The sequence below is a fragment of the Dendropsophus ebraccatus genome, chromosome 12 (genome assembly GCF_027789765.1).
Source record: "Dendropsophus ebraccatus isolate aDenEbr1 chromosome 12, aDenEbr1.pat, whole genome shotgun sequence".
In the NCBI taxonomy this organism is placed as follows: Eukaryota; Metazoa; Chordata; class Amphibia; order Anura; family Hylidae; genus Dendropsophus; species Dendropsophus ebraccatus.
In genome coordinates, this window is record NC_091465.1 from 569,219 (window position 1) to 632,575 (window position 63,357).

At 51.4% G+C, this 63,357-nt stretch overlaps 1 protein-coding gene across 1 annotated transcript; it reads right to left on the reverse strand.

The window, feature by feature from the left end:
* Positions 1-402: 402 nt before the first annotated feature.
* AADACL4 (arylacetamide deacetylase like 4) lies at positions 403-29,894 on the reverse strand. Its single transcript, XM_069947340.1, has 4 exons — positions 29,695-29,894; positions 25,367-25,595; positions 4,301-4,364; positions 403-1,458 (listed from the first exon to the last, which is right to left on the reverse strand). Exons 1-4 carry the CDS (start codon positions 29,869-29,871, stop codon positions 684-686), a joined length of 1,245 nt encoding a protein of 414 aa, XP_069803441.1. The 5' UTR covers positions 29,872-29,894; the 3' UTR covers positions 403-683.
* Positions 29,895-63,357: the final 33,463 nt, after the last annotated feature.

A 63,357-nucleotide genomic window follows, 5' to 3' on the forward strand; every position in this document is an offset into this window, starting at 1 on the left:
GTGTAAACGCAGCGAACGTTCAAACGACGAGTGAGAAATCGTTCATTTTGATCTTACAACATGTTCTTTAATCGTCGTTCGCAAAAAATTCGCAGATTGTTCCGTGTAAACAGTTGTTCACCGATTTAACCTATGTGCGAGATAGGCTTAAGCGATCGCAAAATGATTTTTCCGTACAATATCGTTCTGTGTAAGCACTGATCGTTCTAAAAAAAAAAAAAAAATCGTTACTTCGAAATCGTTAATCGTACGATTGGGCGAATTATCGTTCCGTGTAAACGCAGCATTAGAGGTTAATACCCCATGGGCTACATCAGGGGTGGTGCATGCGGGCCGTGCATCAGGGAGGTTGACACCCCTAGTATAGATAGAGCTGGTGACAACCGTAGTCAGTGACTAATATTTCATTTCAATTAACTTTATTTCACATTTTGTTCTGTAGAAATGACTTAGATTCTGATTCTGCTTTCATTGCTCCTTAGTGTCCAGGATTAGACAACTACACAGCGCCACCTCTGTCCTCCCACTGAGGGTTGTATTACAGTTCAGCTCCATTCACTTTAATAGAACTGAGCTGCAATACCACACCCAACCTGAGGAGCAGAGAGGTGCTGTTTCTGGAAGTAATCTGCCAGGTGTTACCCCTGACATCTGGACAGATCAGGCGCAGAGTCCGGGGTGTATCAGACATCATTGATGAACTTCACAATCTCATCCACCGCCATCTTCCCAGACTCAAAGGAGAGTTTTCCATTGTCAAAAAAGCTAATGATTCCGTGGAAGCCATCTTTAAGATGTAACCATGTGACTGGGACGCCGTTGTCTTCTAGGCGTTTCTTGTAGAGTATCCCATCATCGCGGAGGACGTCGTACTGGCAGGTTAGGATGTAAGTCTGTGGCAGCCGCCGGATGATGGCGTCCTCGGCCAACAATGGAGAGAAGTGCGGCTGGAGGGCCGGCCTCAGGGCCTCATAGACGTCCTCAGTATGTGCCGCCATCACCGGCCGCTGAGACCCCCGGCTCCTGAACTCCTCAGGGATATTCTCAGGACCCAACCACTTCCTAAACTTCCTCTTCAGCTCCAGTGGGACGTGGTCGCCGTCCAGGACGTCTTCCATCATGTGCAGGTCGCCCCCCGCGTAGCTGATCATGTAGAAGACGGCGCGCTCCCGGTACAGGATGGGCACTGCGCTGTTCTGTGTATATGATGGTAAGTGGAAGTCCACGGCCTGGACCGCCGGGTAGATCAGCACCTGGGCCCGAGGCTGCGGCACGTCTGCTCTGTCCACCAAGGCTTGGCACACGGCAGCTGTCAGGTTCCCACCGGCGCTGTCCCCGCTGACTATCACAGAGGATGGGTCAGCACCATAATCCTCCGCAGTCTTCAGGAAATGGATGGTGGCAGCGAGGCAGTCCTCAAAGGCCGCAGGATACCTGTGCTCGGGGGCCAAACGGTATCTGAGGAGACAGACGAGGACATGTTACCGACAAACACACGGACAGCTACACCCAGCATGCACTGCTCCCTGATCATGAACAGGGCCCCTACGCTCCTGAATGGTGGGCACAGGGCCCCTACACTAATAAATGGTGGGCACAGGGCCCCTGCACTAATAAATGGTGGGCACAGGCCCCTACACTAATAAATGGTGGATACAGGGCCCCTACACTAATAAATGGTGGGCACAGGCCCCTACACTAATAAATGGTGGGCACAGGGCCCCTACACTAATAAATGGTGGGCACAGGGCCCCTACACTAATAAATGGTGGGCACAGGGCCCCTACACTAATAAATGGTGGGCACAGGGCCCCTACACTAATAAATGGTGGGCACAGGGCCCCTACACTAATAAATGGTGGGCACAGGGCCCCTACACTAATAAATGGTGGGCACAGGGCCCCTGCACTCATAAATGGTGGGCACAGGGCCCCTGCACTCATAAATGGTGGGCACAGGGCCCCTGCACTCATAAATGGTGGGCACAGGCCCCCTACACTAATAAATGGTGGGCACAGGGCCCCTACACTAATAAATGGTTGGCACAGGGCCCCTACACTAATAAATGGTTGGCACAGGCCCCCTACACTAATAAATGGTGGGCACAGGCCCCCTACACTAATAAATGGTTGGCACAGGGCCCCTACACTAATAAATGGTGGGCACAGGGCCCCTGCACTAATAAATGGTTGGCACAGGGCCCCTGCACTCATAAATGGTGGGCACAGGGCCCCTACACTAATAAATGGTGGGCACAGGGCCCCTGCACTAATAAATGGTGGGCACAGGGCCCCTACACTAATAAATGGTGGGCACAGGGCCCCTGCACTAATAAATGGTGGGCACAGGGCCCCTACACTAATAAATGGTGGGCACAGGGCCCCTGCACTCATAAATGGTGGGCACAGGCCCCCTACACTAATAAATGGTGGGCACAGGGCCCCTACACTAATAAATGGTTGGCACAGGCCCCCTACACTAATAAATGGTGGGCACAGGCCCCCTACACTAATAAATGGTGGGCACAGGGCCCCTACACTAATAAATGGTGGGCACAGGGCCCCTACACTAATAAATGGTGGGCACAGGGCCCCTACACTAATAAATGGTGGGCACAGGGCCCCTACACTAATAAATGGTGGGCACAGGCCCCTACACTAATAAATGGTGGGCACAGGGCCCCTACACTAATAAATGGTGGGCACAGGGCCCCTACACTAATAAATGGTGGGCACAGGGCCCCTACACTAATAAATGGTGGGCACAGGGCCCCTACACTAATAAATGGTGGGCACAGGGCCCCTACACTCATAAATGGTGGGCACAGGGCCCCTACACTCATAAATGGTGGGCACAGGGCCCCTGCTCTCATAAATGGTGGGCACAGGGCCCCTACACTAATAAATGGTGGGCACAGGGCCCCTGCTCTCAGCTATTGGAAAAATTATTATATTGTAGACAAAATAACAATAATAATAACAACTAATAAATATTGTGCCCTGTGTGTATGCGCCTGTGTGTATGCGCCTGTGTGTATGCCCCTGTGTGTATGCCCCTGTGTGTATGCCCCTGTGTGTATGCCCCTGTGTGTATGCCCCTGTGTGTATGCGCCTGTGTGTATGCCCCTGTGTGTATGCCCCTGTGTGTATGCGCCTGTGTGTATGCGCCTGTGTGTGCCCCTGTGTGTATGCCCCTGTGTGTATGCGCCTGTGTGTATGCCCCTGTGTGTATGCCCCTGTGTGTATGCCCCTGTGTGTATGCGCCTGTGTGTATGCCCCTGTGTGTATGCCCCTGTGTGTATGCGCCTGTGTGTATGCCCCTGTGTGTATGCCCCTGTGTGTATGCGCCTGTGTGTATGCCCCTGTGTGTATGCCCCTGTGTGTATGCGCCTGTGTGTATGCCCCTGTGTGTATGCCCCTGTGTGTATGCCCCTGTGTGTATGCCCCTGTGTGTATGCGCCTGTGTGTATGCCCCTGTGTGTATGCCCCTGTGTGTATGCCCCTGTGTGTATGCCCCTGTGTGTATGCCCCTGTGTGTATGCCCCTGTGTGTATGCCCCTGTGTGTATGCGCCTGTGTGTATGCCCCTGTGTGTATGCGCCTGTGTGTATGCCCCTGTGTGTGTGTATGCCCCTGTCTGTGTGTATGCCCCTGTGTGTATGCCCCTGTGTGTATGCGCCTGTGTGTATGCCCCTGTGTGTATGCGCCTGTGTGTATGCCCCTGTGTGTATGCCCCTGTGTGTATGCGCCTGTGTGTATGCGCCTGTGTGTATGCCCCTGTGTGTATGCCCCTGTGTGTATGCGCCTGTGTGTATGCCCCTGTGTGTATGCCCCTGTGTGTATGCCCCTGTGTGTATGCCCCTGTGTGTATGCGCCTGTGTGTATGCCCCTGTGTGTATGCCCCTGTGTGTATGCGCCTGTGTGTATGCCCCTGTGTGTATGCCCCTGTGTGTATGCCCCTGTCTGTGTGTATGCCCCTGTGTGTATGCCCCTGTGTGTATGCGCCTGTGTGTATGCCCCTGTGTGTATGCGCCTGTGTGTATGCCCCTGTGTATATGCCCCTGTGTGTATGCGCCTGTGTGTATGCGCCTGTGTGTATGCCCCTGTGTGTATGCCCCTGTGTGTATTGGCTGTAGGGTCTAATCTATGTCACTGTTAGGGGACGGGCGCTGAAAGAAAATTTTACACAAGGCGCCATCTACACTAAGGCCAACCCTGCCAATGGCTTCATTCTGCATACACCTCGCAGGTCATAAGGGAAGGGAATAGTCCACAAGTCAAAGGTCACACAGAAGGACTTACCCGACCGAGACGACCACCGATTCTGATCCCTTCGAGATGTAGCGACATAAGACGTCATAGGAATCTATGTAATAAATGAGCAAGGAAAACTATGAGCAGAGGACTGTAAGCCGCCATTATATCCTACAGGACTGTAAGCCGCCATTATATCCTACAGGACTGTAAGCCGCCATTATATCCTACAGGACTGTAAGCCGCCATTATATCCTACAGGACTGTAAGCCGCCATTATATCCTACAGGACTGTAAGCCGCCATTATATTAATACAGGACTGTAAGCCGCCATTATATTACTACAGGACTGTAAGCCGCCATTATATCCTACAGGACTGTAAGCCGCCATTATATCCTACAGGGCTGTAAGCCGCCATTATATTACTACAGGACTGTAAGCCGCCATTATATCCTACAGGGCTGTAAGCCGCCATTATATCCTACAGGACTGTAAGCCGCCATTATATCCTACAGGACTGTAAGCCGCCATTATATCCTACAGGACTGTAAGCCGCCATTATATTACTACAGGACTGTAAGCCGCCATTATATCCTACAGGACTGTAAGCTGCCATTATATCCTACAGGACTGTAAGCCGCCATTATATCCTACAGGACTGTAAGCCGCCATTATATCCTACAGGACTGTAAGCCGCCATTATATTACTACAGGACTGTAAGCCGCCATTATATCCTACAGGACTGTAAGCCGCCATTATATCCTACAGGACTGTAAGCCGCCATTATATCCTACAGGACTGTAAGCCGCCATTATATCCTACAGGACTGTAAGCCGCCATTATATTACTACAGGACTGTAAGCCGCCATTATATTACTACAGGACTGTAAGCCGCCATTATATACTACAGGACTGTAAGCCGCCATTATATTACTACAGGACTGTAAGCCGCCATTATATCCTACAGGACTGTAAGCCGCCATTATATCCTACAGGACTGTAAGCCGCCATTATATTACTACAGGACTGTAAGCCGCCATTATATCCTACAGGGCTGTAAGCCGCCATTATATCCTACAGGACTGTAAGCCGCCATTATATCATAGAAACATAGAAGATTGTCGGCAGAAAAAGACCACTGGGTCCATCTAGTCGGCCCTTTTAGTATTTTCTTCCTTATTATCTTAGGATGGATGTGTGTCTATCCCAGGTGTGTTTACATTCTGTTATTGTAGATTTACCAACCACCTCTGCTGGAAGTTTGTTCCTACAGGACTGTAAGCCGCCATTATATCCTACAGGGCTGTAAGCCGCCATTATATTACTACAGGACTGTAAGCCGCCATTATATCCTACAGGGCTGTAAGCCGCCATTATATCCTACAGGACTGTAAGCCGCCATTATATTACTACAGGACTGTAAGCCGCCATTATATCCTACAGGACTGTAAGCCGCCATTATATCCTACAGGACTGTAAGCCGCCATTATATCCTACAGGACTGTAAGCCGCCATTATATCCTACAGGACTGTAAGCCGCCATTATATACTACAGGACTGTAAGCCGCCATTATATTACTACAGGACTGTAAGCCGCCATTATATTACTACAGGACTGTAAGCCGCCATTATATCCTACAGGACTGTAAGCCGCCATTATATCCTACAGGACTGTAAGCCGCCATTATATCCTACAGGACTGTAAGCCGCCATTATATTACTACAGGACTGTAAGCCGCCATTATATTACTACAGGACTGTAAGCCGCCATTATATTACTACAGGACTGTAAGCCGCCATTATATCCTACAGGACTGTAAGCCGCCATTATATCCTACAGGACTGTAAGCCGCCATTATATCCTACAGGACTGTAAGCCGCCATTATATCCTACAGGACTGTAAGCCGCCATTATATTACTACAGGACTGTAAGCCGCCATTATATCCTACAGGACTGTAAGCCGCCATTATATTCTACAGGACTGTAAGCCGCCATTATATCCTACAGGACTGTAAGCCGCCATTATATCCTACAGGACTGTAAGCCGCCATTATATTACTACAGGACTGTAAGCTGCCATTATATTACTACAGGACTGTAAGCCGCCATTATATTACTACAGGACTGTAAGCCGCCATTATATTACTACAGGACTGTAAGCCGCCATTATATCCTACAGGACTGTAAGCCGCCATTACTACAGGACTGTAAGCAGCCATTATATTCTACAGGACTGTAAGCCGCCATTATATCCTACAGGACTGTAAGCCGCCATTATATCCTACAGGACTGTAAGCCGCCATTATATTCTACAGGACTGTAAGCCGCCATTATATCCTACAGGACTGTAAGCCGCCATTATATCCTACAGGACTGTAAGCCGCCATTATATTACTACAGGACTGTAAGCTGCCATTATATTACTACAGGACTGTAAGCCGCCATTATATTACTACAGGACTGTAAGCCGCCATTATATTACTACAGGACTGTAAGCCGCCATTATATCCTACAGGACTGTAAGCCGCCATTATATCCTACAGGGCTGTAAGCCGCCATTATATCCTACAGGGCTGTAAGCCGCCATTATATTACTACAGGGCTGTAAGCCGCCATTATATCCTACAGGGCTGTAAGCCGCCATTATATCCTACAGGACTGTAAGCCGCCATTATATCCTACAGGACTGTAAGCCGCCATTATATCCTACAGGACTGTAAGCCGCCATTATATCCTACAGGACTGTAAGCCGCCATTATATCCTACAGGACTGTAAGCCGCCATTATATCCTACAGGACTGTAAGCCGCCATTATATCCTACAGGACTGTAAGCCGCCATTATATCCTACAGGACTGTAAGCTGCCATTATATTACTACAGGACTGTAAGCCGCCATTATATCCTACAGGGCTGTAAGCCGCCATTATATTACTACAGGGCTGTAAGCCGCCATTATATTACTACAGGACTGTAAGCCGCCATTATATCCTACAGGACTGTAAGCCGCCATTATATTACTACAGGACTGTAAGCCGCCATTATATCCTACAGGACTGTAAGCCGCCATTATATTCTACAGGACTGTAAGCCGCCATTATATCCTACAGGACTGTAAGCCGCCATTATATACTACAGGACTGTAAGCCGCCATTATATCCTACAGGGCTGTAAGCCGCCATTATATCCTACAGGACTGTAAGCCGCCATTATATCCTACAGGGCTGTAAGCCGCCATTATATCCTACAGGACTGTAAGCCGCCATTATATTACTACAGGACTGTAAGCCGCCATTATATTACTACAGGGCTGTAAGCCGCCATTATATCCTACAGGACTGTAAGCCGCCATTATATTACTACAGGGCTGTAAGCCGCCATTATATCCTACAGGACTGTAAGCCGCCATTATATTACTACAGGGCTGTAAGCCGCCATTATATCCTACAGGACTGTAAGCCGCCATTATATCCTACAGGGCTGTAAGCCGCCATTATATTCTACAGGGCTGTAAGCCGCCATTATATTACTACAGGGCTGTAAGCTGCCATTATATCCTACAGGACTGTAAGCCGCCATTATATTACTACAGGGCTGTAAGCCGCCATTATATCCTACAGGGCTGTAAGCCGCCATTAGGGCTATTTGGATTTTTAGAAATCCGCTCCGATTTTTTTTTTCTTGCTTTCTAAAATGGCAGCCGTTATTCTAGAAAGCAGGAAGTCTTCCGGGCGGGAAAAGCGCTTTCCCATGATGCCTGGAACACATCCAATCAGTAGGGATCTTGTACTAGCCCACCCTTTGTGTGACGTCGGTATTGCTTTAAAAGGAGCGGTCACATGACCGCACCACGTAGTGTGGAGAGAGAGGGAGAGAGAGAGAGGAAGCAAGCTGCTGCTGTTGTGTACTACAGACTACTGAGAAGATATTGTGGGAAAGGAAAGATTAGGAAAGGGGAGAGGAGAAACATCTAGTGATTGAGAGAAAAATATAGAGAGGGTGAAAGATAGATAGATTAGGCATAGGAGAGCAAAGGGTGCACAGAACCAAAACGTGCAGTACAGATATACAAGTCCTATACTTCTGATAGTGTGTATATCACATCCGTCTTATCCTGAGAGACAAAAATACTTGGTGCAGGTGTATAGCAGAATATCTTAAAAAAAAGTGCTATATATATATATATATATATATATATATATATATATATATATATAGTAAAGTCCACAGTTGGAACAGCGGAACCTCCCAGGGATGCACAGTCACCGTCAGGTGGGCCCACACCTGATACTCAATAGCGAAAAAGAAGTGGTGTGTGGACAGCATCCATCCAGTGAAAAAAATATTTTTAGTTTATTTTAAGCCATTGCATATAAAAAGATTACCTTAATTTTTTTTCACTGGATGGATGCTGTCTCCACACCACTTCTTTTTCGCTATATATATATATATATATATATATATATATATATATATATATATTTACACAATTTCTATACTTGGACCCTTCTGATAGTGTGTATATCACATCCCTCTTATCCTGAGAGACTAAAATACCTGGTGCAAGGGTATAGCATTATATCTTTAAAAAAGTGCTATATATAGGGGAATTTTATACTCACCGTAAATTCTCTTTCCTGTAGTCCGAAGCAGCAGCACATAATGCGGAAGATTCTATCTTCCTGCAATGATAGGACAGATGGTAACAAGCAATAATTGCCCCGCCTATAAGGCCCTATGCTGACCTCTAGCCTCCTTGTGTACTTCTAACGATCTAGGAAAACATAACCCAAAACACTCAAGGTTTGATGCATAAACTTTTATAGGGAGGGTTAGTTTGTGCTGCTGCTTCGGACTACAGGAAAGAGAATTTACGGTGAGTATAAAATTCCCCTTTCCCTTACGTCCTAAGCAGCAGCACATAATGGGGATATAGCAAGATCACATAAAGGGGGGAGAATCATACAGCAGCCATGAGAACCGCTTTACCAAGATTGGTTGCCCAGAGGTTCTAATGTCCAAAAGTATAAGAAGACCACAATGCAGTTCTGTATATCTGATCAATGAGAATGCACATCTCCTCCACCCAGGATGTAGACATTGCCCTTGTGGTAAGGGCCTTAATGGATTCAGGTACTTGGACTCTCACCTCTTGGTAACACACAGAGTCTGCCGTATCCATCTGGATAAAGTGGCTGAGGACTCCAATCACTGTTCCTTCCTGAAAAAGATACAGATAAAATCTTCTGACTTCTCTGGTTCTCACTAAATAAACTCTCAAGGCTCCGCCCACAACCAGAGAGTGCAGGCCCAAGGCTCCGCCCACAACCAGAGAGTGCAGGCTCAAGGCTCCGCCCACAACCAGAGAGTGCAGGCTCAAGGCTCCGCCCACAACCAGAGAGAGCAGGCTCAAGGCTCCGCCCACAACCAGAGAGTGCAGGCTCAAGGCTCCGCCCACAACCAGAGAGTGCGGTTGTAACGCTTCCTCAATGGAGGAATTTAGGCAAAAACAGGTAACTCAATCTGCTGAGTAATGTTGGATAAGGAAGGAACCTTAAGGGTAAAAGACAAAGTCCTGAAGGATAACAAGATCTGGTTCAGTGGCTCCTAATGTCTGAACATCCTCCTGCGTTTAGCAGATGTAATAGCTACTAGGAAGCACCTTGAGGGTCAGGTATTATAACTCAACTAAAGATAAGAACTCAAAACGGAGCCGTGCAAGGTGATGAAGGACGAGTCCCGGATCCCACCTGGAGTTGGATCCATTACAGTGGCTTTAATCCTTTGCGTAGCTTTAATAAATCTCTGTATTAGGGATTTATGGGACAGTCAGCTGTCTGGAAGAGCATAAAGAGCAGAGACATGTACTGTGACGGTCGCAGCTTCAGCCCATTCTCAAACCCATCCTGGAGAAATCGGAGGATCGCCTTTATAGACAGTGATATGGGAGAAGTCCGATTCTTCACACCAGGATAGACAATGTCCTTCACCCTCAGGGACGTTCTCTTTGTGGGTTCTGCTCTTAATAGCAGAATCATGTTTACCACCAATTCTAAAAAGCCTCAGCTCATCAGGCCTGTCAATCTTCAGGCTGTCAATCATAGGTGGTCCAGACCCCGACACAATCTGCCCTTCTGTGACAGTAAGTGAGGATTCTGGGGAAGTCTCCAAAATGTCCTTTTGGACATATTCATCAGGAGAGAACAACAATTACCACAATGACCTCTTGGGCCAATCTGTGGTTATCAGGATTAATAAGACTTGATCCTGTATTGTCTTCTTACAAGACTTCTACTGATTGTTGTCCACAGTAGTTTTTAGGGAGTTAAACCACGCATCCTGGTCTTACCCGAAATGGCCATGGGACCGATGGGTCGCTGTAATATCTGGTGATTCACTAGAACATCTCCTGGTCCAGAGACCATTCTTCTGTCAGGGTAATATCATGGCTTTAGCCTTTTACATTAAGGTATTGTGACTTCCCTTGTTGCTGGATAGATCTCTTGGTCCATGCAAAAACAGCTTCTGCTTTTAACAGTAATGCTACTGATCGCATGCAGCTCTGAAGATCGATATGCACCACTGTAGATGGGTTACTTACTCCGATAGCTTCCCCATAGATGGATATGCACCACTGTAGATGTGTTACTTACTCCGATAGCTTCCCCATAGATGGATATACACCACTGTAGATGTGTTCTGGATCTTACTCCGATAGCTTCCCCATAGATGGATATGCACCACTGTAGATGTGTTCTGGATCTTACTCCGATAGCTTCCCCATAGATGGATATGCACCACTGTAGATGTGTTCTGGATCTTACTCCGATAGCTTCCCCATAGATGGATATGCACCACTGTAGATGTGTTCTGGATCTTACTCCGATAGCTTCCCCATAGATGGATATGCACCACTGTAGATGTGTTACTTACTCCGATAGCTTCCCCATAGATGGATATGCACCACTGTAGATGTGTTACTTACTCCGATAGCTTCCCTATAGATGGATATGCACCACTGTACATGGGTTACTTACTCCGATAGCTTCCCCATAGATGGATATGCACCACTGTAGATGTGTTACTTACTCCGATAGCTTCCCCATAGATGGATATGCACCACTGTAGATGGGTTCTGGATCTTACTCCGATAGCTTCCCCATAGATGGATATGCACCACTGTAGATGTGTTACTTACTCCGATAGCTTCCCCATAGATGGATATGCACCACTGTAGATGTGTTACTTACTCCGATAGCTTCCCCATAGATGGATATGCACCACTGTAGATGGGTTCTGGCTCTTACTCCTGTAGCTTCCCCATAGATGGATATGCACCACTGTAGATGTGTTACTTACTCCAATAGCTTCCCCATAGATGGATATACACCACTGTAGATGTGTTCTGGATCTTACTCCGATAGCTTCCCCATAGATGGATATGCACCACTGTAGATGTGTTCTGGATCTTACTCCGATAGCTTCCCCATAGATGGATATGCACCACTGTAGATGTGTTACTTACTCCGATAGCTTCCCCATAGATATATATACACCACTGTAGATGTGTTACTTACTCCGATAGCTTCCCCATAGATGGATATGCACCACTGTAGATGTGTTCTGGATCTTACTCCGATAGCTTCCCCATAGATGGATATGCACCACTGTAGATGGGTTACTTACCCCGATAGCTTCCCCATAGATGGATATGCACCACTGTAGATGTGTTACTTACTCCGATAGCTTCCCCATAGATGGATATGCACCACTGTAGATGTGTTACTTTCTCCGATAGCTTCCCCATAGATGGATATGCACCACTGTAGATGTGTTACTTATTCCGATAGCTTCCCCATAGATGGATGTGCACCACTGTAGATGGGTTACTTACTCGGCTAGCTTCCCCATAGATGGATGTGCACCACTGTAGATGTGTTACTTACTCCGATAGCTTCCCCATAGATGGATATGCACCACTGTAGATGTGTTACTTACTCCGATAGGTTCCCCATAGATGGATATGCACCACTGTAGATGTGTTACTTACTCCTGTAGCTTCCCCATAGATGGATATGTACCACTGTAGATGTGTTACTTACTCCGATAGCTTCCCCATAGATGGATATGCACCACTGTAGATGTGTTACTTTCTCCGATAGCTTCCCCATAGATGGATATGCACCACTGTAGATGTGTTACTTACTCCGATAGGTTCCCCATAGATGGATATGCACCACTGTAGATGGGCTACTTACTCGGCTAGCTTCCCCATAGATGGATGTGCACCACTGTAGATGTGTTACTTACTCCGATAGCTTCCCCATAGATGGATATGCACCACTGTAGATGTGTTCTGGATCTTACTCCGATAGCTTCCCCATAGATGGATATGCACCACTGTAGATGTGTTACTTACTCCGATAGCTTCCCCATAGATGGATATGCACCACTGTAGATGTGTTCTGGATCTTACTCCGATAGCTTCCCCATAGATGGATATGCACCACTGTAGATGTGTTACTTACTCCGATAGCTTCCCCATAGATGGATATGCACCACTGTAGATGTGTTACTTACTCCGATAGCTTCCCCATAAATGGATATGCACCACCGTAGATGTGTTACTTACTCCGATAGCTTCCCCATAGATGGATATGCACCACTGTAGATGTGTTACTTACTCCGATAGCTTCCCCATAGATGGATATGCACCACTGTAGATGTGTTACTTACTCCGATAGCTTCCCCATAGATGGATATGCACCACTGTAGATGTGTTACTTACTCCGATAGCTTCCCCATAGATGGATATGCACCACCGTAGATGTGTTACTTACTCCGATAGCTTCCCCATAGATGGATATGCACCACTGTAGATGTGTTCTGGATCTTACTCCGATAGCTTCCCCATAGATATATATGCACCACTGTAGATGTGTTACTTTCTCCGATAGCTTCCCCATAGATGGATATGCACCACTGTAGATGTGTTACTTACTCCGATAGCTTCCCCATAGATGGATATGCACCACTGTAGATGTGTTACTTACTCCGATAGCTTCCCTATAGATGGATATGCACCACTGTAGATGGGTTACTTACTCCGATAGCTTCCCCATAGATGGATATGCACCACTGTAGATGGGTTACTTACTCCGATAGCTTCCCCATAGATGGATATGCACCACTGTAGATGGGTTACTTACTCCGATAGCTTCCCCATAGATGGATATGCACCACTGTAGATGTGTTACTTACTCCGATAGCTTCCCCATAGATGGATATGCACCAATATAGATGTGTTACTTACTCCGATAGCTTCCCCATAGATGGATATACACCACCGTAGATGTGTTACTTACTCCGATAGCTTCCCCATAGATGGATATGCACCACTGTAGATGTGTTACTTACTCCGATAGCTTCCCCATAGATGGATATGCACCACTGTAGATGTGTTACTTTCTCCGATAGCTTCCCCATAGATGGATATGCACCACTGTAGATGTGTTACTTACTCCTGTAGCTTCCCCATAGATGGATATGCACCACTGTAGATGTGTTACTTACTCCGATAGCTTCCCCATAGATGGATATGCACCACTGTAGATGTGTTACTTACTCCGATAGCTTCCCCATAGATGGATATGCACCACTGTAGATGTGTTACTTACTCCGATAGCTTCCCCATAGATGGATATGCACCACTGTAGATGTGTTACTTACTCCGATAGCTTCCCCATAGATGGATATGCACCAATATAGATGTGTTACTTACTCCGATAGCTTCCCCATAGATGGATATGCACCACTGTAGATGTGTTCTGGATCTTATTTCGATAGCTTCCCCATAGATGGATATGCACCACTGTAGATGTGTTACTTACTCCGATAGCTTCCCCATAGATGGATATGCACCACTGTAGATGGGTTACTTACTCCGATAGCTTCCCCATAGATGGATATGCACCACTGTAGATGTGTTACTTACTCCGATAGCTTCCCCATAGATGGATATGCACCACTGTAGATGTGTTACTTACTCCGATAGCTTCCCCATAGATGGATATGCACCACTGTAGATGGGTTACTTACTCCGATAGCTTCCCTATAGATGGATATGCACCACTGTAGATGTGTTACTTACTCCGATAGCTTCCCCATAGATGGATATGCACCACTGTAGATGTGTTACTTACTCCGATAGCTTCCCCATAGATGGATATGCACCACTGTAGATGGGTTCTGGATCTTACTCCGATAGCTTCCCCATAGATGGATATGCACCACTGTAGATGTGTTACTTACTCCGATAGCTTCCCCATAGATGGATGTGCTGAAGTGGACTGGAGCTCACTTACCGCTCTCATCTCTCACATGTTGGATGACAGCCACTTCTGTTAGGAACAAAGTCTTCTTCGCCTGTCTCACCCTTTGTTAGATGGATCGGTGGTTGCCTCCACCCACTTTGAGGGCGAGATTGGTCTGCCACTGACTGAAGAAAATGTTAAGGGCCCTTGTATCTGTGGGTATAAACCATAACCCAATGTAGGCTGTTTATTCTTCGGTCCCATACTGACAGCATCTGCTGCAAGGGGATACATATGCCAACCTGCCTATTCAATTCGTTGCTTGCAGACGTCATGAGACCTGACAATCATCATTGGGTGAAGGGACACCAATTGGGGAGTTCTAGGAATCCTGACCCAGGAATGGTTACGGGTAGGTGAAAATACAGTACTGTAAGTTTTTGACAATTAACAATCACTCGTGCAGGAAGGAGACAATGGTGATCTTGGATTCTCTCCAGATGGTGACTACAGCCGACATAACATAGAAGAGTGTCCCATCTACTTCCCTTCTTATCTTAGGATAGATATATGTATATACCAGGCCCGGCAGGTAACCTTAGTGAATGTAAAGGGAGCGGAAGTGATTTCAGAAAGATGCAAAGGAATATGCAGTCTTCTCTGTAGCCAGGTACATGCAGGTGTATGCAGTCTTCTCTGTAGCCAGGTACATGCAGGTGTATGCAGTCTTCTCTGTAGCCAGGTACATGCAGGTGTATGCAGTCTTCTCTGTAGCCAGGTACATGTAGGTGTATGCAGTCTTCTCTGTAGCCAGGTAGATGCAGGTGTATGCAGTCTTCTCTGTAGCCAGGTAGATGCAGGTGTATGCAGTCTTCTCTGTAGCCAGGTAGATGCAGGTGTATGCAGTCTTCTCTGTAGCCAGGTACATGCAGGTGTATGCAGTCTTCTCTGTAGCCAGGTAGATGCAGGTGTATGCAGTCTTCTCTGTAGCAGGTAGATGCAGGTGTATGCAGTCTTCTCTGTAGCCAGGTAGATGCAGGTGTATGCAGTCTTCTCTGTAGCCAGGTACATGCAGGTGTATGCAGTCTTCTCTGTAGCCAGGTACATGCAGGTGTATACAGTCTTCTCTGTAGCCAGGTACATGCAGGTGTATACAGTCTTCTCTGCAGTCTTCTCTGTAGCCAGGTACATGCAGGTATATGCAGTCTTCTCTGTAGCCAGGTACATGCAGGTGTATGCAGTCTTCTCTGTAGCCAGGTACATGCAGGTGTATGCAGTCTTCTCTGTAGCCAGGTACATGCAGGTGTATGCAGTCTTCTCTGTAGCCAGGTCCATGTAGATATGTGTCTCTCACAACTAGCATGGTTAGTCTCCTTTAGGAGGGGGAGCACAGAGCGTATGTTCTCCATATGGAACCTTCTTTGCTTAGAACTGTAGATCTATGGACGTTCACCAACAACTTACCTTCTTTGGATCGGAAACTGTCGAGAATTTGGCATCATAAGGTAAACCCACGGTTGCTGCCAGAGAAGCTTTAGTCACAAGCTTCTTTGTCCCCATCCACAAGACCTCTGAGATGGACGATCCCTTTTAGTGACGGATCCATCATTTCTTCCAGTACCTTCCATGCTGGAAACTTCTATAGAATGGGGAACAAGGGAGGATTTCCTTCTCCTTTTCAGACTGGGGCAGAGATTGTACCTTTCTGTAAGGAAGAGTCCTTCCTCAGAGTGTCCCCAATCCATTCAGGTGGATTCTCCCGGTACACAGAGTATTATTAGAAAGAACATCCATCTCTGGCAAAGTCTAATGCTCCTCTCCAAGCGTGGAGGGGCCACGGACCAGGCAGCCAACTGTGACGGGGCCACGGATCAGGCAGCTAACTCTGGAGGGGCCACGGACCAGGCAGCCAACTGTGGAGGGGCCACGGATCGGGCAGCCAACTGTGGAGGGGCCACGGATCGGGCAGCCAACTGTGGAGGGGCCACGGACCGGGCAGCCAACTGTGGAAGGGCCACGGATCGGGCAGCCAACTGTGGAGGGGCCACGGACCGGGCAGCCAACTGTGACGGGGCCACGGATCAGGCAGCCAACTGTGGAGGGGCCACGGATCGGGCAGCCAACTGTGGAGGGGCCACGGATCAGGCAGCCAACTGTGGAGGGGCCACGGACCGGGCAGCCAACTGTGGAAGGGCCACGGATCGGGCAGCCAACTGTGGAGGGGCCACGGACCGGGCAGCCAACTGTGGAGGGGCCACGGACCGGGCAGCCAACTGTGGAAGGGCCACGGACCGGGCAGCCAACTGTGGAAGGGCCACGGATCGGGCAGCCAACTGTGGAGTGACACATACTCAGAAGTAAGCACTATAGCATCTTCTGTAATGGGTCACAATGAAGATAAAATCTACAAACGGAACTGAATCCCACTGCCATCTGGATGTGGGATCTTGCAGGATACATACATAAGTGACTGAGCTTTCCCATAGGTTTCCTCACCCTGAGACTTTGGACATTAGATTCCTGCATTAAGTGAGATAAAATGATAATAAACCTGCGCCAGGTAAAGAGGCAACAGACTGCTGTGTAGTGCAAGAAAACCAGATACCTCAGAGCAGCTGATACACAACTAGCAATTCTAAGGCTGTGTACACACCATGCAGCCTCATTGTTTCAATGGATCATTGTTTCAATAGCAGAACTAATGTAAGACAGACACCAGGTATACTCAGTATATAATATTACTAATGTAAGACAGCCACCAGGTATACTCAGTATATAATATTACTAATGTAAGACAGACACCAGGTATACTCGGTACACAACCAGAAACTCTAAAGTTGTGATCATACCCTGCAATATCTTCGTTTTACTATTTTACAAATAGCAGTACTATACAACTCTAGGCGTGTGTACACACAATGCTGTTTTATAGCTTCAATGCAACATTAAATATCAGTAACCGTGCTAGAAAAGACCCCAGATGCTCAATACACAACCAGGAACTTTAGGGTTGTGTTCATACAATGCAGTCTCAGAACTTCACTGCATCATACAAAAGCAGAGCTATAGCTGACATGTAAGGTGCAATCAATACACCACTAGCAATCCTAGGGTTGTGTTCACACAACGAAGTTTCATAACTTTACTGCCTCATTCAATAGCAGTACTGAGAGAAACATCAGGTGTAATAAAAAATAGCAACTCTAGGCTTGTGTTCACACAATGCATCTTTCCACAGCAGAACTGGAGCAAGGAATCAATATTCACCTAGCAACTCTGGGCTTGTGTTCACACACTGCAGTCTCCCAGCTTCACTGCATCCTTCAATCGCAGAACTAGAGCCAGGAATCACACTCAGGTGTAATGAATCACGCATCACCAATACACACCTAGCAAATCTATGGTTGTGTACACACAATGCAGTTTCATAGCTGCAATGCAACAAGAAAAAGCAGTGCCAGTGTAAGAAAAACACCAGGTGCAATCAATACACAACCAGCAACTAGTGCAAGAAATCAGCAACCAGGTGCACAAACAGCTCAGTGACCGCACAACTAACAGCGCTTATCTAAGGCAGCATTCACATATAGCAGATCCATAGCTGTCACTGTATTATTACATAGCAGGACCCAGACCACATGATCACATAGCGGAACTGTCTCACAGAGCTCGCACAGGAAAAAAAATAAAAAAAAATTATAAACTATTATAAATCTCATGAAATTTCTATCCATTAGCCTGCACACAGGCCTCCTGCCATACAGGTCAGGCTTCCAGGCAGAGAGCCCGCACAGGCACCATACAGCTCCTCACAGAAGAGGCCGTATGACTAGGACTTACCTCTCTGAAGAGTGAGGACAGACACCAGGTGAGCGGCGTCCTGACTGAGCAGCGCCATGGTTAGCAGCCACGTGCAGCCCGGCAGCGGATGGCGCCATAATACTTACTGACCAGAGCATAGAAGCTGAGCGATCACTGAGATGGCGCCATAATACTTACTGACCAGAGCATAGAAGCTGAGCGATCACTGAGATGGCGCCATAATACTTACTGACCAGAGCATAGAAGCTGAGCGATCACTGAGATGGCGCCATAATACTTACTGACCAGAGCATAGAAGATGAGCGATCACTGAGATGGCGCCATAATACTTACTGACCAGAGCATAGAAGCTGAGCGATCACTGAGATGGCGGCTGCTTCCATAAGGAAAATAAAATCTTTGCTCTGTACACAACAAAGCAGGATAGAAAACAAAATACATATACAAAAAAACTCTCCCTCTCCACACGACCATGTGGAAAAGAAGAATTATTGGAAGGAGAGAAGAGAAACACACATAGGCCTGAGCCTGCTCCTATCCTCCTACCACCTGTCCTACAGGACACACATAGGCCTGAGCCTGCTCTCCTCCTACCACCTGTCCTACAGGACACACATAGGCCTGAGCCTGCTCTCCTCCTACCACCTGTCCTACAGGACACACATAGGCCTGAGCCTGCTCTCCTACCACCTGTCCTACAGGACACACATAGGCCTGAGCCTGCTCTCCTCCTACCACCTGTCCTACAGAAGGACACACATAGGCCTGAGCCTGCTCTCCTACCACCTGTCCTACAGGACACACATAGGCCCGAGCCTGCTCTCCTACCACCTGTCCCACAGGACACACATAGGCCTGAGCCTGCTCTCCTACCACCTGTCCTACAGGACACACATAGGCCTGAGCCTGCTCTCCTCCTACCACCTGTCCTACAGGACACACATAGGCCCGAGCCTGCTCTCCTCCTACCACCTGTCCTACAGGACACACATAGGCCCGAGCCTGCTCTCCTCCTACCACCTGTCCTACAGGACACACATAGGCCTGAGCCTGCTCCTATCCTACCACCTGTCCTACAGGACACACATAGGCCTGAGCCTGCTCTCCTCCTACCACCTGTCCTACAGGACACACATAGGCCTGAGCCTGCTCTCCTACCACCTGTCCTACAGGACACACATAGGCCTGAGCCTGCTCTCCTCCTACCACCTGTCCTACAGGACACACATAGGCCTGAGCCTGCTCTCCTCCTACCACCTGTCCTACAGGACACACATAGGCCTGAGCCTGCTCTCCTCCTACCACCACCTGTCCTACAGGACACACATAGGCCCGAGCCTGCTCTCCTCCTACCACCTGTCCTACAGGACACACATAGGCCCGAGCCTGCTCTCCTCCTACCACCTGTCCTACAGGACACACATAGGCCCGAGCCTGCTCTCCTCCTACCACCTGTCCTACAGGACACACATAGGCCCGAGCCTGCTCTCCTCCTACCACCTGTCCTACAGGACACACATAGGCCTGAGCCTGCTCTCCTCCTACCACCTGTCCTACAGGACACACATAGGCCTGAGCCTGCTCTCCTCCTACCACCTGTCCTACAGAAGGACACACATAGGCCTGAGCCTACTTTCCTCCTACCACCTGTCCTACAGGACACACATAGGCCTGAGCCTGCTCTCCTACCACCTGTCCTACAGGACACACATAGTCCTGAGCCTGCTCTCCTCCTACCACCTGTCCTACAGGACACACATAGGCCTGAGCCTGCTCTCCTCCTACCACCTGTCCCACAGGACACACATAGGCCCGAGCCTGCTCTCCTCCTACCACCTGTCCTACAGGACACACATAGGCCTGAGCCTGCTCTCCTCCTACCACCTGTCCTACAGGACACACATAGGCCTGAGCCTGCTCTCCTCCTACCACCTGTCCTACAGGACACACATAGGCCTGAGCCTGCTCCTATCCTACCACCTGTCCTACAGGACACACATAGGCCTGAGCCTGCTCTCCTCCTACCACCTGTCCTACAGGACACACATAGGCCTGAGCCTGCTCTCCTCCTACCACCTGTCAATGGCTGGAAAGCTGTGTAACCATTTCCCCCATTCAAGTCGCTCTCACCACATCCTCCTCGACCTGCAGCGGAGGAATGGTCTTCCCAACCATCGTCTCATTTGCGATGTAGCCACGCGGTGGAACTCGACCCTCCACATGCTGGACCGGCTCTATGAGCAGAGGACGGCCTTGACTGATTTCCTCTTGATGCAGGCGGACACGGCGACTCCCCTGTGTAACCTGGAGCTCGGCCAGTGGCAGCTCATGCGTGACACCTGCCGCTTGCTACGACCCTTTGAGGAGGCCATCTTTCTGGTCAGTGGGCAAGACACAGGACTGAGCGCCATTATAGCCATGCTTCATGTACTGGAGCTGATGCTGATGCGACTCAGTGGCGAGGGGGAAGAGGTCTTTCCACTGTCACAGCCTGGGTCGCTGGAGGAAGGCTTGGTGGAGAAGGAGGGAGAGGAAGTTGTGGAGGAGGACCTGAACGCACAGGAACTCTTACTACCCTACTACCTCTCGCCTGTCCGTGGACCTCATTATTCTGCTTCTGCTGCTCATGTCACCCCATTACAACTGCTACTCCTGCCCCGACCTCCATCTTGGCTACTGCTGGGCCTTCACTGGCCTCCATATTGGCTACTGCTGCTATTGTACTGGCCTCAAATGGCTATTGCTGGACCTCCACTGACCTCCAATGATTACTGCTGCTGCTTCACTGCATTTGTGACCTTTTTCCTGCATAGACCCTGTAATGGTGAGTTTCCTGCATAGACCCTGTAATGGTGAGTTTCCTGCATAGACACTGTAATGGTGAGTTTCCTGCATAGACCCTGTAATGGTGAGTTTCCTGCATAGACCATGTAATGGTGAGTTTCCCCCATAGACCCTGTAATGGTGAGTTTTCCCCATAGACCATGTAATGGTGAGTTTCCTGCATAGACCCTGTAATGGTGAATTTCCCGCATAGACCCTGTAATAGTGAGCTTCCCATATAGACCCTGTAATGGTGAGTTTCCCCCACAGACCCTGTAATGGTGAGTTTTCCCCATAGACCATGTAATGGTGAGTTTCCTGCATAGACCCTGTAATGGTGAATTTCCCGCATAGACCCTGTAATAGTGAGCTTCCCATATAGACCCTGTAATGGTGAGTTTCCCCCACAGACCCTGTAATGGTGAGTTTCCCGCATAGACCCTGTAATGGTGAGTTTCCCCCATAGACCCTGTAATGGTGAGTTTCCCCCACAGACCCTGTAATGGTGAGTTTCCCCCATAGACCCTGTAATGGTGAGTTTCCTGCATAGACCCTGTAATGGTGAGTTTCCTGCATAGACCCTGTAATGGTGAGTTTCCTGCATAGACCCTGTAATGGTGAGTTTCCTGCATAGACCCTGTAATGGTGAATTTCCTGCATAGACCCTGTAATGGTGAGTTTCCCCGCATAGACCCTGTAATGGTAAGTTTCACCTATAGACCCTGTAATGGTGAGTTTCCCGCATAGACCCTGTAATGGTGAGTTTCCCGCATAGACCCTGTAATGGTGAGTTTCCCGCATAGACCCTGTAATGGTGAGTTTCCTGCATAGACCCTGTAATGGTGAGTTTCCCGCATAGACCCTGTAATGGTGAGTTTCCCGCATAGACCCTGTAATGGTGAGTTTTCCCCATAGACCCTGTAATGGTGAGTTTCCTGCATAGACCCTGTAATGGTGAGTTTCCTGCATAGACCCTGTAATGGTGAGTTTCCCCCACAGACCCTGTAATGGTGAGTTTCCCGCATAGACCCTGTAATGGTGAGTTTCCCCCATAGACCCTGTAATGGTGAGTTTCCCGCATAGACCCTGTAATGGTGAGTTTCCCCCATAGACCCTGTAATGGTGAGTTTCCCGCATAGACCCTGTAATGGTGAGTTTCCCCCATAGACCCTGTAATGGTGAGTTTCCCCCAGAGACCCTGTAATGGTGAGTTTCCCGCATAGACCATGTAATGGTGAGTTTCCCCCATAGACCCTGTAATGGTGAATTTCCCGCATAGACCCTGTAATGGTGAGTTTCCCGCATAGACCCTGTAATGGTGAGTTTCCCGCATAGACCCTGTAATGGTGAGTTTCCCGCATAGACCCTGTAATGGTGAGTTTCCCCCATAGACCCTGTAATGGTGAGTTTCCTGCATAGACCCTGTAATGGTGAGTTTCCCCCATAGACCCTGTAATGGTGAATTTCCCGCATAGACCCTGTAATGGTGAGTTTCCTGCATAGACCCTGTAATGGTGAGTTTCCCCCATAGACCCTGTAATGGTGAATTTCCCGCATAGACCCTGTAATGGTGAGTTTCCCCCATAGACCCTTTAATGGTGAGTTTCCCCCATAGACCCTGTAATGGTGAGTTTCCCCCATAGACCCTGTAATGGTGAGTTTCCTGCATAGACCCTGTAATGGTGAGTTTCCCGCATAGACCCTGTAATGGTGAGTTTCCCGCATAGACCCTGTAATGGTGAATTTCCCCCATAGACCCTGTAATGGTGAGTTTCCCGCATAGACCCTGTAATGGTGAGTTTCCCGCATAGACCCTGTAATGGTGAGTTTCCCGCATAGACCCTGTAATGGTGAGTTTCCTGCATAGACCCTGTAATGGTGAGTTTCCCCCATAGACCCTGTAATGGTGAGTTTCCCGCATAGACCCTGTAATGGTGAGTTTCCCCCATAGACCCTGTAATGGTGAGTTTCCTGCATAGACCCTGTAATGGTGAGTTTCCCCCATAGACCCTGTAATGGTGAGTTTCCTGCATAGACCCTGTAATGGTGAATTTCCTGCATAGACCCTGTAATGGTGAGTTTCCTGCATAGACCCTGTAATGGTGAGTTTCCTGCATAGACCCTGTAATGGTGAGTTTCCTGCATAGACCCTGTAATGGTGAGTTTCCTGCATAGACACTGTAATGGTGAGTTTCCCCCATAGACCCTGTAATGGTGAGTTTCCCCCATAGACCCTGTAATGGTGAGTTTCCCGCATAGACCCTGTAATGGTGAGTTTCCTGCATAGACCCTGTAATGGTGAGTTTCCTGCATAGACCCTGTAATGGTGAGTTTCCCCCATAGACCCTGTAATGGTGAGTTTCCCCCATAGACCCTGTAATGGTGAGTTTCCTGCATAGACCCTGTAATGGTGAGTTTCCTGCATAGACCCTGTAATGGTGAGTTTCCCCCATAGACCCTGTAATGGTGAGTTTCCAGCATAGACCCTGTAATGGTGAGTTTCCTGCATAGACCCTGTAATGGTGAGTTTCCCCCATAGACCCTGTAATGGTGAGTTTCCCCCATAGACCCTGTAATGGTGAGTTTCCTGCATAGACCCTGTAATGGTGAGTTTCCCCCATAGACCCTGTAATGGTGAGTTTCCTGCATAGACCCTGTAATGGTGAGTTTCCTGCATAGACCCTGTAATGGTGAGTTTCCCCCATAGACCCTGTAATGGTGAGTTTCCTGCATAGACCCTGTAATGGTGAGTTTCCTGCATAGACCCAGTAATAGTGAATATTGAAGTCTTAAAAAAAAAAAATTGACTGAGATATCGAAAAGATAATGATGTTACTGACATGTAGAGCCCTAAATTCAACCAAATACACTACCCCCGTATCATATAGATGCTTTATACTATGAAATCCGAAAAAAATCCTAAAGTCCGGTCGGACCGAACTTTTGAAAAGTTCGCTCATCTCTAGTTGTATTCCAATGCAGGTGTACCGGGGACCTCTAGTGGAGAGTCAGATGAACTGCAGTTATGGTAGATCTATGGAAAATAAGTCTAGGGACTATTTTTTTAGAAAAGAAAAAAGTATAAAAACAGTAGAATAAGAAGTAGGAAGTATTAGACACAACACACACATGTTTTTTTTTTCTTCAGTAAGGTGTAATGTAGCTGCAGGTGTGACTGTGTTGGTTCTGATATGCAGGACAGAGACTTTACAATATAGTCCCTTGTATGAAGAATAATGTAGAGGCACAAATTATATTCTGTAGAGGATTTTACTAGCTCTAAAGCTGAAGGTTTCTCTATTAAGCTCAGGTTTGGGAAGCGTTCAGGAACAGTTAATTACAAGATGGCGTCTTGCAGTATGTATGACAAGACACAGATGTATCCGTCCACCTTTGTCTCCCCTGTGCAGAGCTGTGCTCATTGGGGGGAGAGCTGGCACTGGTTTGGGGGGGGGGGGGGGGAGCTGGCACTGGTTGGGGGGGGGGGGAGAGCTGGCACTGGTTGGGGGGGGGGGGGAGAGCTGGCACTGGTTGGGGGGGGGGGGGGGAGAGCTGGCACTGGTTGGGGGAGGGGAGAGCTGGCACTGGTTGGGGGGGGGGGAGAGCTGGCACTGGTTGGGGGAGGGGAGAGCTGGCACTGGTTGGGGGAGGGGAGAGCTGGCACTGGTTGGGGGAGGGGAGAGCTGCTACTGGTTGGGGGGAGAGCTGGCACTGGTTGGGGGGGGGGGAGAGCTGGCACAGGTTGGGGGGGGGGAGCTGGCACAGGTTGGGGGGGAGCTGGTGCTGTGGAAACCTCAGTATAGCAGTGATGAACAATAGTCCCGGCCGGCTAAGCCATATCCCTCCGCGCCCCCCCCCCCCTCTCCTCCATTGCTGGTAAGTATGACTCCTGGTACACTTATGTCATCATGTTACCGTGTCCTTTGCTGCTGTTCACACATCTAATAAGGAGTTTTCAGCCTGTGAGCCGGGTATTTGCAGCTGTAACTGTGGGTCTATAGAGGAGGCCTCAGCTCCAGGCCACGCCCCCTTCACTCATCTCATCACTCATTACATCATCCTTCCATATTATATCATCACCCATATTATATCATCATCAGTCATCTTAATATCGGGTTTAATTTCTTAAATGTAACCAAAATAAATTTCCATACCGATGCTGCCGAACATCCATCCTCCTCCGTGAAAGAACAGGACTCCTCTCCTCCTCCCACCAGCAGATGGCGCCCTAGGCTGGTAAACTCTCACCGGAATCCCTGTAAAGGTCAGGTCTCTGATTAAGAGTTTGGGGTCGTCTCCTGACCTCCTGACCATTAGGGTGTCCCTGACATAGCGGGTGAAGGCCAGCTGGCTGCAGAGAAGGGCGTTCTGCCCAATCTTCCCCTGTGTGAAAAAAAGATTGTTCTGAGGATCCCGGGGGGGAGGGGAGGTTACAGATTGATCTAAGGATCCCGGGGGGAGGGGAGGTTACAGATTGTTCTGAGGATCCCGGGGGGGAGGGGAGGTTACAGATTGTTCTGAGGATCCCGGGGGGGAGGGGAGGTTACAGATTGTTCTGAGGATCCCGGGAGGTTACAGATTGTTCTGAGGATCCCGGGGAGGTTACAGATTGTTCTGAGGATCCCGGGGGGGAGGGGAGGTTACAGATTGTTCTGAGGATCCCGGGGGGGAGGGGAGGTTACAGATTGTTCTGAGGATCCCGGGGGGGAGGGGGAGGTTACAGATTGTTCTGAGGATCCCGGGGGGTTACAGATTGTTCTGAGGATCCCGGGGGGGAGGGAGGTTACAGATTGTTCTGAGGATCCCGGGGGGGAGGGGAGGTTACAGATTGTTCTGAGGATCCCGGGGGGGAGGGGAGGTTACAGATTGTTCTGAGGATCCCGGGGGGTTACAGATTGTTCTGAGGATCCCGGGGGGGAGGGGAGGTTACAGATTGTTCTGAGGATCCCGGGGGGGAGGGGAGGTTACAGATTGTTCTGAGGATCCCGGGGGGGAGGGGAGGTTACAGATTGTTCTGAGGATCCCGGGAGGTTACAGATAGGTACAGATATACATATATACACACACATAGATATACACATATACACACAGATATACATACACATGTAGATATACACACAGACACACAAACATATAAGACTGTCTGGACAGACAGATTGGGGGACATGTACACGGTGCTGCCGCTCAGTCCTGATCACCCACCCATCAGGGCCGCTTTAACCAGAGGGCACATGGTGCACGTGCACCGGGCCCACTGGTTAAAGGGGCCCATCCTGAGCAGGGCCGGCCTTTGCTCTGTGCGACCATTGCGGTCGCACAGGGCTCCGACCACCAGCCTGCCAGGAGGGCGCCATCGGGATGGGTAAGGTTACCCGTCCATGGCGCCCCCTGCAGGGCCCCCCCTGCGGCGCTCTGTACTGTAGCTATGAGCGCTCATAGGTACAGGCAGCGGCACTGACAGGTCGGGAGCTATTGGCTCCCTCCCTGTCAGTCATCCCTGTGGCCGCAGGCAGTGCTTTGCCTGCGGTCACAAGAGGCCGCTTTCCCGCAGTGGTATCGGCGCTGAGTGACGTCACTCAGCACCGACACTGCGAGAGGGGAGAGCGGCCTCTTGTGACCGCAGGTAAAGCACTGCCTGCGGCCATAAGAGTGAGATGAGGTGAAGAGGAACGCGCGGACCCAGGTGAGTATAAAGTGTTTGTTTTTTTTGTTACTTGCTATATGGGAGGTGGAAGCCCAACGGGGGGCAGCACACAGGGGGGGCCTATATACTACTGGGGGGGGCATGGAGTGCACAGGGGAGTATATATAATTGGGGGGCCACACAGGAGGTATATTTAAACTGGGGGAGCGCAAAGTGACGGGGGATTATATAAAAGGGGGTGCACAGGGGGGTATATATATCTGGGGGCACAGGGAGTATATATATCTGGGGGCACACAGGGGGTGTATATATATAACTGGGGGCACACAGGGGGTATATGTATATCTGGGGGCACACAGGGGGTGTATATATAACTGGGGGTACACAGGGGGTGTATATATATATATAACTGGGGGCACACAGGGGGTGTATATATATAACTGGGGGATGCACAGGGGAATTATATAAAGGGGTATATATAACTTGGGGAGCACACAGGGGGGTATATATAACTTGGATGGCACACAGGGGGTGTATATATATATAACTGGGGGCACACAGGGGGTGTATATATATAACTGGGGGATGCACAGGGGAATTATATAAAGGGGTATATATAACTTGGGGAGCACACAGGGGGGTATATATAACTTGGATGGCACACAGGGGGTGTATATATATATAACTGGGGGCACACAGGGGGTGTATATATATAACTGGGGGATGCACAGGGGAATTATATAAAGGGGTATATATAACTTGGGGAGCACACAGGGGGGTATATATAACTTGGATGGCACACAGGGGGTGTATATATATATATATATATATATAACTGGGGGCACACAGGGGATATACATATATATATATATGTATATATATATATATATATATATAACTGGGGGGTGCACATGGGGATTATGTACAAGGGGGTATATATAACTTGGGGAGCACACAGGGGGTATATATATAACTGGGGGGGCACACAGGGGGTATATATATAACTGGGGGGGCACACAGGGGGTATATATATAACTGGGGCCACACAGGGGGATTATATAAAAGGGGGGTGCACAGGGGGGTATATATAAGTCAGGGAGCACACAGGGGGCTATATAGGGGCGCACAGGGGATATTAATACTACTGTGGGGTGCACAGGGGGACTATATACTACTTGGGGGAGCACAAGGGGGTATATATACTACTGGGGGATGCACAGTGGCGGGTATATATAACTGGGGGAGCACAGAGGGGGCTATATACTAATGGGAGCAGCACCTAGTGGTCTATAGCACTAGGGGCAGCACACAAGGGGTCTATATACTACTGGGGGCAGTGCATAAGGGGTCTATATACTACTGGGGGATGCACAGAAGGGGCTATATACTAATGGGGGCAGCACCTAGTGGTCTATAGTACTAGGGGCAACACACAAGGGGTCTATATACTACTGGGGGCAACACCTAGTGGTCTATATACTACTGGGGGCAGTACAATGGGGTCTATACACTACTGGGGGTAGCACACAGCTCTATATACTACTGGGGGCAGCACACAGCTCTATATACTACTAGGGGCAGCACACAGCTCTATATACTACTGGGGGCAGCACATGTGTCTATACTAACATTAGGGCTGCACAGGGGGGCCTATACTATATAGGGACCTTACTACTATATTGGGGCACAGAGCATACCTAATTATTAAGTGGGAGCACAGAGGGGTGTAACTACTAAATAGGGGCACAGAGGGGTGTAACTACTATATAGGGGCACAGAGGGGGGTGACTACTGTACAGGGGACCTTACTACTGTATGTGTTGGAGCCTAAAATGTTTCTCTGGCAGATTCTGAAGAGAAGATTCACAGCCGGGGGAAGACTTAAAGGTGGCCCAGGCTGGAAGGAGAGAAAAAGAAAAGGTGACAGACTCTGAGAGAAGACGCCCCCTGTGAGTAAATGGATGTAACTGTTATAGGGCTGTAGTGATAGTGGTCATGGTGTGGCGGTATTGTGTAATGGTATCATTGGTGATATCTTTATAAGGTTATAAGGTAACTACTGTATGTATTGGCACTCACTTGTAATTCATAAAAGGTCTTTATTAATCGCTGGACAGCATACAAAGTAACCAAATGTGCTTCAAAATAGGTTACATGGCAGATACAGGTACAATCCACTCAAAGCGACGGCCGTTTCGCGGTCATACGCATCAACAGGCTCAGTGGTACCACTGAGCCTGTTGATGCGTATGACCGCGAAACGGCCGTCGCTTTGAGTGGATTGTACCTGTATCTGCCATGTAACCTATTTTGAAGCACATTTGGTTACTTTGTATGCTGTCCAGCGATTAATAAAGACCTTTTATGAATTACAAGTGAGTGCCGCAACATCATCTTCTATTTGCTACATATCGGATCCTACATTGTGGATTGCAGAGCACCGCACTAGGTCGCACGCTGGAGCAGATTGACCATAAGGGTGAGCTATAGCAGTGATTCATTGTTATACGGAATATACATTTGCCTATGGGAGTAGTGCCAAGTGAACTTTTTTCTTTTTCTCCACTTGCAAACTGTATGTATTGGGGCTCCTAATACAGTGTGGGGGCATTCAGGGCATTATACTGTGTGTGGAGCTCCGGTTCTGATAACGTTGGGTTGGGGGGGTGGCCCACTCTTGAGGGCTGTGCACTGGGCCCACCAATGTATTAAAACGGCCCTGCCACCCATGTACACATAAAGGGGGTTTCTACTTATCAGCCGGGGGTTGGCTTCCCAGGTAGATGTTTCATATGTGCTGGGACCTGTAGTTCTCCACAACATACAGAGGGCACTTACCACTACAGCAATGCCAATCATGATGCAATGAATGATCCTGAGCTTCGCAGGATTTGCCACCCCCGCTGGGACGTCCGAGTTCGTAAATTCAAAGTAAATGATTCCGGCCACCAGCAAGAAGAACAAAGCAACGAAAATGGCCACAAAGATGAGCAGCAGAGCCAGTGCTAAGCCCATGGTTCCTGCCGCTGCCCTGACTTTCAGGTGACTCCTGGCTACTTCCTGATCTGCAGCAAGGTGTAAGGTGTGGGAGGGAGGCGGGAGGAGGGGGAAGGAGGGAGGCGGCAGGAGGGAGGCGGGAATCGTTCGCATTGAATAAGACGTCATTCGGTCGTTCGCAATAGATACGAACGCAATAGCGACTAAATAGTGAAGAAAAACGATCGCAATTACGATCATAAGTAACGATTATCGTTCCATGGAAATGACTGAACGTTTTCAGGTCTTTCGCAATAGCGGTCGTTTGAGATCGTTAATTGGTAACGATTATGCAAACGATAATCGTCCGGTGGAATAGGGCCCTAAGTGGCTGCTGGTCTTCACCAGCGCCCACCGCAAGGCAGGATAGACTTGCTGCGGCAGGCGACCCCAGGTTGCTACCCCTGGCTTGGCTTGCTAGCAGCAGCGGGTGAGGTGCAGCTGGAGACAGACAGGCTGGGACACAGTAGGACTCACAGCTGGAACCACAGACAGCAGGAACCATGGACAGGAATGATGGAGAGCGGGAACCACACACTATGAAAGCATGGTTCAACATCTGCTTAGGGACGTAGTGTCCCCTGAGATCTAGAGCAGCCCCAGTCCGGGACAGAGCCGGGGAAGGCCGAAGCTGGGGCTGGTGAGGCGGTGCAGGGCTGGTGAGGCGGTGCAGGGCTGGTGAGGCGTCTGAGAGGGCTGGTGAGGCGTCTGAGAGGGCTGGTGAGGCGTCTGAGAGGGCTGGTGAGGCGTCTGAGAGGGCTGGTGAGGCGGTGCAGGGCTGGTGAGGCGTCTGAGAGGGCTGGTGAGGCGTCTGAGAGGGCTGGTGAGGCGTCTGAGAGGGCTGGTGAGGTGGTGCAGGGCTGGTGAGGCGTCTGAGATGGCTGGTGAGGCGTCTGAGAGGGCTGGTGAGGCGTCTGAGAGGGCTGGTGAGGCGGTGCAGGGCTGGTGAGGCGTCTGAGAGGGCTGGTGAGGCGTCTGAGCGGGCTGGTGAGGCGTCTGAGAGGGCTGGTGAGGCGGTGCAGGGCTGGTGAGGCGTCTGAGAGGGCTGGTGAGGCGGTGCAGGGCTGGTGAGGCGTCTGAGAGGGCTGGTGAGGCGGTGCAGGGCTGGTGAGGCGTCTGAGAGGGCTGGTGAGGCGTCTGAGAGGGCTGGTGAGGCGTCTGAGAGGGCTGGTGAGGCGTCTGAGCGGGCTGGTGGTCCGTCTGAGAGGGCTGGTGAGGCGTCTGAGAGGGCTGGTGAGGCGTCTGAGCGGGCTGGTGAGGCGTCTGAGAGGGCTGGTGAGGCGGTGCAGGGCTGGTGAGGCGTCTGAGCGGGCTGGTGAGGCGTCTGAGAGGGCTGGTGAGGCGGTGCAGGGCTGGTGAGGCGTCCTGAGCGGGCTGGTGAGGCGTCTGAGAGGGCTGGTGAGGCGGTGCAGGGCTGGTGAGGCGTCTGAGAGGGCTGGTGAGGCGGTGCAGGGCTGGTGAGGCGTCCTGAGAGGGCAGGTGAGGCGTCTGAGCGGGCTGGTGAGGCGTTTTGAGAGGGCTGGTGAGGCGTCTGAGAGGGCTAGTGAGGCGTCTGAGAGGGCTGGTGAGGCGTCTGAGCGGGCTGGTGAGGCGTTTGAGAGGGCTGGTGAGGCGTCTGAGAGGGCTGGTGAGGCGTCTGAGAGGGCTAGTGAGGCGTCTGAGAGGGCTGGTGAGGCGTCTGAGAGGGCTGGTGAGGCGTCTGAGAGGGCTGGTGAGGCGTCTGAGAGGGCTGGTGAGGCGGTGCAGGGCTGGTGAGGCGGTGCAGGGCTGGTGAGGCGTCTGAGCGGGCTGGTGAGGCGTCTGAGAGGGCTGGTGAGGCGGTGCAGGGCTGGTGAGGCGGTGCAGGGCTGGTGAGGCGTCTGAGAGGGCTGGTGAGGCGTCTGAGAGGGCTGGTGAGGCGGTGCAGGGCTGGTGAGGCGTCTGAGAGGGCTGGTGAGGCGTCTGAGAGGGCTGGTGAGGCGTCTGAGCGGGCTGGTGAGGCGTCTGAGAGGGCTGGTGAGGCGTCTGAGAGGGCTGGTGAGGCGGTGCAGGGCTGGTGAGGCGTCTGAGCGGGCTGGTGAGGCGTCTGAAAGGGCTGGTGAGGCGGTGCAGGGCTGGTGAGGCGTCTGAGAGGGCTGGTGAGGCGGTGCAGGGCTGGTGAGGCGTCTGAGAGGGCTGGTGAGGCGGTGCAGGGCTGGTGAGGCGTCTGAGAGGGCTGGTGAGGCGTTTGAGAGGGCTGGTGAGGCGTCTGAGAGGGCTAGTGAGGCGTCTGAGAGGGCTGGTGAGGCGTCTGAGAGGGCTGGTGAGGCGTCTGAGAGGGCTGGTGAGGCGTCTGAGAGGGCTGGTGAGGCGTCTGAGAGGGCTAGTGAGGCGTCTGAGAGGGCTGGTGAGGCGTCTGAGAGGGCTGGTGAGGCGTCTGAGAGGGCTGGTGAGGCGTCTGAGAGGGCTGGTGAGGCGTCTGAGAGGGCTGGTGAGGCGGTGCAGGGCTGGTGAGGCGTCTGAGAGGGCTGGTGAGGCGGTGCAGGGCTGGTGAGGCGGTGCAGGGCTGGTGAGGCGTCTGAGCGGGCTGGTGAGGCGTCTGAGAGGGCTGGTGAGGCGGTGCAGGGCTGGTGAGGCGGTGCAGGGCTGGTGAGGCGGTGCAGGGCTGGTGAGGCGTCTGAGCGGGCTGGTGAGGCGTCTGAGAGGGCTGGTGAGGTGTCTGAGAGGGCTGGTGAGGCGTCTGAGAGGGCTGGTGAGGCGGTGCAGGGCTGGTGAGGCGTCTGAGAGGGCTGGTGAGGCGTCTGAGAGGGCTGGTGAGGCGTCTGAGAGGGCTGGTGAGGCGGTGCAGGGCTGGTGAGGCGGTGCAGGGCTGGTGAGGCGTCTGAGAGGGCTGGTGAGGCGTCTGAGAGGGCTGGTGAGGCGGTGCAGGGCTGGTGAGGCGTCTGAGAGGGCTGGTGAGGCGGTGCAGGGCTGGTGAGGCGTCTGAGAGGGCTGGTGAGGCGGTGCAGGGCTGGTGAGGCGTCTGAGAGGGCTGGTGAGGCGGTGCAGGGCTGGTGAGGCGTCTGAGAGGGCTGGTGAGGCGTCTGAGCGGGCTGGTGAGGCGTCTGAGAGGGCTGGTGAGGCGTCTGAGAGGGCTGGTGAGGCGGTGCAGGGCTGGTGAGGCGTCTGAGAGGGCTGGTGAGGCGGTGCAGGGCTGGTGAGGGTCTGAGAGGGCTGGTGAGGTGGTGCAGGGCTGGTGAGGCGTCTGAGAGGGTTGGTAAGGCGGTGCAGGGCTGGTGAGGCGTCTGAGAGGGCTGGTGAGGCGTCTGAGAGGGCTGGTGAGGCGTCTGAGAGGGCTGGTGAGGCGGTGCAGGGCTGGTGAGGCGTCTGAGAGGGCTGGTGAGGCGTCTGAGAGGGCTGGTGAGGCGTCTGAGAGGGCTGGTGAGGTGGTGCAGGGCTGGTGAGGCGTCTGAGAGGGCTGGTGAGGCGTCTGAGAGGGCTGGTGAGGCGTCTGAGAGGGCTGGTGAGGCGTCTGAGAGGGCTGGTGAGGCGGTGCAGGGCTGGTGAGGCGTCTGAGAGGGCTGGTGAGGCGTCTGAGCGGGCTGGTGAGGCGTACTGAGAGGGCTGGTGAGGGCGTCTGAGAGGGCTGGTGAGGCGGTGCAGGGCTGGTGAGGCGTCTGAGAGGGCTGGTGAGGCGGTGCAGGGCTGGTGAGGCGTCTGAGAGGGCTGGTGAGGCGGTGCAGGGCTGGTGAGGCGTCTGAGAGGGCTGGTGAGGCGTCTGAGAGGGCTGGTGAGGCGTCCTGAGAGGGCTGGTGAGGCGTCTATGAGCGGGCTGGTGGGGCCGTCTGAGAGGGCTGGTGAGGCGTCTGAGAGGGCTGGTGAGGCGTCTGAGCGGGCTGGTGAGGCGTCTGAGAGGGCTGGTGAGGCGGTGCAGGGCTGGTGAGGCGTCCTGAGCGGGTGGTGAGGCGTCTGAGAGGGCTGGTGAGGCGGTGCAGGGCTGGTGAGGCGTCTGAGCGGGCTGGTGAGGCGTCTGAGAGGGCTGGTGAGGCGGTGCAGGGCTGGTGAGGCGTTCTGAGAGGGCTGGTGAGGCGGTGCAGGGCTGGTGAGGCGTCTGAGAGGGCTGGTGAGGCGGTGCAGGGCTGGTGAGGCGTCTGAGAGGGCTGGTGAGGCGTCTGAGCGGGCTGGTGAGGCGTTTTGAGAGGGCTGGTGAGGCGTCTGAGAGGGCTAGTGAGGCGTCTGAGAGGGCTGGTGAGGCGTCTGAGCGGGCTGGTGAGGCGTTTGAGAGGGCTGGTGAGGCGTCCTGAGAGGGCTAGGTGAGGCGTCTGAGAGGGCTGGTGAGGCGTCTGAGAGGGCTGGTGAGGCGTCTGAGAGGGCTGGTGAGGCGTCTGAGATGGCGCTGGTGAGGCGGTGCAGGGCTGGTGAGGCGGTGCAGGGCTGGTGAGGCGTCTGAGCGGGCTGGTGAGGCGTCTGAGAGGGCTGGTGAGGCGGTGCAGGGCTGGTGAGCGGTGCAGGGCTGGTGAGGCGGTGCAGGGCTGGTGAGGCGTCTGAGAGGGCTGGTGAGGCGTCTAGAGAGGGCTGGTGAGGCGGTGAAGGGCTGGTGAGGCGTCTGAGAGGGCTGGTGAGGCGTCTGAGAGGGCTGGTGAGGCGTCTGAGAGGGCTGGTGAGGCGTCTGAGAGGGCTGGTGAGGCGTCTGAGCGGGCTGGTGAGTCGTCTGAGAGGGCTGGTGAGGCGGTGCAGGGCTGGTGAGGCGTCTGAGAGGGCTGGTGAGGCGTTTGAGAGGGCTGGTGAGGCGGTGCAGGGCTGGTGAGGCGTCTGAGAGGGCTGGTGAGGCGTTTGAGAGGGCTGGTGAGGCGTCTGAGAGGGCTAGTGAGGCGTCTGAGAGGGCTGGTGAGGCGTCTGAGAGGGCTGGTGAGGCGTCTGAGAGGGCTGGTGAGGCGTCTGAGCGGGCTGGTGAGGCGTCTGAGAGGGCTGGTGAGGCGGTGCAGGGCTGGTGAGGCGGTGCAGGGCTGGTGAGGCGTCTGAGCGGGCTGGTGAGGCGTCTGAGAGGGCTGGTGAGGCGGTGCAGGGCTGGTGAGGCGGTGCAGGGCTGGTGAGGCGGTGCAGGGCTGGTGAGGCGTCTGAGCGGGCTGGTGAGGCGTCTGAGAGGGCTGGTGAGGCTGTCTGAGAGGGCTGGTGAGGCGTCTGAGAGGGCTGGTGAGGCGGTGCAGGGCTGGTGAGGCGTCTGAGAGGGCTGGTGAGGCGTCTGAGAGGGCTGGTGAGGCGTCTGAGAGGGCTGGTGAGGCGGTGCAGGGCTGGTGAGGAGGTGCAGGGCTGGTGAGGCGTCTGAGAGGGCTGGTGAGGCGTCTGAGAGGGCTGGTGAGGCGGTGCAGGGCTGGTGAGGCGTCTGAGAGGGCTGGTGAGGCGTCTGAGAGGGCTGGTGAGGCGGTGCAGGGCTGGTGAGGCGTCTGAGAGGGCTGGTGAGGCGTCTGAGAGGGCTGGTGAGGCGGTGCAGGGCTGGTGAGGCGTCTGAGCGGGCTGGTGAGGCGTCTGAGAGGGCTGGTGAGGCGTCTGAGAGGGCTGGTGAGGCGGTGCAGGGCTGGTGAGGCGTCTGAGCGGGCTGGTGAGGCGTCTGAGAGGGCTGGTGAGGCGTCTGAGAGGGCTGGTGAGGCGTCTGAGAGGGCTGGTGAGGCGTCTGAGAGGGCTGGTGAGGCGGTGCAGGGCTGGTGAGGCGTCTGAGAGGGCTGGTGAGGCGGTGCAGGGCTGGTGAGGCGTCTGAGAGGGCTGGTGAGGTGGTGCAGGGCTGGTGAGGCGTCTGAGAGGGTTGGTAAGGCGGTGCAGGGCTGGTGAGGCGTCTGAGAGGGCTGGTGAGGCGTCTGAGAGGGCTGGTGAGGCGTCTGAGAGGGCTGGTGAGGCGTCTGAGCGGGCTGGTGGGCCGTCTGAGAGGGCTGGTGAGGCGTCTGAGAGGGCTGGTGAGGCGTCTGAGCGGGCTGGTGAGGCGTCTGAGAGGGCTGGTGAGGCGGTGCAGGGCTGGTGAGGCGTCTGAGTGGGCTGGTGAGGCGTCTGAGAGGGCTGGTGAGGCGTCTGAGAGGGCTGGTGAGGCGGTGCAGGGCTGGTGAGGCGTCTGAGAGGGCTGGTGAGGCGTCTGAGAGGGCTGGTTGAGGCGTCTGAAGAGGGCTGGTGAGGCGTCTGAGAGGGCTGGTGAGGCGTCTGCGAGGGCTGGTGAGCGCGTGTGCAGGGGCTGGTTGAGGCGTCTGAGCGGGGCTGGTCGATGGCGTCTGACGAGGGCTGGTGAGGCGGTTGCCGGGCTGGTGAGGCGTCTGCGAGGGCTGGTGAGGCGTTTGCAGAGGCTGGTGAGGCGTCCTGAGAGGGCTGGTGAGGCGTCTGAGAGGGCTGGTGAGGCGGTGCAGAGGCTGGTGAGGCGTCTGAGAGGGCTGGTGAGGCGTCTGAGAGGGCTGGTGAGGCGTCTGAGAGGGCTGGTGAGGCGGTCTGCAGAGGGCTGGTGAGGCGGCTGCAGGCTGGTGGAGGGCGTCTGAGAGGGCTGGTGAGGCGTTGCGAGGGCTGGTGAGGCGGTGCTAGAGGCTGGTGAGGCGGTTGAGAGGGCTGGTGAGGCGGTTCAGGGCTGGTGAGGCGTCTGAGAGGGCTGGTGAGGCGTATTGAGAGGGGCTGGTGAGGCGTCTGAGAGGGCTAGGTGAGGCCGTCTGAGAGGGCTGGTGAGGCGTCTGAGAGGGCTGGTGAGGCGTCTGAGAGGGCTGGTGAGGCGTCTGGAGCTGGGCTGTGAGGCGTCTGAGAGGGCTGTGAGGCGGTGCAGGGCTGGTGAGGCGTGCAGGCTGGTGAGGCGGTCTGGAGCGGGCTGGTGAGGCGTCTGAGAGGGCTGGTGAGGCGGTGCGGGCTGGTGAGGACGTCTGAGAGGGTGGTGCAGGCTGTATGAGAGGGCTGGTGAGGCGGTGCAGGGCTGGTGAGGCGTCTGAGCGGGCTGGTGAGGCGTCTGAGAGGGCTGGTGAGGCGTCTGAGAGGGCTGGTGAGGCGTCTGAGAGGGCTGGTGAGGCGTCTGAGCGGGCTGGTGAGGCGTCTGAGAGGGCTGGTGAGGCGTCTGAGAGGGCTGGTGAGGCGTCTGAGAGGGCTGGTGAGGCGTCTGAGAGGGCTGGTGAGGCGTCTGAGAGGGCTGGTGAGGCGGTGCAGGGTTGGTGAGGCGGTGCAGGGCTGGTGAGGCGGTGCAGGGCTGGTGAGGCGGTGCAGGGCTGGTGAGGCGGTGCAGGGCTGGTGAGGCGTCTGAGAGGGCTGGTGAGGCGGTGCAGGGTTGGTGAGGCGGTGCAGGGCTGGTGAGGCGGTGCAGGGCTGGTGAGGCGGTGCAGGGCTGGTGAGGCGTCTGAGAGGGCTGGTGAGGCGTCTGAGCGGGCTGGTGAGGCGTCTGAGAGGGCTGGTGAGGCGTCTGAGAGGGCTGGTGAGGCGTCTGAGAGGGCTGGTGAGGCGTCTGAGCGGGCTGGTGAGGTGTCTGAGAGGGCTGGTGAGGCGTCTGAGCGGGCTGGTGAGGCGTCTGAGAGGGGCTGGTGAGGCGTCTGAGAGGGCTGGTGAGGCGTCTGAGCGGGCTGGTGAGGCGTCTGAGAGGGCTGGTGAGGCGTCTGAGAGGGCTGGTGAGGCGTCTGAGAGGGCTGGTGAGGCGTCTGAGAGGGCTAGTGAGGCGTCTGAGAGGGCTGGTGAGGCGTCTGAGAGGGCTGGTGAGGCGTCTGAGAGGGCTGGTGAGGCGTCTGAGAGGGCTGGTGAGGCGTCTGAGAGGGCTAGTGAGGCGTCTGAGAGGGCTAGTGAGGCGTCCGAGAGGGCTGGTGAGGCGTCTGAGAGGGCTGGTGAGGTGTCTGAGAGGGCTGGTGAGGCGTCTGAGAGGGCTGGTGAGGCGTCTGAGAGGGCTGGTGAGGTGTCTGAGAGGGCTGGTGAGGTGTCTGAGAGGGGTGGTGAGGCGTCTGAGAGGGCTGGTGAGGCGTCTGAGAGGGCTGGTGAGGCGTCTGAGAGGGCTGGTGAGGCGTCTGAGAGGGCTGGTGAGGCGTCTGAGCGGGCTGGTGAGGCGTCTGAGAGGGCTGGTGAGGCGTCTGAGAGGGCTAGTGAGGCGTCTGAGAGGGCTGGTGAGGCGTCTGAGAGGGCTGGTGAGGCGGTGCAGGGCTGGTGAGGCGTCTGAGAGGGCTGGTGAGGCGTCTGAGAGGGCTGGTGAGGCGTCTGAGAGGGCTGGTGAGGCGGTGCAGGGCTGGTGAGGCGTCTGAGCGGGCTGGTGAGGCGGTGCAGGGCTGGTGAGGCGTCTGAGAGGGCTGGTGAGGCGGTGCAGGGCTGGTGAGGCGTCTGAGAGGGCTGGTGAGGCGTCTGAGAGGGCTGGTGAGGCGTCTGAGAGGGCTGGTGAGGCGGTGCAGGGCTGGTGAGGCGTCTGAGAGGGCTGGTGAGGCGGTGCAGGGCTGGTGAGGGCTGATGGCAGGTGTGTAAAATAGTAGGGTCACCCAAAGCCCGACCCCTGTCCAAGTCCTTGCCTGCAGATTAAAGCAAGGGGCCTCACAGTTCACGGCTAACAAATACAGTGGTGCCTTGGATTACGAGCGTAATTTGTTCCGGGACCTTGTAATCCAAATCCACTCTTAAACCAAAGCAAATTTTCCCATAAGAAATCATTGATATTCAAACAATTGGTTCCACCCCCCAAAAATAATGATTTATTATTCTGAATAACATGTAAAATAGATAAAACAAACATTCAGAAACAGCAGAATCTGTGATATTATAAGTGACTGTAGAGGATGGGAAACACAAGGGCGGAGAGAGACTGCGGGGAGCAGGACAGATGGGGGCACATACATGCAGCATCTGTGTCCGGGGAGGGAGGGGTTACAGCTATGGAGAGATTACCCCCCCCCCCCACAGTCCTGTCCCCTGATGTAAGCCCCAGCCTGAAGTGGATCTGCTATGATTTGGCAGGTGAGGGAGACTTCCTGGGTCAGAGTACAGGGCTGTAGACCCCGCTATGCAGACCCTGCCCCTCCCCCACTCCCCCTTCCACCCAGTACAGGGAGCTCTTACACCAAAGCAATGCTCTTACACCAAGTTACCACTGTATTTGGGAAAGGTTCCTTCTCCTCATCAACCATCCAGTCAGGGACGTAACTAGAAATGGCTGGGCCTCATAGCAAACATTGCAATGTGGTATGTATTACATGTAGCCCCCCCTATGGTCTGTGGTATGTATTACATGTAGCCCCCCCCTCTGGTCTGTGGTATGTATTACATGTAGCCCCCCCCTATGGTCTGTGGTATGTATTACATGTAGCCCCCCCCTATGGTCTGTGGTATGTATTACATGTAGCCCCCCCCTATGGTCTGTGGTATGTATTACATGTAGCCCCCCCTATGGTCTGTGGTATGTATTACATGTAGCCCCCCCCCCCTATGGTCTGTGGTATGTATTACATGTAGCTGCTCCCCCTATGGTCTGTGGTATGTATTACATGTAGCCCCCCCCTATGGTCTGTGGTATGTATTACATGTAGCCCCCCCCTATGGTCTGTGGTATGTATTACATGTAGCCCCCCCTATGGTCTGTGGTATGTATTACATGTAGCCCCCCCTATGGTCTGTGGTATGTATTACATGTAGCCCCCCCTATGGTCTGTGGTATGTATTACATGTAGCCCCCCCCCCTATGGTCTGTGGTATGTATTACATGTAGCCCCCCCTATGGTCTGTGGTATGTATTACATGTAGCCCCCCCCCCTATGGTCTGTGGTATGTATTACATGTAGCCCCCCCCCCCTATGGTCTGTGGTATGTATTACATGTAGCCCCCTCTATGGTCTGTGGTATGTATTACATGTAGCCCCCCCTATGGTCTGTGGTATGTATTACATGTAGCTGCTCCCCCTATGGTCTGTGGTATGTATTACATGTAGCTGCTCCCCCTATGGTCTGTGGTATGTATTACATGTAGCTGCTCCCCCTATGGTCTGTGGTATGTATTACATGTAGCCCCCCCCTATGGTCTGTGGTATGTATTACATGTAGCTGCTCCCCCTATGGTCTGTGGTATGTATTACATGTAGCCCCCCCTATGGTCTGTGGTATGTATTACATGTAGCCCCCCCCCCTATGGTCTGTGGTATGTATTACATGTAGCCCCCCCCCCCTATGGTCTGTGGTATGTATTACATGTAGCCCCCCCCTATGGTCTGTGGTATGTATTACATGTAGCTGCTCCCCCTATGGTCTGTGGTATGTATTACATGTAGCCCCCCCTATGGTCTGTGGTATGTATTACATGTTGCCCCCCCTATGGTCTGTGGTATGTATTACATGTAGCCCCCCCCCCCTATGGTCTGTGGTATGTATTACATGTAGCCCCCCCCCCCTATGGTCTGTGGTATGTATTACATGTAGCCCCCCCCCCCTATGGTCTGTGGTATGTATTACATGTAGCCCCCCCTATGGTCTGTGGTATGTATTACATGTAGCCCCCCCTATGGTCTGTGGTATGTATTACATGTAGCCCCCCCCTATGGTCTGTGGTATGTATTACATGTAGCCCCCCCCCTATGGTCTGTGGTATGTATTACATGTAGCCCCCCCTATGGTCTGTGGTATGTATTACATGTAGCCCCCCCTATGGTCTGTGGTATGTATTACATGTAGCCCCCCCTATGGTCTGTGGTATGTATTACATGTAGCCCCCCCCTATGGTCTGTGGTATGTATTACATGTAGCCCCCCCCCCTATGGTCTGTGGTATGTATTACATGTAGCCCCCCCTATGGTCTGTGGTATGTATTACATGTAGCCCCCCCTATGGTCTGTGGTATGTATTACATGTAGCCCCCCTATGGTCTGTGGTATGTATTACATGTAGCTGCTCCCCCTATGGTCTGTGGTATGTATTACATGTAGCTCCCCCTATGGTCTGTGGTATGTATTACATGTAGCCCCCCCCTATGGTCTGTGGTATGTATTACATGTAGCCCCCCCCTATGGTCTGTGGTATGTATTACATGTAGCCCCCCCCCTATGGTCTGTGGTATGTATTACATGTAGCCCCCCCCCTATGGTCTGTGGTATGTATTACATGTAGCCCCCCCCTATGGTCTGTGGTATGTATTACATGTAGCTCCCCCTATGGTCTGTGGTATGTATTACATGTAGCTGCTCCCCCTATGGTCTGTGGTATGTATTACATGTAGCCCCCCCCTATGGTCTGTGGTATGTATTACATGTAGCCCCCCCCTATGGTCTGTGGTATGTATTACATGTAGCCCCCCCCTATGGTCTGTGGTATGTATTACATGTAGCCCCCCCCCCTATGGTCTGTGGTATGTATTACATGTAGCCCCCCCCTATGGTCTGTGGTATGTATTACATGTAGCCCCCCTATGGTCTTTGGTATGTATTACATGTAGCCCCCCCCCCCCCTATGGTCTGTGGTATGTATTACATGTAGCCCCCCCTATGGTCTGTGGTATGTATTACATGTAGCCCCCCTATGGTCTTTGGTATGTATTACATGTAGCCCCCCCCCCCCTATGGTCTGTGGTATGTATTACATGTAGCCCCCCCTATGGTCTGTGGTATGTATTACATGTAGCTGCTCCCCCTATGGTCTGTGGTATGTATTACATGTAGCTCCCCCTATGGTCTGTGGTATGTATTACATGTAGCCCCCCCTATGGTCTGTGGTATGTATTACATGTAGCCCCCCTATGGTCTGTGGTATGTATTACATGTAGCCCCCCCTATGGTCTGTGGTATGTATTACATGTAGCCCCCCCCCTATGGTCTGTGGTATGTATTACATGTAGCCCCCCCCCCCCTATGGTCTGTGGTATGTATTACATGTAGCCCCCCCCCCCCCTATGGTCTGTGGTATGTATTACATGTAGCCCCCCCCCTATGGTCTGTGGTATGTATTACATGTAGCCCCCCCTATGGTCTGTGGTATGTATTACATGTAGCCCCCCCTATGGTCTGTGGTATGTATTACATGTAGCCCCCCCTATGGTCTGTGGTATGTATTACATGTAGCCCCCCCTATGGTCTGTGGTATGTATTACATGTAGCCCCCCCCCCTATGGTCTGTGGTATGTATTACATGTAGCCCCCTATGGTCTGTGGTATGTATTACATGTAGCCCCCCCCCCTATGGTCTGTGGTATGTATTACATGTAGCCCCCCCTATGGTCTGTGGTATGTATTACATGTAGCCCCCCCCCTATGGTCTGTGGTATGTATTACATGTAGCCCCCCCCCTATGGTCTGTGGTATGTATTACATGTAGCCCCCCCTATGGTCTGTGGTATGTATTACATGTAGCCCCCCCTATGGTCTGTGGTATGTATTACATGTAGCCCCCCCCCCTATGGTCTGTGGTATGTATTACATGTAGCCCCCCCTATGGTCTGTGGTATGTATTACACGTAGCTGCTCCCCCTATGGTCTGTGGTATGTATTACATGTAGCCCCCCCCCTATGGTCTGTGGTATGTATTACATGTAGCCCCCCCTATGGTCTGTGGTATGTATTACATGTAGCTGCTCCCCCTATGGTCTGTGATATGTATTACATGTAGCCCCCCCCCTATGGTCTGTGGTATGTATTACATGTAGCCCCCCCCTATGGTCTGTGGTATGTATTACATGTAGCCCCCCCTATGGTCTGTGGTATGTATTACATGTAGCTGCCCCTATGGTCTGTGGTATGTATTACATGTAGCCCCCCCTATGGTCTGTGGTATGTATTACATGTAGCCCCCCCTATGGTCTGTGGTATGTATTACATGTAGCCCCCCTATGGTCTGTGGTATGTATTACATGTAGCCCCCCTATGGTCTGTGGTATGTATTACATGTAGCCCCCCCCCTATGGTCTGTGGTATGTATTACATGTAGCCCCCCCTATGGTCTGTGGTATGTATTACATGTAGCTGCTCCCCCTATGGTCTGTGGTATGTATTACATGTAGCCCCCCCCCTATGGTCTGTGGTATGTATTACATGTAGCCCCCCATATGGTCTGTGGTATGTATTACATGTAGCCCCCCCCCTATGGTCTGTGGTATGTATTACATGTAGCCCCCCCTATGGTCTGTGGTATGTATTACATGTAGCTGCTCCCCCTATGGTCTGTGGTATGTATTACATGTAGCCCCCCCCTATGGTCTGTGGTATGTATTACATGTAGCCCCCCCCCCCTATGGTCTGTGGTATGTATTACATGTAGCCCCCCCTATGGTCTGTGGTATGTATTACATGTAGCCCCCCCCTATGGTCTGTGGTATGTATTACATGTAGCCCCCCCCTATGGTCTGTGGTATGTATTACATGTAGCCCCCCCCCCCCTATGGTCTGTGGTATGTATTACATGTAGCCCCCCCCCCCTATGGTCTGTGGTATGTATTACATGTAGCCCCCCCTATGGTCTGTGGTATGTATTACATGTAGCCCCCCCTATGGTCTGTGGTATGTATTACATGTAGCCCCCCCTATGGTCTGTGGTATGTATTACATGTAGCTGCTCCCCCTATGGTCTGTGGTATGTATTACATGTAGCCCCCCCTATGGTCTGTGGTATGTATTACATGTAGCCCCCCCTATGGTCTGTGGTATGTATTACATGTAGCTGCTCCCCCTATGGTCTGTGGTATGTATTACATGTAGTCCCCCCTATGGTCTGTGGTATGTATTACATGTAGCCCCCCCCTATGGTCTGTGGTATGTATTACATGTAGCCCCCCCTATGGTCTGTGGTATGTATTACATGTAGCCCCCCCTATGGTCTGTGGTATGTATTACATGTAGCTGCTCCCCCTATGGTCTGTGGTATGTATTACATGTAGCCCCCCCTATGGTCTGTGGTATGTATTACATGTAGCCCCCCCCCCTATGGTCTGTGGTATGTATTACATGTAGCCCCCCCTATGGTCTGTGGTATGTATTACATGTAGCCCCCTCTATGGTCTGTGGTATGTATTACATGTAGCCCCCCCCCTATGGTCTGTGGTATGTATTACATGTAGCCCCCCCTATGGTCTGTGGTATGTATTACATGTAGCCCCCCCCCCCTATTGTCTGTGGTATGTATTACATGTAGCTCCCCCTATGGTCTGTGGTATGTATTACATGTAGCCCCCTCTATGGTCTGTGGTATGTATTACATGTATCCCCCCCCTATGGTCTGTGGTATGTATTACATGTAGCCCCCCCTATGGTCTGTGGTATGTATTACATGTAGCCCCCCCTATGGTCTGTGGTATGTATTACATGTAGCTGCTCCCCCTATGGTCTGTGGTATGTATTACATGTAGCCCCCCCTATGGTCTGTGGTATGTATTACATGTAGCCCCCCCCTATGGTCTGTGGTATGTATTACATGTAGCCCCCCCCCCCTATGGTCTGTGGTATGTATTACATGTAGCTGCTCCCCCTATGGTCTGTGGTATGTATTACATGTAGCCCCCCCCTATGGTCTGTGGTATGTATTACATGTAGCCCCCCCTATGGTCTGTGGTATGTATTACATGTAGCCCCCCCTATGGTCTGTGGTATGTATTACATGTAGCCCCCCCCTATGGTCTGTGGTATGTATTACATGTAGCCCCCCCCTATGGTCTGTGGTATGTATTACATGTAGCCCCCCCCTATGGTCTGTGGTATGTATTACATGTAGCCCCCCCTATGGCCTGTGGTATGTATTACATGTAGCCCCCCCCCTATGGTCTGTGGTATGTATTACATGTAGCTGCTCCCCCTATGGTCTGTGGTATGTATTACATGTAGCCCCCCCCTATGGTCTGTGGTATGTATTACATGTAGCCCCCCCTATGGTCTGTGGTATGTATTACATGTAGCCCCCCCTATGGTCTGTGGTATGTATTACATGTAGCTGCTCCCCCTATGGTCTGTGGTATGTATTACATGTAGCCCCCCCCTATGGTCTGTGGTATGTATTACATGTAGCTGCTCCCCCTATGGTCTGTGGTATGTATTACATGTAGCCCCCCCTATGGTCTGTGGTATGTATTACATGTAGCCCCCCCTATGGTCTGTGGTATGTATTACATGTAGCCCCCCCCCTATGGTCTGTGGTATGTATTACATGTAGCCCCCCCCCCCTATGGTCTGTGGTATGTATTACATGTAGCCCCCCCCCTATGGTCTGTGGTATGTATTACATGTAGCCCCCCCCTATGGTCTGTGGTATGTATTACATGTAGCTGCTCCCCCTATGGTCTGTGGTATGTATTACATGTAGCTGCTCCCCCTATGGTCTGTGGTATGTATTACATGTAGCCCCCCCCCTATGGTCTGTGGTATGTATTACATGTAGCTGCTCCCCCTATGGTCTGTGGTATGTATTACATGTAGCTCCCCCTATGGTCTGTGGTATGTATTACATGTAGCCCCCCCCCTATGGTCTGTGGTATGTATTACATGTAGCCCCCCCCCCTATGGTCTGTGGTATGTATTACATGTAGCCCCCCCTATGGTCTGTGGTATGTATTACATGTAGCTGCTCCCCCTATGGTCTGTGGTATGTATTACATGTAGCCCCCCCCCCTATGGTCTGTGGTATGTATTACATGTAGCCCCCCCCCCCCCTATGGTCTGTGGTATGTATTACATGTAGCCCCCCCTATGGTCTGTGGTATGTATTACATGTAGCCCCCCCCCCCCCCTATGGTCTGTGGTATGTATTACATGTAGCTCCCCCTATGGTCTGTGGTATGTATTACATGTAGCTCCCCCTATGGTCTGTGGTATGTATTACATGTAGCCCCCCCCCCTATGGTCTGTGGTATGTATTACATGTAGCCCCCCCTATGGTCTGTGGTATGTATTACATGTAGCTGCTCCCCCTATGGTCTGTGGTATGTATTACATGTAGCCCCCCCTATGGTCTGTGGTATGTATTACATGTAGCCCCCCCCTATGGTCTGTGGTATGTATTACATGTAGCCCCCCCTATGGTCTGTGGTATGTATTACATGTAGCCCCCCCCCCCTATGGTCTGTGGTATGTATTACATGTAGCCCCCCCTATGGTCTGTGGTATGTATTACATGTAGCCCCCTCCCTATGGTCTGTGGTATGTATTACATGTAGCTGCTCCCCCTATGGTCTGTGGTATGTATTACATGTAGCCCCCCCCTATGGTCTGTGGTATGTATTACATGTAGCTCCCCCTATGGTCTGTGGTATGTATTACATGTAGCCCCCCCCCCCCTATGGTCTGTGGTATGTATTACATGTAGCCCCCCCCCTATGGTCTGTGGTATGTATTACATGTAGCCCCCCCTATGGTCTGTGGTATGTATTACATGTAGCCCCCCCCTATGGTCTGTGGTATGTATTACATGTAGCTCCCCCTATGGTCTGTGGTATGTATTACATGTAGCTGCTCCCCCTATGGTCTGTGGTATGTATTACATGTAGCCCCCCCCTATGGTCTGTGGTATGTATTACATGTAGCTCCCCCTATGGTCTGTGGTATGTATTACATGTAGCCCCCCTATGGTCTGTGGTATGTATTACATGTAGCCCCCCCTATGGTCTGTGGTATGTATTACATGTAGCCCCCCTATGGTCTGTGGTATGTATTACATGTAGCCCCCCCTATGGTCTGTGGTATGTATTACATGTAGCCCCCCCTATGGTCTGTGGTATGTATTACATGTAGCCCCCCCTATGGTCTGTGGTATGTATTACATGTAGCCCCCCCCCCCTATGGTCTGTGGTATGTATTACATGTAGCTGCTCCCCCTATGGTCTGTGGTATGTATTACATGTAGCCCCCCCCTATGGCCTGTGGTATGTATTACATGTAGCTGCTCCCCCTATGGTCTGTGGTATGTATTACATGTAGCCCCCCCTATGGTCTGTGGTATGTATTACATGTAGCCCCCCCTATGGTCTGTGGTATGTATTACATGTAGCCCCCCTATGGTCTGTGGTATGTATTACATGTAGCCCCCCCTATGGTCTGTGGTATGTATTACATGTAGCCCCCCCTATGGTCTGTGGTATGTATTACATGTAGCCCCCCCTATGGTCTGTGGTATGTATTACATGTAGCTGCTCCCCCTATGGCCTGTGGTATGTATTACATGTAGCCCCCCCTATGGTCTGTGGTATGTATTACATGTAGCCCCCCCTATGGTCTGTGGTATGTATTACATGTAGCTCCCCCTATGGTCTGTGGTATGTATTACATGTAGCTGCTCCCCCTATGGTCTGTGGTATGTATTACATGTAGCTGCTCCCCCTATGGTCTGTGGTATGTATTACATGTAGCCCCCCCCCTATGGTCTGTGGTATGTATTACATGTAGCTGCTCCCCTATGGTCTGTGGTATGTATTACATGTAGCCCCCCCCCTATGGTCTGTGGTATGTATTACATGTAGCCCCCCCTATGGTCTGTGGTATGTATTACATGTAGCCCCCCCTATGGTCTGTGGTATGTATTACATGTAGCCCCCTATGGTCTGTGGTATGTATTACATGTAGCCCCCCCCCTATGGTCTGTGGTATGTATTACATGTAGCCCCCCCTATGGTCTGTGGTATGTATTACATGTAGCCCCCCCCCCCTATGGTCTGTGGTATGTATTACATGTAGCTGCTCCCCCTATGGTCTGTGGTATGTATTACATGTAGCCCCCCCTATGGTCTGTGGTATGTATTACATGTAGCCCCCCCCCCCTATGGTCTGTGGTATGTATTACATGTAGCCCCCCCTATGGTCTGTGGTATGTATTACATGTAGTCCCCCCTATGGTCTGTGGTATGTATTACATGTAGCCCCCCCCCCCTATGGTCTGTGGTATGTATTACATGTAGCCCCCCCTATGGTCTGTGGTATGTATTACATGTAGTCCCCCCTATGGTCTGTGGTATGTATTACATGTAGCCCCCCCTATGGTCTGTGGTATGTATTACATGTAGCCCCCCCTATGGTCTGTGGTATGTATTACATGTAGCCCCCCCTATGGTCTGTGGTATGTATTACATGTAGCCCCCCCTATGGTCTGTGGTATGTATTACATGTAGCCCCCCCCCCCCTATGGTCTGTGGTATGTATTACATGTAGCTGCTCCCCCTATGGTCTGTGGTATGTATTACATGTAGCCCCCCCCCTATGGTCTGTGGTATGTATTACATGTAGCCCCCCCTATGGTCTGTGGTATGTATTACATGTAGCCCCCCCTATGGTCTGTGGTATGTATTACATGTAGCCCCCCCTATGGTCGGTGGTATGTATTACATGTAGCCCCCCCTATGGTCTGTGGTATGTATTACATGTAGCCCCCCCTATGGTCTGTGGTATGTATTACATGTAGCCCCCCCTATGGTCTGTGGTATGTATTACATGTAGCCCCCCCTATGGTCTGTGGTATGTATTACATGTAGCCCCCCCTATGGTCTGTGGTATGTATTACATGTAGCTGCTCCCCCTATGGTCTGTGGTATGTATTACATGTAGCCCCCCCCCCTCTATGGTCTGTGGTATGTATTACATGTAGCCCCCCCCCTATGGTCTGTGGTATGTATTACATGTAGCCCCCCCTATGGTCTGTGGTATGTATTACATGTAGCCCCCCCCCCCTATGGTCTGTGGTATGTATTACATGTAGCCCCCCCTATGGTCTGTGGTATGTATTACATGTAGCCCCCCCCCTATGGTCTGTGGTATGTATTACATGTAGCCCCCCCTATGGTCTGTGGTATGTATTACATGTAGCTGCTCCCCCTATGGTCTGTGGTATGTATTACATGTAGCCCCCCCCCTATGGTCTGTGGTATGTATTACATGTAGCCCCCCCTATGGTCTGTGGTATGTATTACATGTAGCCCCCCCTATGGTCTGTGGTATGTATTACATGTAGCCCCCCCCCTATGGTCTGTGGTATGTATTACATGTAGCCCCCCCTATGGTCTGTGGTATGTATTACATGTAGCTGCTCCCCCTATGGTCTGTGGTATGTATTACATGTAGCCCCCCCCCCCTATGGTCTGTGGTATGTATTACATGTAGCCCCCCCCTATGGTCTGTGGTATGTATTACATGTAGCCCCCCCTATGGTCTGTGGTATGTATTACATGTAGCCCCCCCCTATGGTCTGTGGTATGTATTACATGTAGCCCCCCCCCTATGGTCTGTGGTATGTATTACATGTAGCTGCTCCCCCTATGGTCTGTGGTATGTATTACATGTAGCTCCCCCTATGGTCTGTGGTATGTATTACATGTAGCCCCCCCCCCTATGGTCTGTGGTATGTATTACATGTAGCCCCCCCTATGGTCTGTGGTATGTATTACATGTAGCTGCTCCCCCTATGGTCTGTGGTATGTATTACATGTAGCTGCTCCCCCTATGGTCTGTGGTATGTATTACATGTAGCCCCTCCCCCTATGGTCTGTGGTATGTATTACATGTAGCCCCCCCCCCTATGGTCTGTGGTATGTATTACATGTAGCCCCCCCCTATGGTCTGTGGTATGTATTACATGTAGCCCCCCCCCTATGGTCTGTGGTATGTATTACATGTAGCCCCCCCCCTATGGTCTGTGGTATGTATTACATGTAGCCCCCCCTATGGTCTGTGGTATGTATTACATGTAGCCCCCCCCCTATGGTCTGTGGTATGTATTACATGTAGCCCCCCCTATGGTCTGTGGTATGTATTACATGTAGCCCCTCCCCCTATGGTCTGTGGTATGTATTACATGTAGCCCCCCCTATGGTCTGTGGTATGTATTACATGTAGCTGCTCCCCCTATGGTCTGTGGGATGTATTACATGTAGCTCCCCCTATGGTCTGTGGTATGTATTACATGTAGCTGCTCCCCCTATGGTCTGTGGTATGTATTACATGTAGCCCCCCCTATGGTCTGTGGTATGTATTACATGTAGCCCCCCCTATGGTCTGTGGTATGTATTACATGTAGCCCCCCCTATGGTCTGTGGTATGTATTACATGTAGCTCCCCCTATGGTCTGTGGTATGTATTACATGTAGCTCCCCCTATGGTCTGTGGTATGTATTACATGTAGCCCCCCCTCTGGTCTGTGGTATGTATTACATGTAGCTCCCCCTATGGTCTGTGGTATGTATTACATGTAGCCCCCCCTATGGTCTGTGGTATGTATTACATGTAGCCCCCCCTATGGTCTGTGGTATGTATTACATGTAGCTGCTCCCCCTATGGTCTGTGGTATGTATTACATGTAGCCCCCCCTATGGTCTGTGGTATGTATTACATGTAGCCCCCCCTATGGTCTGTGGTATGTATTACATGTAGCCCCCCCTATGGTCTCTGGTATGTATTACATGTAGCCCCCCCTATGGTCTGTGGTATGTATTACATGTAGCCCCCCTATGGTCTGTGGTATGTATTACATGTAGCTGCTCCCCCTATGGTCTGTGGTATGTATTACATGTAGCTGCTCCCCCTATGGTCTGTGGTATGTATTACATGTAGCCCCCCTATGGTCTGTGGTATGTATTACATGTAGCCCCCCCCCCTATGGTCTGTGGTATGTATTACATGTAGCCCCCCCCTATGGTCTGTGGTATGTATTACATGTAGCCCCCCCCTATGGTCTGTGGTATGTATTACATGTAGCCCCCCCCTATGGTCTGTGGTATGTATTACATGTAGCCCCCCTATGGTCTGTGGTATGTATTACATGTAGCTCCCCCTATGGTCTGTGGTATGTATTACATGTAGCCCCCCCCCCTATGGTCTGTGGTATGTATTACATGTAGCCCCCCTATGGTCTGTGGTATGTATTACATGTAGCCCCCCCCCCCCTATGGTCTGTGGTATGTATTACATGTAGCCCCCCCCCCCCTATGGTCTGTGGTATGTATTACATGTAGCCCCCCCCTATGGTCTGTGGTATGTATTACATGTAGCCCCCCCTATGGTCTGTGGTATGTATTACATGTAGCTGCTCCCCCTATGGTCTGTGGTATGTATTACATGTAGCTGCTCCCCCTATGGTCTGTGGTATGTATTACATGTAGCTGCCCCTATGGTCTGTGGTATGTATTACATGTAGCCCCCCCTATGGTCTGTGGTATGTATTACATGTAGCCCCCCCCCCCTATGGTCTGTGGTATGTATTACATGTAGCCCCCCCCCCTATGGTCTGTGGTATGTATTACATGTAGCTGCTCCCCCTATGGTCTGTGGTATGTATTACATGTAGCCCCCCCCTATGGTCTGTGGTATGTATTACATGTAGCCCCCCCCTATGGTCTGTGGTATGTATTACATGTAGCCCCCCCTATGGTCTGTGGTATGTATTACATGTAGCCCCCCCCTATGGTCTGTGGTATGTATTACATGTAGCCCCCCCTATGGTCTGTGGTATGTATTACATGTAGCTGCTCCCCCTATGGTCTGTGGTATGTATTACATGTAGCCCCCCCTATGGTCTGTGGTATGTATTACATGTAGCCCCCCCTATGGTCTGTGGTATGTATTACATGTAGCCCCCCCTATGGTCTGTGGTATGTATTACATGTAGCCCCCCCTATGGTCTGTGGTATGTATTACATGTAGCTGCTCCCCCTATGGTCTGTGGTATGTATTACATGTAGCCCCCCCCCCCCCCCTATGGTCTGTGGTATGTATTACATGTAGCCCCCCCCTATGGTCTGTGGTATGTATTACATGTAGCCCCCCCTATGGTCTGTGGTATGTATTACATGTAGCTGCTCCCCCTATGGTCTGTGGTATGTATTACATGTAGCCCCCCCTATGGTCTGTGGTATGTATTACATGTAGCTGCTCCCCCTATGGTCTGTGGTATGTATTACATGTAGCTGCTCCCCCTATGGTCTGTGGTATGTATTACATGTAGCCCCCCCCTATGGTCTGTGGTATGTATTACATGTAGCCCCCCCCCTATGGTCTGTGGTATGTATTACATGTAGCCCCCCCCTATGGTCTGTGGTATGTATTACATGTAGCCCCCCCTATGGTCTGTGGTATGTATTACATGTAGCTGCTCCCCCTATGGTCTGTGGTATGTATTACATGTAGCCCCCCCTATGGTCTGTGGTATGTATTACATGTAGCCCCCCCCCTATGGTCTGTGGTATGTATTACATGTAGCCCCCCCTATGGTCTGTGGTATGTATTACATGTAGCCCCCCCTATGGTCTGTGGTATGTATTACATGTAGCCCCCCTATGGCCTGTGGTATGTATTACATGTAGCCCCCCCTATGGTCTGTGGTATGTATTACATGTAGCTGCTCCCCCTATGGTCTGTGGTATGTATTACATGTAGCCGCCCCTATGGTCTGTGGTATGTATTACATGTAGCCCCCCCCCCTATGGTCTGTGGTATGTATTACATGTAGCCCCCCCTATGGTCTGTGGTATGTATTACATGTAGCTGCTCCCCCTATGGTCTGTGGTATGTATTACATGTAGCCCCCCCCCCCTATGGTCTGTGGTATGTATTACATGTAGCCCCCCCCCTATGGTCTGTGGTATGTATTACATGTAGCTGCTCCCCCGATGGTCTGTGGTATGTATTACATGTAGCCCCCCCCCTATGGTCTGTGGTATGTATTACATGTAGCCCCCCCCCTATGGTCTGTGGTATGTATTACATGTAGCCCCCCCCCCTATGGTCTGTGGTATGTATTACATGTAGCCCCCCCCTATGGTCTGTGGTATGTATTACATGTAGCCCCCCCCCCTATGGTCTGTGGTATGTATTACATGTAGCCCCCCCCCCTATGGTCTGTGGTATGTATTACATGTAGCCCCCCCTATGGTCTGTGGTATGTATTACATGTAGCTGCTCCCCCTATGGTCTGTGGTATGTATTACATGTAGCTGCTCCCCCTATGGTCTGTGGTATGTATTACATGTAGCTGCTCCCCCTATGGTCTGTGGTATGTATTACATGTAGCCCCCCCTATGGTCTGTGGTATGTATTACATGTAGCCCCCCTATGGTCTGTGGTATGTATTACATGTAGCCCCCCTATGGTCTGTGGTATGTATTACATGTAGCCCCCCCTATGGTCTGTGGTATGTATTACATGTAGCCCCTCACCCTATGGTCTGTGGTATGTATTACATGTAGCCCCCCTATGGTCTGTGGTATGTATTACATGTAGCCCCTCTATGGTCTGTGGTATGTATTACATGTAGCCCCCCTATGGTCTGTGGTATGTATTACATGTAGCCCCCCCCCTATGGTCTGTGGTATGTATTACATGTAGCTGCTCCCCCTATGGTCTGTGGTATGTATTACATGTAGCCCCCCCTATGGTCTGTGGTATGTATTACATGTAGCTGCTCCCCCTATGGTCTGTGGTATGTATTACATGTAGCCCCCCCTATGGTCTGTGGTATGTATTACATGTAGCCCCCCCTATGGTCTGTGGTATGTATTACATGTAGCCCCCCCCCCCCCTATGGTCTGTGGTATGTATTACATGTAGCCCCCCCCCCCTATGGTCTGTGGTATGTATTACATGTAGCTGCCCCCCCCTATGGTCTGTGGTATGTATTACATGTAGCCCCCCCCCCCCTATGGTCTGTGGTATGTATTACATGTAGCGCCCCCCCCCCTATGGTCTGTGGTATGTATTACATGTAGCCCCCCCCCCTATGGTCTGTGGTATGTATTACATGTAGCCCCCCCCCCTATGGTCTGTGGTATGTATTACATGTAGCCCCCCCCCCCCTATGGTCTGTGGTATGTATTACATGTAGCCCCCCCCCCCCTATGGTCTGTGGTATGTATTACATGTAGCCCCCCCCCCTATGGTCTGTGGTATGTATTACATGTAGCCCCCCCCCCTATGGTCTGTGGTATGTATTACATGTAGCCCCCCCCCCCTATGGTCTGTGGTATGTATTACATGTAGCCCCCCCCCCTATGGTCTGTGGTATGTATTACATGTAGCCCCCCCTATGGTCTGTGGTATGTATTACATGTAGCCCCCCCCCTATGGTCTGTGGTATGTATTACATGTAGCCCCCCCTATGGTCTGTGGTATGTATTACATGTAGCCCCCCCCTATGGTCTGTGGTATGTATTACATGTAGCCCCCCCTATGGTCTGTGGTATGTATTACATGTAGCCCCCCCTATGGTCTGTGGTATGTATTACATGTAGCCCCCCCCTATGGTCTGTGGTATGTATTACATGTAGCTCCCCCTATGGTCTGTGGTATGTATTACATGTAGCCCCCCCCCCCTATGGTCTGTGGTATGTATTACATGTAGCCCCCCCTATGGTCTGTGGTATGTATTACATGTAGCTGCTCCCCCTATGGTCTGTGGTATGTATTACATGTAGCCCCCCCCCCCTATGGTCTGTGGTATGTATTACATGTAGCCCCCCCTATGGTCTGTGGTATGTATTACATGTAGCCCCCCCCCTATGGTCTGTGGTATGTATTACATGTAGCCCCCCCCCCCCTATGGTCTGTGGTATGTATTACATGTAGCCCCCCCCCCCTATGGTCTGTGGTATGTATTACATGTAGCCCCCCCTATGGTCTGTGGTATGTATTACATGTAGCCCCCCCCTATGGTCTGTGGTATGTATTACATGTAGCCCCCCCTATGGTCTGTGGTATGTATTACATGTAGCCCCCCCTATGGTCTGTGGTATGTATTACATGTAGCCCCCCCTATGGTCTGTGGTATGTATTACATGTAGCCCCCCCTATGGTCTGTGGTATGTATTACATGTAGCTCCCCCTATGGTCTGTGGTATGTATTACATGTAGCTGCTCCCCCTATGGTCTGTGGTATGTATTACATGTAGCCCCCCCCCCCTATGGTCTGTGGTATGTATTACATGTAGCTGCTCCCCCTATGGTCTGTGGTATGTATTACATGTAGCCCCCCCCTATGGTCTGTGGTATGTATTACATGTAGCCCCCCCCCCTATGGTCTGTGGTATGTATTACATGTAGCTGCTCCCCCTATGGTCTGTGGTATGTATTACATGTAGCCCCCCCCCCTATGGTCTGTGGTATGTATTACATGTAGCCCCCCCCCCCTATGGTCTGTGGTATGTATTACATGTAGCCCCCCCTATGGTCTGTGGTATGTATTACATGTAGCCCCCCCTATGGTCTGTGGTATGTATTACATGTAGCCCCCCCTATGGTCTGTGGTATGTATTACATGTAGCCCCCCCTATGGTCTGTGGTATGTATTACATGTAGCTGCTCCCCCTATGGTCTGTGGTATGTATTACATGTAGCCCCCCTATGGTCTGTGGTATGTATTACATGTAGCCCCCCCTATGGTCTGTGGTATGTATTACATGTAGCCCCCCCCTATGGTCTGTGGTATGTATTACATGTAGCTCCCCCTATGGTCTGTGGTATGTATTACATGTAGCCCCCCCCTATGGTCTGTGGTATGTATTACATGTAGCCCCCCCCTATGGTCTGTGGTATGTATTACATGTAGCTGCTCCCCCTATGGTCTGTGGTATGTATTACATGTAGTCCCCCCTATGGTCTGTGGTATGTATTACATGTAGCCCCCCCTATGGTCTGTGATATGTATTACATGTAGCCCCCCCCCTATGGTCTGTGGTATGTATTACATGTAGCCCCCCTATGGTCTGTGGTATGTATTACATGTAGCCCCCCCTATGGTCTGTGGTATGTATTACATGTAGCCCCCCCCCCTATGGTCTGTGGTATGTATTACATGTAGCCCCCCCTATGGTCTGTGGTATGTATTACATGTAGCCCCCCCTATGGTCTGTGGTATGTATTACATGTAGCCCCCCCCTATGTTCTGTGGTATGTATTACATGTAGCCCCCCCTATGGTCTGTGGTATGTATTACATGTAGCCCCCCTATGGTCTGTGGTATGTATTACATGTAGCTGCTCCCCCTATGGTCTCTGGTATGTATTACATGTAGCCCCCCCTATGGTCTGTGGTATGTATTACATGTAGCCCCCCCTATGGTCTGTGGTATGTATTACATGTAGCCCCCCCTATGGTCTGTGGTATGTATTACATGTAGCCCCCTCTATGGTCTGTGGTATGTATTACATGTAGCCCCCCCCCTATGGTCTGTGGTATGTATTACATGTAGCCCCCCTATGGTCTGTGGTATGTATTACATGTAGCCCCCCCTATGGTCTGTGGTATGTATTACATGTAGCCCCCCCCCCCTATGGTCTGTGGTATGTATTACATGTAGCCCCCCCTATGGTCTGTGGTATGTATTACATGTAGCTGCTCCCCCTATGGTCTGTGGTATGTATTACATGTAGCCCCCCTATGGTCTGTGGTATGTATTACATGTAGCCCCCCCCTATGGTCTGTGGTATGTATTACATGTAGCCCCCCCACCTATGGTCTGTGGTATGTATTACATGTAGCCCCCCCTATGGTCTGTGGTATGTATTACATGTAGCTCCCCCTATGGTCTGTGGTATGTATTACATGTAGCCCCCCCCCCCTATGGTCTGTGGTATGTATTACATGTAGCTGCTCCCCCTATGGTCTGTGGTATGTATTACATGTAGCCCCCCCCCCCCTATGGTCTGTGGTATGTATTACATGTAGCCCCCCCCCTATGGTCTGTGGTATGTATTACATGTAGCCCCCCCTATGGTCTGTGGTATGTATTACATGTAGCCCCCCCCTATGGTCTGTGGTATGTATTACATGTAGCTCCCCCTATGGTCTGTGGTATGTATTACATGTAGCCCCCCCCCCTATGGTCTGTGGTATGTATTACATGTAGCTGCTCCCCCTATGGTCTGTGGTATGTATTACATGTAGCCCCCCCCCCTATGGTCTGTGGTATGTATTACATGTAGCCCCCCCTATGGTCTGTGGTATGTATTACATGTAGCCCCCCCTATGGTCTGTGGTATGTATTACATGTAGCCCCCCCCCCCCCTATGGTCTGTGGTATGTATTACATGTAGCCCCCCCCCCTATGGTCTGTGGTATGTATTACATGTAGCCCCCCCTATGGTCTGTGGTATGTATTACATGTAGCCCCCCCTATGGTCTGTGGTATGTATTACATGTAGCCCCCCCCCCTATGGTCTGTGGTATGTATTACATCTAGCCCCCCCCCCCTATGGTCTGTGGTATGTATTACATGTAGCTGCCCCTATGGTCTGTGGTATGTATTACATGTAGCCCCCCCTATGGTCTGTGGTATGTATTACATGTAGCCCCCCCTATGGTCTGTGGTATGTATTACATGTAGCCCCCCCTATGGTCTGTGGTATGTATTACATGTAGCCCCCTCTATGGTCTGTGGTATGTATTACATGTAGCCCCCCCCTATGGTCTGTGGTATGTATTACATGTAGCCCCCCTATGGTCTGTGGTATGTATTACATGTAGTCCCCCCCCCTATGGTCTGTGGTATGTATTACATGTAGCCCCCCCTATGGTCTGTGGTATGTATTACATGTAGCTGCTCCCCCTATGGTCTGTGGTATGTATTACATGTAGCCCCCCTATGGTCTGTGGTATGTATTACATGTAGCCCCCCCTATGGTCTGTGGTATGTATTACATGTAGCCCCCCCTATGGTCTGTGGTATATATTACATGTAGCTGCCCCTATGGTCTGTGGTATGTATTACATGTAGCCCCCCCTATGGTCTGTGGTATGTATTACATGTAGCCCCCCCTATGGTCTGTGGTATGTATTACATGTAGCCCCCCCTATGGTCTGTGGTATGTATTACATGTAGCCCCCCCTATGGTCTGTGGTATGTATTACATGTAGCTGCTCCCCCTATGGTCTGTGGTATGTATTACATGTAGCCCCCCCCCCCCTATGGTCTGTGGTATGTATTACATGTAGCCCCCCCTATGGTCTGTGGTATGTATTACATGTAGCCCCCCCCCCTATGGTCTGTGGTATGTATTACATGTAGTCCCCCCCCCCTATGGTCTGTGGTATGTATTACATGTAGCCCCCCCTATGGTCTGTGGTATGTATTACATGTAGCCCCCCCCTATGGTCTGTGGTATGTATTACATGTAGCCCCCCCCCCTATGGTCTGTGGTATGTATTACATGTAGCCCCCCCTATGGTCTGTGGTATGTATTACATGTAGCCCCCCCCCTATGGTCTGTGGTATGTATTACATGTAGCCCCCCCCCCCCCCTATGGTCTGTGGTATGTATTACATGTAGCCCCCCCCCTATGGTCTGTGGTATGTATTACATGTAGCCCCCCCTATGGTCTGTGGTATGTATTACATGTAGCCCCCCCTATGGTCTGTGGTATGTATTACATCTAGCCCCCCCCCCTATGGTCTGTGGTATGTATTACATGTAGCTGCCCCTATGGTCTGTGGTATGTATTACATGTAGCCCCCCCTATGGTCTGTGGTATGTATTACATGTAGCCCCCCCTATGGTCTGTGGTATGTATTACATGTAGCCCCCCCCCCTATGGTCTGTGGTATGTATTACATGTAGCCCCCCCCTATGGTCTGTGGTATGTATTACATGTAGCCCCCCTATGGTCTGTGGTATGTATTACATGTAGTCCCCCCCCCCTATGGTCTGTGGTATGTATTACATGTAGCCCCCCCTATGGTCTGTGGTATGTATTACATGTAGCTGCTCCCCCTATGGTCTGTGGTATGTATTACATGTAGCTGCTCCCCCTATGGTCTGTGGTATGTATTACATGTAGCCCCCCTATGGTCTGTGGTATGTATTACATGTAGCCCCCCCTATGGTCTGTGGTATGTATTACATGTAGCCCCCCCTATGGTCTGTGGTATATATTACATGTAGCTGCCCCCTATGGTCTGTGGTATGTATTACATGTAGCCCCCCCTATGGTCTGTGGTATGTATTACATGTAGCCCCCCCTATGGTCTGTGGTATGTATTACATGTAGCCCCCCCTATGGTCTGTGGTATGTATTACATGTAGCCCCCCCTATGGTCTGTGGTATGTATTACATGTAGCTGTTCCCCCTATGGTCTGTGGTATGTATTACATGTAGCCCCCCCCCCTATGGTCTGTGGTATGTATTACATGTAGCCCCCCCCTATGGTCTGTGGTATGTATTACATGTAGCCCCCCCCCTATGGTCTGTGGTATGTATTACATGTAGCCCCCCCCTATGGTCTGTGGTATGTATTACATGTAGCCCCCCCCCCTATGGTCTGTGGTATGTATTACATGTAGCCCCCCCTATGGTCTGTGGTATGTATTACATGTAGCCCCCCCCCCCTATGGTCTGTGGTATGTATTACATGTAGCCCCCCCTATGGTCTGTGGTATGTATTACATGTAGCCCCCCCTATGGTCTGTGGTATGTATTACATGTAGCTGCTCCCCCTATGGTCTGTGGTATGTATTACATGTAGCCCCCCCCCTATGGTCTGTGGTATGTATTACATGTAGCCCCCCCCCTATGGTCTGTGGTATGTATTACATGTAGCCCCCCCCCTATGGTCTGTGGTATGTATTACATGTAGCCCCCCCCCTATGGTCTGTGGTATGTATTACATGTAGCCCCCCCCCCTATGGTCTGTGGTATGTATTACATGTAGCCCCCCCCTATGGTCTGTGGTATGTATTACATGTAGCTGCTCCCCCCTATGGTCTGTGGTATGTATTACATGTAGTCCCCCCTATGGTCTGTGGTATGTATTACATGTAGCTCCCCCTATGGTCTGTGGTATGTATTACATGTAGCCCCCCCTATGGTCTGTGGTATGTATTACATGTAGTCCCCCCTATGGTCTGTGGTATGTATTACATGTAGCCCCCCCCCTATGGTCTGTGGTATGTATTACATGTAGCTCCCCCTATGGTCTGTGGTATGTATTACATGTAGCTCCCCCTATGGTCTGTGGTATGTATTACATGTAGCTGCTCCCCCTATGGTCTGTGGTATGTATTACATGTAGCCCCCCCTATGGTCTGTGGTATGTATTACATGTAGCCCCCCCTATGGTCTGTGGTATGTATTACATGTAGTCCCCCCTATGGTCTGTGGTATGTATTACATGTAGCTCCCCCTATGGTCTGTGGTATGTATTACATGTAGCCCCCCCTATGGTCTGTGGTATGTATTACATGTAGCCCCCCCTATGGTCTGTGGTATGTATTACATGTAGCTGCTCCCCCTATGGTCTGTGGTATGTATTACATGTAGCCCCCCCTATGGTCTGTGGTATGTATTACATGTAGCCCCCCCCTATGGTCTGTGGTATGTATTACATGTAGCTGCTCCCCCTATGGTCTGTGGTATGTATTACATGTAGCCCCCCCCTATGGTCTGTGGTATGTATTACATGTAGCCCCCCCTATGGTCTGTGGTATGTATTACATGTAGCCCCCCCTATGGTCTGTGGTATGTATTACATGTAGCCCCCCCCTATGGTCTGTGGTATGTATTACATGTAGCTCCCCCTATGGTCTGTGGTATGTATTACATGTAGCCCCCCCCCCTATGGTCTGTGGTATGTATTACATGTAGCTGCTCCCCCTATGGTCTGTGGTATGTATTACATGTAGCCCCCCTATGGTCTGTGGTATGTATTACATGTAGCTGCTCCCCCTATGGTCTGTGGTATGTATTACATGTAGCCCCCCCCTATGGTCTGTGGTATGTATTACATGTAGCTGCTCCCCCTATGGTCTGTGGTATGTATTACATGTAGCTCCCCCTATGGTCTGTGGTATGTATTACATGTAGCCCCCCCCCCCCTATGGTCTGTGGTATGTATTACATGTAGCCCCCCCTATGGTCTGTGGTATGTATTACATGTAGCCCCCCTATGGTCTGTGGTATGTATTACATGTAGCTGCTCCCCCTATGGTCTGTGGTATGTATTACATGTAGCCCCCCCTATGGTCTGTGGTATGTATTACATGTAGCCCCCCCCTATGGTCTGTGGTATGTATTACATGTAGCTGCTCCCCCTATGGTCTGTGGTATGTATTACATGTAGCCCCCCCCTATGGTCTGTGGTATGTATTACATGTAGCCCCCCCTATGGTCTGTGGTATGTATTACATGTAGCTCCCCCTATGGTCTGTGGTATGTATTACATGTAGCCCCCCTATGGTCTGTGGTATGTATTACATGTAGCTGCTCCCCCTATGGTCTGTGGTATGTATTACATGTAGCCCCCCCCTATGGTCTGTGGTATGTATTACATGTAGCTGCTCCCCCTATGGTCTGTGGTATGTATTACATGTAGCCCCCCCCTATGGTCTGTGGTATGTATTACATGTAGCTGCTCCCCCTATGGTCTGTGGTATGTATTACATGTAGCCCCCCCTATGGTCTGTGGTATGTATTACATGTAGCTCCCCCTATGGTCTGTGGTATGTATTACATGTAGCCCCCCCCCCCCCCTATGGTCTGTGGTATGTATTACATGTAGCTGCTCCCCCTATGGTCTGTGGTATGTATTACATGTAGCCCCCCTATGGTCTGTGGTATGTATTACATGTAGCTGCTCCCCCTATGGTCTGTGGTATGTATTACATGTAGCCCCCCCTATGGTCTGTGGTATGTATTACATGTAGCTGCTCCCCCTATGGTCTGTGGTATGTATTACATGTAGCCCCCCCTATGGTCTGTGGTATGTATTACATGTAGCTCCCCCCTATGGTCTGTGGTATGTATTACATGTAGCTGCTCCCCTTATGGTCTGTGGTATGTATTACATGTAGCCCCCCTATGGTCTGTGGTATGTATTACATGTAGCCCCCCCTATGGTCTGTGGTATGTATTACATGTAGCCCCCCTATGGTCTGTGGTATGTATTACATGTAGCTGCTCCCCCTATGGTCTCTGGTATGTATTACATGTAGCCCCCCTATGGTCTGTGGTATGTATTACATGTAGACCCCCCTATGGTCTGTGGTATGTATTACATGTAGCCCCCCCTATGGTCTGTGGTATGTATTACATGTAGCCCCCCCTATGGTCTGTGGTATGTATTACATGTAGCTCCCCCCTATGGTCTGTGGTATGTATTACATGTAGCCCCCCCCCTATGGTCTGTGGTATGTATTACATGTAGCCCCCCCTATGGTCTGTGGTATGTATTACATGTAGCCCCCCCCCTATGGTCTGTGGTATGTATTACATGTAGCCCCCCTATGGTCTGTGGTATGTATTACATGTAGCCCCCCTATGGTCTGTGGTATGTATTACATGTAGCCCCCCCTATGGTCTGTGGTATGTATTACATGTAGCCCCCCCCCTATGGTCTGTGGTATGTATTACATGTAGCCCCCCTATGGTCTGTGGTATGTATTACATGTAGCCCCCCCTATGGTCTGTGGTATGTATTACATGTAGCTCCCCCCTATGGTCTGTGGTATGTATTACATGTAGCCCCCCCCCCTATGGTCTGTGGTATGTATTACATGTAGCCCCCCTATGGTCTGTGGTATGTATTACATGTAGCCCCCCCTATGGTCTGTGGTATGTATTACATGTAGCCCCCCCCTATGGTCTGTGGTATGTATTACATGTAGCTCCCCTATGGTCTGTGGTATGTATTACATGTAGCCCCCCCTATGGTCTGTGGTATGTATTACATGTAGCCCCCCCTATGGTCTGTGGTATGTATTACATGTAGCTGCTCCCCCTATGGTCTGTGGTATGTATTACATGTAGCCCCCCCCTATGGTCTGTGGTATGTATTACATGTAGCTCCCCCCTATGGTCTGTGGTATGTATTACATGTAGCCCCCCCCTATGGTCTGTGGTATGTATTACATGTAGCCCCCCCCTATGGTCTGTGGTATGTATTACATGTAGCCCCCCCCTATGGTCTGTGGTATGTATTACATGTAGCTGCCCCCCCTATGGTCTGTGGTATGTATTACATGTAGCCCCCCCTTTGGTCTGTGGTATTTATTACATGTAGCCCCCCCTATGGTCTGTGGTATGTATTACATGTAGCCCCCCCCCCCTATGGTCTGTGGTATGTATTACATGTAGCCCCCCCTATGGTCTGTGGTATGTATTACATGTAGCCCCCCCTATGGTCTGTGGTATGTATTACATGTAGCTGCTCCCCTATGGTCTGTGGTATGTATTACATGTAGCCCCCCCTATGGTCTGTGGTATGTATTACATGTAGCCCCCCCTATGGTCTGTGGTATGTATTACATGTAGCCCCTCCTATGGTCTGTGGTATGTATTACATGTAGCCCCCCCCCTCTATGGTCTGTGGTATGTATTACATGTAGCCCCCTCTATGGTCTGTGGTATGTATTACATGTAGCTGCTCCCCCTATGGTCTGTGGTATGTATTACATGTAGCCCCCCCTATGGTCTGTGGTATGTATTACATGTAGCCCCCCCCTATGGTCTGTGGTATGTATTACATGTAGCCCCCCCTATGGTCTGTGGTATGTATTACATGTAGCTGCTCCCCTATGGTCTGTGGTATGTATTACATGTAGCCCCCCCTATGGTCTGTGGTATGTATTACATGTAGCCCCCCCTATGGTCTGTGGGTATGTATTACATGTAGCTGCTCCCCCTATGGTCTGTGGTATGTATT

Excerpts from the sequence above, each read along its gene's own strand:
- AADACL4 (XM_069947340.1), bottom strand. The coding sequence starts at position 29,871 with ATGGGCTTAGCACTGGCTCTGCTGCTCATCTTTGTGGCCATTTTCGTT. Across the intron at positions 25,596-29,694 it reads TGATTGGCATTGCTGTAGTG|GGGAAGATTGGGCAGAACGC; the intron begins GTAAGTGCCCTC and ends TTTTTCACACAG. Across the intron at positions 4,365-25,366 it reads ATGGATGTTCGGCAGCATCG|ATTCCTATGACGTCTTATGT; the intron begins GTATGGAAATTT and ends TTTATTACATAG.